The sequence below is a fragment of the Symphodus melops genome (assembly GCF_947650265.1).
Source record: "Symphodus melops genome assembly, chromosome: 4".
Lineage (NCBI taxonomy): Eukaryota > Metazoa > Chordata > Actinopteri > Labriformes > Labridae > Symphodus > Symphodus melops.
Window position 1 is genome coordinate 449,904 of NC_136694.1, and position 63,913 is coordinate 513,816.

Genomic DNA, 63,913 nt, shown 5'->3' on the forward strand with positions numbered 1-63,913 from the left:
GACAAACAGGAAGCTCCTTTACCTGCTTTTATAAAGTGTCTCCAGATAACGCCTGTTATGAATTGACGCTATATAAATAAAGATTGATTGATTGATTGATTGATTGATGTGTGTGTGTGTATGGATGTGTGTATGGATGTGTGTGTATTGGTGTGTGTGTGTATGTGTGTGTGTGTGTGTGTGTGTGTGTGTATGTATGTGTGTGTGTATGTATGTGTGTGTATTGGTGTGTGCATGGATGTGAGAACCCTACCAGTAGTCTGCACCTCTGTCCACCTCCTGTCTCCGTGGCGTTTCTAAAAATCCAAAACATTCCCACAATCTTTGGTTTCAGTTTGGCTCGTGGTAAATTGAGAATCTCAACTATGCTTTTAGTTTTGAATTGGAACATGGCTTCTACTGCAGCCTATTGGCTTTATCATGAACTGCACCACAGGTGTTGTGTCTTTAAAAAATGTAGCTGACAGGTGGTAGATTGACAGGTGGGCGCCATGTAACAGTTTGTCAGGAAGCTTAAAACCCGCCTCAGCTCTCAGCCTGTCGTTAGCTTGACTCAAAGTTAGACAGCATTTCCAGCATGGAGACCGCCATCCATGGGACTCCAGCGCCCCCTTCAGGGATACACGGGTGATGTCACCCAGGCTTCAAACATTCATATTTCTATGGTTCAGACCTGATTTGAACCTGTTTACGACGAAATGCCATCGTAGAGATCCCATCAAGACAGGGTGAACTGGAAGCATGACTCAGCACAGTACCTAGCTTAGTCTTACTCATATGCTGACATTTCTGTTTCCATTCATCATCTTTAAACTGGACTGTTCACCTGTTAAATGGAGGTCTGTCTACAGCCATACTCAGTCAGATGGAGTTCATGTTTGCTATCATCCACTCTCTAAACCCTTTGTCTGCTTGTTTGAGGTAAAGGAGAAATGTTTTACAAATAGCTGTAAATAAATACCAACGTTATCTTTACTAAAACTTTATTCATCGGTTTTCATACATCCAACAATTTTACTGCACAGGTTATCCAGCCTTAAGACAAACAGACTTAAAGTCCAGTTCACTGATTTTGCTCCTATTGAAGCCCGTACAAACTCACTGCATTTATTTGGCATAACTTCCTGTTTTGTTTTTTTCATCCAGACCCGTTTTTGTCATGCCATTCAGCCTTAGGATGGAAACACACAAGAAGGTTTTAGGACTTCACAAAGGTCAGGGGGCGTGTCTTCATTCAAGGTCCGTCGTATTCCATTTTTTTTGTGTTGTCGCTGCGATTACATTATTGGTCCCGATAGAGTTGGAGGTCTGGAATTGTGAATATCAAACATGTCTGATATTTAGGATTACTGGTCAGACTGCAAGGACTCCCCACCGACCTGGAGAGGGCAAGCCACCTTTTTCCGGTCGAGAACCATGGCCCCAGATTTAGAGGTGCTGATCCTCATTCCAGCCGCCTCACAACCGGCAGTGAACCGTCCCAATGAGCGCTGGAGGTCCAGGTTTGATGGAGCCAACAGGATCACATCAGCCGTAAAAAGAAGAGACGAGATCCTGTGCTACCCACACCGGACTCCCTCCGGCACCTGGCTGCGCCTAGAAATTCTGTCCATAAAAGTAATGAACAGAACCGGTGACAAAGGGCAGCCCAGCCGGAGGCCAACGCGCACCGGGAACAGGAGCTTGGAGCATACTCTTGGAGCACCCCCAACAGGACGCCACGGGGGACACAGTTGAACGCCTTCTTCAGATCCACAAAGCACATGTGGACTGGTTGGGCAAACTCCCATGAACCCTCGAGCACCCGATGGAGAGTGCAGAGCTGGTCCAGCGTTCTATGGCCAGGACGAAAACCGCATTGTTCCTCTTGAATCTGAGGTTCGACTAACAGCCGGATCTTCCTCTCCAGTACCCTGGAATAGACTTTCCCAGGGAGGCTGAGGAGTGTGATTCCCCGGTAGTTGGAACACACCCTCCGATCCCCCTACTTGAAAAGAGGGACCACCACCCCGGTCTGCCAGTCCAGAGGCACTGTCCCCGACCTCCACGCGATGATACAGAGACGTGTCAACCATGACAGCTCCTGCACATCCAGAGACTTAAGATACTGTCTGTTGTTGTTATTATTTTGTATTTATTTGCATTGTGTTTTTAATTCAATGTAAAGTGTCCTTGAGTGCTATGAAAGGCGCTGTGAAATAAAATTTAGTGAGTACTGGGTTCTTGTTCACGAGTGGGAAGAGGATGGAGCGTGAGGTCAACAGACGGATCGGTGCAGCGTCCGCAGTCATATGGTTGCTGTATCGGTCCGTCGTGATGAAGAAGGAGCCTAGCCGAAAGGGGAAGCTCTCGATTTGCGAGGGAAGTCTGGGCATCTCTGCCTAGACAGCGGCCCCTGAGACCGGCACTGGATAAGCGGCAGAAAATGGATGGATGGATGGTCAGACCACCTCCGACGGAATGCTGACTGCCTCAAGTGGACACTCGAGGAACTGCAGCGTATTTCATGACTGTCTTGACTTTCAGTTGTGGAGGTTGTCGCTGGGTTTGGACTCAGTCCAGGGTTTAATGCTTGTTCTCACTGTGCAGAGGAGATACTTCATTAAATGCTGTCGAAACATCTGATCTCGAAGGCCGTACACGATGGGACTGATGAACCGGGGAAGGACCTGGATGATGATGTAGGACACAAAGACTACATGTATATAATGTTTAGGAAACCAGCTCAACAGAGACCTGCTGATCAGATTGTAAACATATGTGAGAATAGACAACAGCAGCTGGAAACCATGGAGCAGGATTGTATTCCTGGCCTTCTTTGCATCTCCATCAGCGGATTTAGCTGCTGTGAAGATCATCACATACGTGTAGAAGAGTGTGAGCCAAACACCAATCAGGTAGACTGTGTAGCAGACGTCATTCTTCTGCACGTATATGGGGTGTCTGAAGACAGAATGAGTGTCACAGAATAGAACAAGAATGAAACACCTGCACGGGCTCCGTTGCGAGGAAGATAAAGACGTCGGGCAGTGCAGAGACGGCGCTCAGGGCCCAAATCCCACCAATCAGAACATATGTTCTTTTGACCGTACACAGCTCAGCGTGCCTCAGAGGTAAACACACAGCGATGTAGCACTCCATCGCCATGACGGCTAAGTTGAGCGGAGTGTTGAGAGTGGTGAAGACGGCCAGCGTGATGATGAGGCAGCAAAGTGAAGCATTGATTCTATAGAAGATATAACTGAAGACAAACAGGCTGATTGTTGTCGTGAGCTGGATCATATCGTTCACCACCAGGTGGACGAACAGGATGTAACGAGGATTCATGTTTAAAACCTGAAGGAGACAAGAAGACATTCTGTAATAAAGCTGAAGCTGGTTTCAGGGGTTAAATCACAGAAACATTCTGACCTGCTGCTTCCTGAAGGTGTGGATCATGTAGCTGATGGTTTCACCCAGAACTAAAATGATCATATTTTTGGCCACAGCTTTGCTGTAAGAGTCTCGATAACTCATAGCATCTGTCACGTTGCGGACGTCAGATGAGGCGTTCATGGAGTTCATCTGACGCCTCTGTTGGAGACAGATCAACATTTAAAGGTTATATTTCGGTGCATGCTGTAGCTCTAAACCTCAAACACAACATACTGGAACTGGAAACAGGACTCAAACGTTTTATTTTCTCTTCAGGCTTTCCGTCCCTAAAAAGTTACAGTACTGTTACTGTACTGTACATGGATGTGACGTGAGCAGCTCAGACCAACCTATTTGGCGAGAACACAACGGTGGATTTATCTTTTTTGCATTCCTAACCCGGTCGAGAAAAGGTGGTTTGCCCTCTTCGGGTCGGTGGGGAGTCCTTGCCCCAGGTGGAGGAGTTTAAGTATCTCGGGGTCTTGTTCACGAGTGGGGGGAAGATGGAGCGTGAGATCGACAGACGGATCGGTGCGGCGTCTGCAGTCATGCGGTCGCTGTATCGGTCCGTCGTGGTGAAGAAGGAGCTAAGCCGAAAGGCGAAGCTCTCGATTTACCGGTCGATCTTCGTTCCTACCCTCACCTATGGTCATGAGCTTTGGGTCAGGACCGAAAGAACCAGATCTCGGATACAAGCGGCCGAAATGGGCTTCCTCCGTAGGGTGGCTGGGCGCACCCTTAGAGATAGGGTGAGGAGCTCGGTCACCAGGGAGGAGCTCGGAGTAGAGCCGTTACTCCTCCACATCGAGAGGAGTCAGTTGAGGTGGTTCGGGCATCTGGTCCGGATGCCCCCTGGATGCCTCCCTAGGGAGGTGTTCCGGGCATGTCCCTCCGGGAGGAGGCCTCGGGGTAGACCCAGGACACGCTGGAGAGACTATGTCTCTCGGCTGGCTTGGGAACGCCTTGGGGTCCCACCGGAAGAGCTGGAGGAGGTGTCTGGGGTGAGGGAAGTCTGGGTGTCTCTGCTTAGACTGCTGCCCCCGCGACCCGGCCCCGAATAAGCGGCAGAAAATGGATGGATGGATGGATGGCATTCCTAACCCCAGAAAATCCCCCCACCGTCGAAACAAAAGGCACATCTGATACAATATTTTGTCTCCCCCAGAAATGTTGTCGTGTAAAGCCAGCCTCAGTCCAGAGTCCAAACATTACAGACAACATTACTTTGGGCCTGATGTACTAAACGTTTGCTTGTATTAAAACGTGTGCAAACTTGATACCACCAGCAAAAACATGCATCAGATCTACTAACAGGGTGCAGAGAGGATTACATCTTTCTTATGAGCAAAACAACACGTCTTGTCCCTTTAGTACGTTTGCCTTAATGAATGTGCAACATGAGGCCTTTTTGCCTCAGTGTGCAAAATACTGGGAGGAGAAAATACAAAGAAGTTAAGTTAGTACACACAGTGTGATTTACCAAGCCAGGCAAACATTGAGGTGATTGTGACTTTCTAAATTTAACCCTTTACAGGAAACTCATTGAAATACTTTGAAATTCAAAAATTCAACCTCACAGTTATTCAGGGACATAACAGAACTTTATTTCTGTTATAACATTTTTCAAAAAAATGTAAGTGTAATAAACATTTACAAAGCTACCATATTTGGTTCAAATGCCACAATAGCAGGATCAGTGACGTAGGGTGATCTCTTCTGATTGGCTGAGTGAGGATCACATGCTTCTCGACCTCACTGAGGTGCAGAAGGCTGGCCATGTGTAATGTTTGGGTTAACACTTAACGTGTTAATCCAGGAGCACAATCTGTTTCCCTCTTCTCACCAACATTTTAAACTGAGCATTTCCTTTTTCTCGGGTTGCACGTTTTACAAAGACATCTATGTCCGATCAGACACAGCGCTGGTCTTGGCAATAGTCCGAGTGTTGCACCTGAGCGCCGTGCCACAGCTCGCACTTCCTGCGCAATGTTTGACAATTCATTCGAAAAATGAAGGACAGAAAAGAGAGGCCACGTTTAATGCCGAGGTTTTCTGATAAGCCAAATGTTATTTTTGTTATACTCAGATTTATCTGCTAAAACTCGAAAATTCTATACAGTCACTTGCCTCTCTCACGTGGACTTTAGTACTCTTTAATTAGGATCTCAGTAAATCAGGCCCTTAGTGTTATAAAATAAAAGTCTTGAGTTGAACTCTGTCAGATGTGATCTGTTGCTGCTCTCTGACCTCGGCAGAATAAACTCTAAGATAATCCAGTCTGTCTCACGATTTCCAGCAGAAACCTCCCCAGGATGAACTTTAAAGAGTTTCCATCAATGTTCCTTAAAAAGCAGACCATCTAAGTTCACACAACAATCTAACAACAGATAATTCTCCTGAAAGGAGCAAAGATTCATTAGACTGACGCTGAGATCACAGCTATCACACACGATCAGTTGTTGAATTCACAACATCTGGTGAATCAAACTTAAACTCTGTGAACAAGAGGAGGCCCCACGATTCGATATCTTCTCCATACTTGAATCACGATTCTACATATTGTGAGATAACTTTTCCAAACGCTTTTTATGTCCACAAGATGAATCAAAATCCAGAAGTGTTTTGTCAGTGGAGCCCACAGACTGCTGTGATCCAAGTCAAACCCTGTAAACGGCTGCATGCTACCATGAAGAGTCTGTGTACAGGTGAGAAAGTGTGACAGAGTTTACCTTTAAGTCAAACATTTAAAAACAGGATCTGCACTACGTGTTGAGTTCTTATCAAGACAGTGAGACTGGCTAACGGTGTCTGATTCAATAAATCTGTTTCCATAAAGAGCGACCGTGTGCCCGAGCGTCGTCACTGCCTTTCAGTTGTTCCCCCTCCTCCGATCTGCACACCTGTCACACACTCAGGTGTGTCATGATTCTAGAAACGTGCTGAATTTAAGAACTCAGAACAGAAGTGTTGTGTTAAAGCAGTTAACACCACACACAGTTTAAAGAATAAAACAGCAGAGACCACAGTACAAAGAGTAAACAGCATTATGACAGCGAGCAGCTGTTTTAACTGTCCTACCTGAGACGCCGTCTGTGAGGCTCCACTTTCAGAAGTCTGATGGCTTTTTATGAGGAGGCTGCAAGAGTTCTGTAGACTGGCAGAGTCTGCATCACTGTGACATCCAGAAACATCCAGTGAACTCAACTTATTCATCAGAGGCCTGTCAGTCAACCATAACACTACTTTACCATCAGTGTGTGAATGTGTATGAATGGATGAGTTCATACTGATGGACTCTGCAGCAGCCTCTACCATCAGTGTGTGAATGTGTATGAATGGATGAGTTCATACTGATGGACTCTGCAGCAGCCTCTACCATCAGTGTGTGAATGTGTGTGAATGGATGAGTTCATACTGATGGACTCTTTACTCTGCAGCAGCCTCTACCATCAGTGTGTGAATGTGTATGAATGGATGAGTTAATACTGATGGACTCTTTACTCTGCAGCAGCCTCTACCATCAGTGTGTGAATGTGTATGAATGGATGAGTTCATACTGATGGACTCTTTACTCTGCAGCAGCCTCTACCATCAGTGTGTGAATGTGTATGAATGGATGAGTTAATACTGATGGACTCTTTACTCTGCAGCAGCCTCTACCATCAGTGTGTGAATAGATAGATAGATAGATAGATACTTTATGTGTATGAATGGATGAGTTCATACTGATGGACTCTTTACTCTGCAGCAGCCTCTACCATCAGTGTGTGAATGGATGAGTTAATACTGATGGACTCTTTACTCTGCAGCAGCCTCTACCATCAGTGTGTGAATGTGTATGAATGGATGAGTTAATACTGATGGACTCTTTACTCTGCAGCAGCCTCTACCATCAGTGTGTGAATAGATAGATAGATACTTTATGTGTATGAATGGATGAGTTTATACTGATGGACTCTACAGCAGCCTCTACCATCAGTGTATGAATGGATGAGTTCATACTGATGGACTCTACAGCAGCCTCTACCATCAGTGTATGAATGGATGAGTTCATACTGATGGACTCTGCAGCAGCCTCTACCATCAGTGTGTGAATGGATGAGTTAATACTGATGGACTCTTTACTCTGCAGCAGCCTCTACCATCAGTGTGTGAATGTGTATGAATGGATGAGTTCATACTGATGGACTCTTTACTCGGCAGCAGCCTCTACCATCAGTGTGTGAATGGATGAGTTAATACTGAGGTATTTAGATGTGAGATTGTGGTATCCTTTTGTTTCTAAACGTTACATGATGAGCGCGTTAGTTGAAGAATAGTGGAGTTAATGAAGAGAAGGAGTGAGAGTTGTGCAAAGTTTTACTTTATTATTAGGAAATACCTCCTTACTTTTTGTAAGTTCTGAATGGTTATCGGATGGTGACTTTACAAAACAGATACCTTTTCAGGTACCTCCGGAAAGTGTTGTCTCGTACACCGTAAATTACTGGACTAATGGATCTGGGCAGGATTTGCACAATAACATAATAAGCAAAGAGACTGTCTGTATAGTTTTGAGGAAAACGTTGCCTGAGAAAAGATAATAATGGAGGGCCAATATATTTTCCCATACCCAGCAGCAGCTGGAACCCGTGCAGAAGGATGGTGTTTCTGGCCTTGTTAGCATCTTTGCTAGCTGTTTTTGCCGTGAACAGAATCCTACAATACGTGTAGGAGATAGTGATCCAGACTGCAGCTAGAAGCAGTGAATGTACGACATCTTTCTTCTTAACTAAGAGCGGATTTGGAAAGGCCACTACTCTGTTGCAGAACACTCGGGAGCTGAAGAAGTCCAGCGGCTCGGTTGCTAACGTGACGAACAGATCAGGAAGAACAGACAAAATGCTCGTGATCCAGATCAGACCGATCACAATCAAGGTTCTCCTGATGGTGCAGATCTGCACGTGGCGGAGCGGCATGCAGATGGCGATGTAGCACTCCACCGCCATGCAGGCCAGGTTGAGAGGCGTGTTATCGGTGACGAAGAGAGTTAGCAGGATTATGACCCAACAGACGGGGACATATATTCTGTAGATAGTGTAGCTGATGATGAACAGGATTACAGTCAGCGTCACCTGGATGGTGTCATTGACCACCAAGTGAATGAAGAGGATGTATCGAGGGTTTCTGTAGAAGATCTGAGGGAGAGAAGCAAAATACATCTGTGAAGGTTCCAGTCTTTGACGCCATGGTAGTTCACAGTTACATCCAAGAGACAACGGGACCTGGTTCAAGATTCAACCAGGTCCAGTTAGCTTTTGGTTTTTGACTTTGAACAACCATAAAATGTGCAAGTGGAAGGTTAAAGAAATGGGAGAAGCCTCACTTTTAGTACCCAAAGGCATATATATGGTAACTCTTAACGGACTACAGTACCCAACTTTAACACAACATATCACCTTCACAGATTCTCTTCCCACAGATAACGTGTGCCTAATGTTGCCATGGTTGGTTTGGACCAGTAGAGGGCTCCAGTGGGTTTGTACTCTGGTCGGATGAGCGGTTTTGTCATCCCAGGCCTCGTGACCACCTAGCCTTTGTTTTTCTGAGCGCCAGCGTCTTTTTAAAATGGCTTTCTATGAGGGGAGAACGTTCACAGAAGCAGACGGGCGGCCCAGAGAAAAAGCACAACACGTGCTCAAGGTGAAAATCGTCCAACCTTTCATAAAGGCGCTGTTGAAGTCACTGCTAACTACTGATCGTGTCTTGTACCCACAACCTCCTCGCTTTCTTCTCAGTGCATAAACGCTTCATGTGAGCGTTCATGAACACACAGCCAAGGCTTTTCTACAGACGCAGGTGGACACAGGGCTTAAAATGTTTCCTCTCAGCTCCTCAGTGATCTATAAAGCTGTTGACTTTGTAAGCTAACAAACTGCTGTTAAAAAGCCACTATGGCGCAAGCTAACACTAGCATACTTGGACTGGCAGCGTTTTAAATTTGGTCTGCAGTAGCCATTTTAAACACTAGCATAACAGCATAACAAATATTTTAAAACTGAAAATAATGTCATTTTAATCGTGAGTAAAAACAGTGAAATCAAATTTCAGCGTTTAATCCAGATGTTAAAAAATGAATTCTTTAACAGCTCAAATAATAACGCATCCTGACACACATTTTAAAGACCCTGACCCTCCAACAGTGAAACGGTTTAACCCGGCCGCGGTCATACCTGGTGTTTGCTGAAGGTGTAAAAGAGGCTGGCATTGATGTAGTTGATGGAGATCCCCAGAAACACGATGATCACGTTCTTGGCGACGGCTTTAGAGAGAGAATCTTGATACCGAACGACCACCGTTGTGTTGGCCAATGACATGATCAGCTCAAATATTACAAAGTCCTTCCTAGAAAGGAGAGAGCATCATATTAGTTTAATGATGTTCGTAATCAATGTCATAACACTGAATTTATCAGGTCACAATTTAAAGGACTGGTATGTAAGTCTGACACCTGGAGTTTAAAATGGGTACTGCAGTCTAAACATTGTCGAGAGCTGCAGCATCCTGTCCCGTATTAGACAGCAGCCTCTACCATCAGTGTGTGAATGTGTGTGAATGGATGAGTTAATACTGATGGACTCTTTACTCTGCAGCAGCCTCTACCATCAGTGTGTGAATGTGTGTGAATGGATGAGTTAATACTGATGGACTCTTTACTCTGCAGCAGCCTCTACCATCAGTGTGTGAATGTGTCTGAATGGATGAGTTCATACTGATGGACTCTGCAGCAGCCTCTACCATCAGTGTGTGAATGTGTAGGTGTGACCTGTGGTGTAAAAGACCTTTGAGTCATCAGAAGTATAGAACAGAAATATAAAAATCTATTCTCCATTTTAACAGACTTGCAGGACAAGAAAACGTTTTACTTAATAGTATAATGTCTCCCTTTATAGTTTTTTATATTGTTTATTTAAAACACAAATTATGTTGCTCTTCTATTTGTAAATTATTTCCTTTTTGGTAGAGTTGAGAAGTGTTGTGCTGTCCTACCTGTGCAAATGGCCATAAACATGAACATGTAATCTAAGCTACCTTCTCTGGTCCAATCAGATCCAGAGCATTCAGGAGCAGAATCTAAAGTTAGAAGGAGGACATACTGGCTGCTGCATTGTTGTCAGAGAAGCTTCAACACAGCAGGTTTCCTTCACGATCACAGAGGAAGAGAGCAGCTCTCTGATTGGCTGACTGATCACAGAGGAAGAGAGCGTCATCATCTCTCTCCACAGCTCAATTAAAGAGGATTAAACAACACTTAATTCCAGAAATGGGCTTTGAAGAAAACTTGATTTTCTCACAGAACATTGAAGACAACATGAGCAGACGTGTTCCCCTCCTCACTCGTCTTATTAACATCAACAAAGCATCTACAGAGAAGTGTGCACGTCTGCGTTTTCATGATAATGAAGGGCTCCATGTGCCATTATCCCACTATCACTTTATTATGTAGTACATACACTTGGCTTTATAGTCAAATATTATATTTATTACTGCATTATAGTTCTGTTATATCTGTTCATTACATATATGCATCATGTCTGATCACATCTTAGTCTGATCACTGTCCACTTATATCTGTTTCTGCACTACAGTTCTGTTTATACCTGTTTCTACAGTCTACTGCATGTCTGTTTACATCACGTCTGTTTACATCATGTCTGTTTACATCATGTCTGTTTACATGTCTGTTTACATCACGTCTGTTTACATCATGTCTGTTTGCATCATGTCTGTTTACATCATGTCTGTTTACATCATGTCTGTTTACATCATGTCTGTTTACATCATGTCTGTTTACATCATGTCTGTTTACATCATGTCTGTTTACATCATGTCTGTTTACATGTTTGCTTTACATGCGTGTCCTTTTACTGTCCTCTGAATCTAACTCTGTAGTTTGTTTTTAACTTGTACAAACATCTAGACACTTGACTCTCTGCTCTTCCTTCTATCTAACTCTGTGATTTTATATTCTAACTTTGTACTAACACTCTTAAAACTTATTCTTCTTTGACACTTTATTCTTTGTTGACTCTTATCTTGGTTAAAGGTTTTAGCATAGCTGCACTGTCGTTCATTTACTGCTCTGTGTGCTCTTGAATTTCCCCCCACGGACAAATGAAGTTGTTTGAATTTGAATTATGAGACATGTTGTAACATTAGTAATAAGCTGGTGAGCCACTGTGTGGTATGTACAGGCTGGTTTACTGATTCACATCACACAGCTCACAGCTTCACTCATAACACAAGTCAGTGATATTCAGAAGCTCAGAATCAAACATTTCCCCTCCTTAGAGCCAGCTGTCAGTCACAGCCTGACCAAAGACAAACTCTGTGATTAATGTGAGGGAGAAGCTTCAGAGCGTGGAGCTGTCAGCAAGACACACAACTCATAAAAGTGCCCACAAGAAGAGAAATCAAGACACCACTGAGTAAAAACACAACAGGACAGAAACACGTAAATCTGTTCGTTCCTCAACATCAACCACGCTCGACTAAACCAATCCTTCAGTTTGAAGAGAATGATGTCTGAGCAAAGGGGCTCAACCAGGAGGACATGTTCAAGGATAGAAACACAAATCACATGTGACAGAAGAGTTATGAAAAATCCACATAAACAGGAAGACGTCAGTGTTTGTGTTTGAGGCAGGAGCGACATGAGAGAAGAGAAGCTGGTACTTACCCAGTGCATGCAGTAAGACGAGCACAGCAACAACATGGCTTCAGTCAGTCTCTCACTTTATAAATGGTGTCTCACCATCCACTGTGAATATTACTGGACAAATCCTGCAGTGACGTCCCCCGTCTGTTCCTGCAGGGGGTTCACACCTGTCAATCAGGTCAGCTACACGCCTCACCATGGGAAACAAACTAAAACTAAAACTATTATGATTCATCTGAAAACACAAACCAGGAGGTTCTTTTATTGAGCAAAGACAAAAAGAAGAATATAAAGAAGCAGTCAAGAACACAATCTGAAGTTTTTTTTTTTTATGATTTCATAACCAGTCGATAATCTGATGCTTACGGCGTGCTGACTTTACACAACAGATACCTCTTCAGATACTTTCTGAAAGTCTTGTCTCGTACGCCATAAATGATGGAGCTTATGGCGCGTGGAAGGATATGTATGATTATATAACAAGCGAACAGGGAGTCTGAGACGTTCTTGGGGAACCATTGCAGGAGAGCGGATGTCAACAGAGGATCTGCATACGTTGCCATACACAGCAGCAGCTGAAAACCGTGGAGAACGATGGTGTTTCTGGCCTTCTTAGCATCTTTGCTCGCTGCTTTAGCGGTGAACAGGATTCTAAAGTACGTGTAGAAGATAACAAGCCAAACCACCACCAGATACATGATATAAGTAATGTCTCTTTTCCTGACGATGTGCGGATTTGGGAAGGCCGTTTCTCTGAGGCAGAACACTCGAGAGCTGAAGAAGTCCAGCGGCTCGGTGGCCAACGTGATGAAAAGATCAGGAAGGACAGACAACATGCTCGTGATCCAGATCAGACCGATCACAATCAAGGTTCTCCTGATGGTGCAGATCTGCACGTGGCGGAGCGGCATGCAGATGGCGATGTAGCACTCCACCGCCATGCAGGCCAGGTTGAGAGGCGTGTTCTCGGTGGTGAAGAGAGCCAGCAGCAAGAAGACACAACACATGGACACATTTATTTTGTAGAGGGTGTAGCTGATGATGAACAGGATGACAGTCAGCATCACCTGGATCATGTCGTTGAGTACCAGGTGGAAAAACAGGATGTATCGAGGATTCATGTAGAAAATCTACAGAGTGAAAAGAAACAGACGAAGTGATGAGTAACACCAACATGTCAGAGGTAGATTTAGTGACTTGGGACTTCCCCAGACAAAGACATGAAGGAAACATGCTGTGTTGAAGAGAGAGCTGATGACGCAGTCTGTGGTGTCCAGCGTCCTCTTCTACGCAGTGGTGTGCTGGGGAGGAAGCTGCAAGAAGAGGGACGCAGCACGCCTGGACAGACTGGTGAGGAGGGCCGGCTCTGTGGTGGGTACAGAGCTGGACTCACTGGTGACAGTGGTAGAGAGGAGGTCTCTGGACAAAATGCTCTCCATCATGGACAACACACACCACCCCCTGCACAGCACCTTCACCGGCCAGAGGAGCATGTTCAGTGACAGACTGCTGTCACAGTCGTGCTCCACGGACAGACTCAAGAACTCTTTTGTCCCCCTGGCAATAAGACTGTACAACACTTCACAGTCACGGCAGGGAAGAAGCGCACGGTGATCCCTGGAATCTTTTTTCACTTTTTTCTCACTCCTCATCTGCACTGCTGACCTCAGAGTCAGCCTCCAGTTGGACACTTTAATGCATATTGATAGTCACCTTACTGAGCACTGGTCACTTTAATGATAATCACCCTAATCATGTCTGGTTTCATCCTACTGTTGTGTTATGCTACATCTGTAATGGTTGACATGATCACCCTAATTAGGTCAAGTTTCACTCTATTGTCTTCAACACTTAATGCTAATCTGCTCCTCAATAGTTGGGTACTTTAATGATAATCACCCTAATCACTCCTGGTTTCAGGTTATTGTCTAGGACACTTAATGCAAATCACTGCTCCTTTAAGTTGGTGAGCCAATTTACATCCCTGCATTGACTGTTTAATGACTGTACTCACACTGTACTCACACTGTACTCACACCTCTGGCACTACCTCAAACACCTCTGTACATGCACATGTAACTAGTTTCTAAAGGTCAGCACTTTGTTTCTAAGGCTCTTTAACTGTTTACAGGTCTCTTTTAACCAACACATGTTTTTCTCTCCTCACAGGTTATGTACATTATGCTATATTAGTTTTAAGTCTAATGCTAATGCTAACTGCACAGGTTTAACATATAATTATGTTTATTCTTAGTCACATAGGGGCTGCTATATCTTGTTTGGGGGATTTTGTATACAGAGGGGAGGGGGGACAGCGGGTGTGTATTGTAACTAATGTCTTGTGTCCTGCCTGTCTGTATACTGCTACTGGATGCCTTGAATTTCCCTCGGGATCAATAAAGTATCTATCTATCTATCTATCTATCTATCTATCTATCTATCTATCTATCTATCTATCTATCTATCTATCCTCTGTGATCAGTCAGCCAATCAGAGAGCTGCTCTCTTCCTGTGTGATCATGAAGGAAACCTGCTGTGTTGAAGCTTCTCTGACAACAATGCAGCAGCCAGTATGTCCTCCTTCTAACTTTAGATTCTGCTCCTGAATGCTCTGGATTTGATTGGACCAGAGAAGGTAGGCGGGGCTTTGAAGGCCGTTTTGGACGCCCTTGGGTTTGCCAGATATGAGAGCAGTTATCAGGTGAACAGGTGTTGCAGCGATGGAAGCGGGCAGTGGAACTGCTTCAGATAGAAGTGATTGTACCCGAGCTAAAAAGCCTCTGCATGTTTCTAATAAGCTCCAGCAGCAGAAAGCTGCTCAAACTAGGATCAATGTTGGAGATGCTTTTGAAACATGGAGAGAGGTTAGAACGCAGAAAGCTTTACAGACCCATGCAGAGCTGGCTAAACACTGAAGCTACAGTGTCCACCACATGCAGAGCTGGCTAAACACTGAAGCTACAGTGTCTCTACATGCAGAGCTGGCTAAACACTGAAGCTACAGTGTCCACCACATGCAGAGCTGGCTAAACACTGAAGCTACAGTGTCCACCACATGCAGAGCTGGCTAAACACTGAAGCTACAGTGTCCACCACATGCAGAGCTGGCTAAATACTGAAGCTACAGTGTCCACCACATGCAGAGCTGGCTAAACACTGAAGCTACAGTGTCCACCACATGCAGAGCTGGCTAAACACTGAAGCTACAGTGTCCACCACATGCAGAGCTGGCTAAACACTGAAGCTACAGTGTCTCTACATGCAGAGCTGGCTAAACACTGAAGCTACAGTGTCCACCACATGCAGAGCTGGCTAAACACTGAAGCTACAGTGTCTCTACATGCAGAGCTGGCTAAACACTGAAGCTACAGTGTCCACCACATGCAGAGCTGGCTAAAAACTGAAGCTACAGTGTCCACCACATGCAGAGCTGGCTAAACACTGAAGCTACGGTGTCTCTACATGCAGAGCTGGCTAAACACTGAAGCTACAGTGTCTCTACATGCAGAGCTGGCTAAACACTGAAGCTACAGTGTCTTTCATCCTCAGTGGGACACATAGAAAAAAGATGCTGCTTTTTAGGAAAAAAAACACACGGTGGACATGGGGTTTAAATATATTATATTATATATCTATTCTATATGTTATAAGAGAGGTCGCCATCCTGGTCGACTGGTCATCACCAGTGCGTTGAGGCTATTTTGGGCGTGAAGCCCCAGACAGGAAATAGCCAACCTTTGCCTCATGGTTAAACCACCTTTGCTCTTCTGTTGCTGAGACTGGCTGTGTTCCTACCTCCTCATATGTTGATCTCCTCTTACATGTTAATAGAGAGGAAACAAAACGCTCCAGTTCAACACCACCATCACCCACTGGGACATCAAGCAGAATCATCCCCGCTCTGACAGAGTCAAAGTTTCAGGCTGATTGGCGTGGACGTCCTGCTTGTGTTGCTCGTGTTGCAGAGTGATGTGAAGAATGTCGTACCTGATGTTTGCGGAAGGTGTGTATGAGTCCCGCGTGGACGTAGTTGAGCGAGATACTGAGAACGACCACGATCACATTCTTGGTCACAGCTTTGGCGAGGGAGTCTCGGTACTCGATAACCACGGTCACGTTAGCAGACGACACGTTCATCTCTCACAGGTCTGCTGAAACAGGACAAAGTCTGGAGTCAGGTTTATGAAGGTCTCATTTAGTAACACGTGACATCCTCAGATGTGGTCACCACAATCTTAAAGGTCATTACAAGACTGTGATGTTTGTTTGTTACCATGGTAACAGAATAAGAAGTCCAAGGTCCCTTAGCTGACAGACAACCAGCCAATCACAGAGCTGACAGGTAGAGACAGACAACCAGCCAATCACAGAGCTGACAATAGACAACCAGCCAATCACAGAGCTGACAGGTAGAAACAGACAACCAGCCAATCACAGAGCTGACAGACAACCAGCATGTGATTGGACTGTGGGAGGAAGCCGGAGAGAACCCATGCTGTGCACGGGGAGAACATGCAGACTCCACACAGACAGGGATTCAAACCAGCAACCTCTTCACTATGAGGGGACAGAGCTAACCACTGCAGCGCCGTGCAGCCTGATAATGTTGATTCAAACCTTTATTTATTCTCATGAGCACGTCGAGGTTTCCCTCAGTCTGAGACTATGATCCAACAAAACACCAAAGGTAGAGACAGACAACCAGCCAATCACAGAGCTGACAGACAATCAGCCAATCACAGAGCTGACAGACAACCAGACCTTTGAGACTATGATCCAACAAAACGCCAAAAACACAACAAACACTTCAAATCATCAGATCAGAGCGCTGAAAACCTGCAGCCCATGAGCAACTGTGTTCAAATCCAACCTGATCTTCAACTTTCTCTCCTCCACAACATGTCCTGTCTGTCTTCAGCCGTCCTCTCCAATAAAGACAAATAAATCAAAACAACAAAATAACAACAGACACATCGCAGTGTCACATTTTAACAGATAAACAGTCGACGATATTCTCCTTAAAACAGTCAACATTCAGAGAGAAGGCTGGTTCCATCTTCAAACACACACACACACACACACACACACACACACACACACACGTGCATGCATGGTCAATAAATGTTTAAACACATAAAGAGATGAAGAGCGGTGAAGCTGCAGCACAGGCTCCTTCAGTAACTTCAACTGTTGTCTGAGCTGACTTTTAAACACCAGCACATCATGAGAAGTTCACAGTTCATTGTTGAGATCAATCAAAGTGATCACTGACATGAGTCTTAAGCTGTATAATCAGCCTCATGTCCTACGTCTGTGTTTCCATTTAGACTTTAAAACCAGACAAACAGAGAACTGCAGGCAGAGAGAAGCTGAACACCTTCCTCCTGTTCTCTGTGAGCGACTGTCAGAGGGTCGCTGTGTGGATCCACAGAGGCCTGATGAAGAAGAGGCTGAACACCTTCCTCCTGCTCTCTGTGAGTGACTGTCAGAGGGTCACTGTGTGGATCCACAGAGGCCTGATGAAGAAGAGGCTGCAGCTGAACACCTTCCTCCTGCTCTCTGTGAGCGACTGTCAGAGGGTCGCTGTGTGGATCCACAGAGGCCTGAAGAAGAAGAGGCTGCAGCTGAACACCTTCCTCCTGCTCTCTGTGAGCGACTGTCAGAGGGTCACTGTGTGGATCCACAGAGGCCTGAAGAAGAAGAGGCTGCAGCTGAACACCTTCCTCCTGCTCTCTGCACATTTTACACTCAAACAGAAAACGCTCTTTAAAATCTAAAAGATAAAAATGTTCTGCCACAGATGAAAGCTGGAAAAGATACAAACAGGTGAAGTGTTAATAACTCACCAAGCATCACACACACACACACACACAGTCTGTGCAGGTCTGACCTGAGTGCATGCTGTCAAAGCCCAGAGACACAGCTTTATCTGCTTTATGTGCTTCTGTGTGCGCGTGTGTGTGTGTGCGTATCCATGTGTGTGCGTGTGTATGTACATGTGTATGGATGTGTGAGTGTGTGTATGGATGTGTGTGTGTGTATGGATGTGTGTGTGTGGATGTGTGAGTGTGCATGGATGTGTGTGTGGATGGATGTTCCCCACGAGGATGGCCTGCCCAGACCCCCCCCCAACCTATCCTATTCTTCTTTCTGCATCTTGTCCCATTTCAAGCCCAGCTCAGTTTATCAGATGGCTGTTCCGTCATGATCCGGGTCTGCTGAAGATTTCTGCCTGTTAAAAGGAATTTTTTTCTTGCCACGCTATGATGGATTCAGCTGGGCTCTTGTAATATAGCCATCAGTAAGGTAACTCCGGACCTTCAGGCATACAGGCCTTAGTCAGTTCAAGTGGACGGCCCGGAGGCCAAACAGACTCAGGGAAGAGTTCTGGGGGTTGGCCAGGAGGCCGAGCAGACACAGGAGAGAGTTCAGCTGGGCGGCCCGGAGGCCGAGCAGACACGGGAGAGAGTTCAGCTGGGCGGCCAGGAGGCCGAGCAGACACAGGAGAGGGTTCAGGTGGCCGATCAGACCTGGCAGACAGTTCAGGCGAGCAGCCGGGTGACCGGCCAGTGAAGGGCAGGACCTTCTCCAAGGGCCCAGGAGCCAGCCCGATCACAGACGAAGGAACGTCTGCTGTCGGCTGGACTGCCGAGGAGGAGACGTCAGGAGTCGGCCGGACCGCAGAGAAGGAGACATCAGGCGTCGGGAGGACGTCAGGCATCGACTCGACCGCCGAGGAAACGTCGGTGCCGGCCAAACCAGCGTGGAGACGTCGTCGGGCATCGGCCCGAATGCCGAGGGAACCTCAACTTGATGCCGACGGCGGTCAGCAGGCACGGGGACAGGAAGCTGACCACGCTCTCCCGGAACAGGGACAGGAAACAGACGGCACTCTGCCGGAGCTGGTGGCAGACAGCGCTCTGCCGGAACGGGGACAGGAAGCAGACAGCGCTCTGCCGGGACTGGTGGCAGACGGCGTTCTACAGGGACAGGAAGCAGACAGCGTGCTGCCGGAACAGGGACAGGAAGCAGACGGCGCTCTGCCGGGACTGGTGGCAGACGGCGTTCTACAGGGACAGGAAGCAGACAGCGCTCTGCCAGAACAGGGACAGGAAGCAGACGGCGCTCTGCCGGAACAGGGACAGGAAGCAGACGGCGCTCTGCCGGAACGGGGACAGGTAGCAGACAGCACTCCGCAGGCACAGGGACAGGAAGCAGATGGTGCTCTGCCGGGACTGGTGGCAGACGGCGTTCTACAGGGACAGGAAGCAGACGGCGCTCTGCCGGAACGGGGACAGGAGGCAGATGGCGCTCTGCCGGAACAGGGACAGGAAGCAGACGGCGCTCTGCCGGAACAGGGACAGGAAGCAGACGGCGCTCTGCCGGAACAGGGACAGGAAGCAGACGGCGCTCTGCCGGAACAGGGACAGGAAGCAGAGGCTCTGAGGCACCATGAGGCTGAAGCCTGGACTGAGGCCTGAGTTCTACTTTGGGCCGAGGCTCGGATTGAGGCCTTGTGGAGCACAAAGGTAGAGTCACTGCTGGGCTAGGCAACCGGGAGCCATGGCGGCCTCTCTTCCTTGGGCCTCCGCGGTTCCCAGTAAAAATGGCCAGGCGGGTGCCAGTCCATGGAGACTGCTCAGAAGAAGCAGTGCTCCGGGCCAAACGGAAAATATTTTGAAAGTAAAGTATTTTAGAAACACCGTCCATAGAATCAAAATCTTCTGCTGGGTCCATTACTGGTCGGTTCATTCTGTCACGTTCCGGGTAGGAAACAGGGAGGGGAGGACCCAAGTCCCCAATAACCAATAATCTATTTTAACAAAAAGGCAAAAACAAAAACTTACTTAGAAAAACCAAAATCCAAAAACCAGGAGGCGAAAACACAGGGAGCAGGGAGAAGCAGCAACCAAAGACGACGACATACGAAAGACACTGACAATGACAATGAACCGACCAGAAACTGAGGCAAACACAGAAACTAAATGGACATGGGGTAATCAGACGCAGGTGAGACTAACGAGACAGGTGAGGAACATCAGGGTCATCAGAAAGGCAGGAAACACAAGGAACAAAGAACACAAGACCAGAACACTGAGGACAAGTACAAAGTAAAACCCAACACTGACACCACCACCAAAACCAGATCTACAAAATAAAACAGGAAACACCAAAGACTAGACTTAAAACACAAGACAGGAAATAAACTAACAGGCAACATAGGAGGACACAAGGATACAGGGAAACACACTGAAGACTAAAGTAAACCACACTAGGAACATAGATACACAGAACACGAGGGAAATAATGAACTGAAACAGGATTAAATACAGAATAAAAACCAAACCATGACAACAATGAGCATGTTTACCTGCTCTGTCGTTAATGTTAACAGACAAACAGGAAGCTCCTTTACCTGCTCTGTCATTAATGTTAACAGACAAACAGGAAGCTCCTTTACCTGCTCTGTCATTAATGTTAACAGACAAACAGGAAGCTCCTTTACCTGCTCTGTCGTTAATGTTAACAGACAAACAGGAAGCTCCTTTACCTGCTCTGTCATTAATGTTAACAGACAAACAGGAAGCTCCTTTACCTGCTCTGTCTTTAATGTTAACAGACAAACAGGAAGCTCCTTTACCTGCTCTGTCGTTAATGTTAACAGACAAACAGGAAGCTCCTTTACCTGCTTTTATAAAGTGTCTCCAGATAACGCCTGTTATGAATTGACGCTATATAAATAAAGATTGATTGATTGATTGATTGATTGATGTGTGTGTGTGTATGGATGTGTGTATGGATGTGTGTGTATTGGTGTGTGTGTGTATGTGTGTGTGTGTGTGTGTGTGTGTGTGTGTGTATGTATGTGTGTGTGTATGTATGTGTGTGTATTGGTGTGTGCATGGATGTGAGAACCCTACCAGTAGTCTGCACCTCTGTCCACCTCCTGTCTCCGTGGCGTTTCTAAAAATCCAAAACATTCCCACAATCTTTGGTTTCAGTTTGGCTCGTGGTAAATTGAGAATCTCAACTATGCTTTTAGTTTTGAATTGGAACATGGCTTCTACTGCAGCCTATTGGCTTTATCATGAACTGCACCACAGGTGTTGTGTCTTTAAAAAATGTAGCTGACAGGTGGTAGATTGACAGGTGGGCGCCATGTAACAGTTTGTCAGGAAGCTTAAAACCCGCCTCAGCTCTCAGCCTGTCGTTAGCTTGACTCAAAGTTAGACAGCATTTCCAGCATGGAGACCGCCATCCATGGGACTCCAGCGCCCCCTTCAGGGATACACGGGTGATGTCACCCAGGCTTCAAACATTCATATTTCTATGGTTCAGACCTGATTTGAACCTGTTTACGACGAAATGCCATCGTAGAGATCCCATCAAGACAGGGTGAACTGGAAGCATGACTCAGCACAGTACCTAGCTTAGTCTTACTCATATGCTGACATTTCTGTTTCCATTCATCATCTTTAAACTGGACTGTTCACCTGTTAAATGGAGGTCTGTCTACAGCCATACTCAGTCAGATGGAGTTCATGTTTGCTATCATCCACTCTCTAAACCCTTTGTCTGCTTGTTTGAGGTAAAGGAGAAATGTTTTACAAATAGCTGTAAATAAATACCAACGTTATCTTTACTAAAACTTTATTCATCGGTTTTCATACATCCAACAATTTTACTGCACAGGTTATCCAGCCTTAAGACAAACAGACTTAAAGTCCAGTTCACTGATTTTGCTCCTATTGAAGCCCGTACAAACTCACTGCATTTATTTGGCATAACTTCCTGTTTTGTTTTTTTCATCCAGACCCGTTTTTGTCATGCCATTCCGCCTTAGGATGGAAACACACAAGAAGGTTTTAGGACTTCACAAAGGTCAGGGGGCGTGTCTTCATTCAAGGTCCGTCGTATTCCATTTTTTTTGTGTTGTCGCTGCGATTACATTATTGGTCCCGATAGAGTTGGAGGTCTGGAATTGTGAATATCAAACATGTCTGATATTTAGGATTACTGGTCAGACTGCAAGGACTCCCCACCGACCTGGAGAGGGCAAGCCACCTTTTTCCGGTCGAGAACCATGGCCCCAGATTTAGAGGTGCTGATCCTCATTCCAGCCGCCTCACAACCGGCAGTGAACCGTCCCAATGAGCGCTGGAGGTCCAGGTTTGATGGAGCCAACAGGATCACATCAGCCGTAAAAAGAAGAGACGAGATCCTGTGCTACCCACACCGGACTCCCTCCGGCACCTGGCTGCGCCTAGAAATTCTGTCCATAAAAGTAATGAACAGAACCGGTGACAAAGGGCAGCCCAGCCGGAGGCCAACGCGCACCGGGAACAGGAGCTTGGAGCATACTCTTGGAGCACCCCCAACAGGACGCCACGGGGGACACAGTTGAACGCCTTCTTCAGATCCACAAAGCACATGTGGACTGGTTGGGCAAACTCCCATGAACCCTCGAGCACCCGATGGAGAGTGCAGAGCTGGTCCAGCGTTCTATGGCCAGGACGAAAACCGCATTGTTCCTCTTGAATCTGAGGTTCGACTAACAGCCGGATCTTCCTCTCCAGTACCCTGGAATAGACTTTCCCAGGGAGGCTGAGGAGTGTGATTCCCCGGTAGTTGGAACACACCCTCCGATCCCCCTACTTGAAAAGAGGGACCACCACCCCGGTCTGCCAGTCCAGAGGCACTGTCCCCGACCTCCACGCGATGATACAGAGACGTGTCAACCATGACAGCTCCTGCACATCCAGAGACTTAAGATACTGTCTGTTGTTGTTATTATTTTGTATTTATTTGCATTGTGTTTTTAATTCAATGTAAAGTGTCCTTGAGTGCTATGAAAGGCGCTGTGAAATAAAATTTAGTGAGTACTGGGTTCTTGTTCACGAGTGGGAAGAGGATGGAGCGTGAGGTCAACAGACGGATCGGTGCAGCGTCCGCAGTCATATGGTTGCTGTATCGGTCCGTCGTGATGAAGAAGGAGCCTAGCCGAAAGGGGAAGCTCTCGATTTGCGAGGGAAGTCTGGGCATCTCTGCCTAGACAGCGGCCCCTGAGACCGGCACTGGATAAGCGGCAGAAAATGGATGGATGGATGGTCAGACCACCTCCGACGGAATGCTGACTGCCTCAAGTGGACACTCGAGGAACTGCAGCGTATTTCATGACTGTCTTGACTTTCAGTTGTGGAGGTTGTCGCTGGGTTTGGACTCAGTCCAGGGTTTAATGCTTGTTCTCACTGTGCAGAGGAGATACTTCATTAAATGCTGTCGAAACATCTGATCTCGAAGGCCGTACACGATGGGACTGATGAACCGGGGAAGGACCTGGATGATGATGTAGGACACAAAGACTACATGTATATAATGTTTAGGAAACCAGCTCAACAGAGACCTGCTGATCAGATTGTAAACATATGTGAGAATAGACAACAGCAGCTGGAAACCATGGAGCAGGATTGTATTCCTGGCCTTCTTTGCATCTCCATCAGCGGATTTAGCTGCTGTGAAGATCATCACATACGTGTAGAAGAGTGTGAGCCAAACACCAATCAGGTAGACTGTGTAGCAGACGTCCTTCTTCTGCACGTATATGGGGTGTCTGAAGACAGAATGAGTGTCACAGAATAGAACAGAATGAAACACCTGCACGGGCTCCGTTGCGAGGAAGATAAAGACGTCGGGCAGTGCTGAGACGGCGCTCAGGGCCCAAATCCCACCAATCAGAACATATGTTCTTTTGACCGTACACAGCTCAGCGTGCCTCAGAGGTAAACACACAGCGATGTAGCACTCCATCGCCATGACGGCTAAGTTGAGCGGAGTGTTGAGAGTGGTGAAGACGGCCAGCGTGATGATGAGGCAGCAAAGTGAAGCATTGATTCTATAGAAGATATAACTGAAGACAAACAGGCTGATTGTTGTCGTGAGCTGGATCATATCGTTCACCACCAGGTGGACGAACAGGATGTAACGAGGATTCATGTTTAAAACCTGAAGGAGACAAGAAGACATTCTGTAATAAAGCTGAAGCTGGTTTCAGGGGTTAAATCACAGAAACATTCTGACCTGCTGCTTCCTGAAGGTGTGGATCATGTAGCTGATGGTTTCACCCAGAACTAAAATGATCATATTTTTGGCCACAGCTTTGCTGTAAGAGTCTCGATAACTCATAGCATCTGTCACGTTGCGGACGTCAGATGAGGCGTTCATGGAGTTCATCTGACGCCTCTGTTGGAGACAGATCAACATTTAAAGGTTATATTTCGGTGCATGCTGTAGCTCTAAACCTCAAACACAACATACTGGAACTGGAAACAGGACTCAAACGTTTTATTTTCTCTTCAGGCTTTCCGTCCCTAAAAAGTTACAGTACTGTTACTGTACTGTACATGGATGTGACGTGAGCAGCTCAGACCAACCTATTTGGCGAGAACACAACGGTGGATTTATCTTTTTTGCATTCCTAACCCGGTCGAGAAAAGGTGGTTTGCCCTCTTCGGGTCGGTGGGGAGTCCTTGCCCCAGGTGGAGGAGTTTAAGTATCTCGGGGTCTTGTTCACGAGTCGGGGGAAGATGGAGCGCGAGATCGACAGACGGATCGGTGCGGCGTCTGCAGTCGGCGTCTGCAGTCATGCGGTCGCTGTATCGGTCCGTCGTGGTGAAGAAGGAGCTAAGCCGAAAGGCGAAGCTCTCGATTTACCGGTCAATCTTCGTTCCTACCCTCACCTATGGTCATGAGCTTTGGGTCATGACCGAAAGAACGAGATCTCGGATACAAGCGGCTGAAATGGGCTTCCTCTGTAGGGTGGCTGGGCGCACCCTTAGAGATAGGGTGAGGAGCTCGGTCACCAGGGAGGAGCTCGGAGTAGAGCCGTTACTCCTTCACATTGAGAGGAGTCAGTTGAGGTGGTTCGGGCATCTGGTCCGGATGCCTCCTGGACGCCTCCCTAGGGAGGTGTTCCGGGCATGTCCCTCCGGGAGGAGACAGGTAGACCCAGGACACGCTGGAGAGACTATGTCTCTCGGCTGGCTTGGGAACGCCTTAGGGTCCCACCGGAAGAGCTGGAGGAGGTGTCTGGGGTGAGGGAAGTCTGGGTGTCTCTGCTTAGACTGCTGCCCCCGCGACCCGGCCCCGGATAAGCGGCAGAAAATGGATGGATGGATGGATGGCATTCCTAACCCCAGAAAATCCCCCCACCGTCGAAACAAAAGGCACATCTGATACAATATTTTGTCTCCCCCAGAAGTGTTGTTGTGTAAAGCCAGCAGTCCAGAGTCCAAACATTACAGACAACATTACTTTGGGCCTGATGTACTAAACGTTTGCTTGTATTAAAACGTGTGCAAACTTGATACCACCAGCAACAACATGCTATATGATCTACTGACAGGGTGCAGTGAGGACTACATCTTTCTTATGAGCAAAACAACACGTCTTGTCCCTTTAGTACGTTTGCCTTAATGAATGTGCAACATGAGGCCTTTTTGCCTCAGTGTGCAAAATACTGGGAGGAGAAAATACAAAGAAGTTAAGTTAGTACACGGTGTGATTTACCAAGCCAGGCAAACATTGAGGTGATTGTGACTTTCTAAATTTAACCCTTTACAGGAAACTCATTGAAATACTTTGAAATTCAAAAATTCAACCTCACAGTTATTCAGGGACATAACAGAACTTTATTTCTGTTATAACATTTAAAAAAAAATCTAAGTGTAATAAACATTTACAAAGCTACCATATTTGGTTCAAATGCCACAATAGCAGGATCAGTGACGTAGGGTGATCTCTTCTGATTGGCTGAGTGAGGATCACATGCTTCTCGACCTCACTGAGGTGCAGAAGGCTGGCCATGTGTAATGTTTGGGTTAACACTTAACGTGTTAATCCAGGAGCACAATCTGTTTCCCTCTTCTCACCAACATTTTAAACTGAGCATTTCCTTTTTCTCGGGTTGCACGTTTTACAAAGACATCTATGTCCGATCAGACACAGCGCTGGTCTTGGCAATAGTCCGAGTGTTGCACCTGAGCGCCGTGCCACAGCTCGCACTTCCTGCGCAATGTTTGACAATTCATTCGAAAAATGAAGGACAGAAAAGAGAGGCCACGTTTAATGCCGAGGTTTTCTGATAAGCCAAATGTTATTTTTGTTATACTCAGATTTATCTGCTAAAACTCGAAAATTCTATACAGTCACTTGCCTCTCTCACGTGGACTTTAGTACTCTTTAATTAGGATCTCAGTAAATCAGGCCCTTAGTGTTATAAAATAAAAGTCTGACAGATAAATTAAACTTTGAGTTGAACTCTGTCAGATGTGATCTGTTGCTGCTCTCTGACCTCGGCAGAATAAACTCTAAGATAATCCAGTCTGTCTCACGATTTCCAGCAGAAACCTCCCCAGGATGAACTTTAAAGAGTTTCCATCAATGTTCCTTAAAAAGCAGACCATCTAAGTTCAGAATGAAAGTTTCACACAACAATCTAACAACAGATAATTCTCCTGAAAGTAGCAAAGATTCATTAGACTGATGCTGAGATCACAGCTAACACACACGATCAGTTGTTGAATTCACAACATCTGGTGAATCAAACTTAAACTCTGTGAACAAGAGGAGGCCCCACGATTCGATATCTTCTCCATACTTGAATCACGATTCTACATATTGTGAGATAACTTTTCCAAACGCTTTTTATGTCCACAAGATGAATCAAAATCCAGAAGTGTTTTGTCAGTGGAGCCCACAGACTGCTGTGATCCAAGTCAAACCCTGTAAACGGCTGCATGCTACCATGAAGGGTCTGTGTACAGGTGAGAAAGTGTGACAGAGTTTACCTTTAAGTCTAACATTTAAAAACAGGATCTGCACGACGTGTTGAGTTCTTATCAAGACAGTGAGACTGGCTAACGGTGTCTGATTCAATAAATCTGTTTCCATAAAGAGCGACCGTGTGCCCGAGCGTCGTCACTGCCTTTCAGTTGTTCCCCCTCCTCCGATCTGCACACCTGTCACACACTCAGGTGTGTCATGATTCTAGAAACGTGCTGAATTTAAGAACTCAGAACAGAAGTGTTGTGTTAAAGCAGTTAACACCACACACAGTTTAAAGAATAGAGACCACAGTACAAAGAGTAAACAGCATTATGACAGCGAGCAGCTGTTTTAACTGTCCTACCTGAGACGCCGTCTGTGAGGCTCCACTTTCAGAAGTCTGATGGCTTTTTATGAGGAGGCTGCAAGAGTTCTGTAGACTGGCAGAGTCTGCATCACTGTGACATCCAGAAACATCCAGTGAACTCAACTTATTCATCAGAGGCCTGTCAGTCAACCATAACACTACTTTACCATCAGTGTGTGAATGTGTATGAATGGATGAGTTAATACTGATGGACTCTGCAGCAGCCTCTACCATCAGTGTGTGAATGGATGAGTTAATACTGATGGACTCTGCAGCAGCCTCTACCATCAGTGTGTGAATGGATGAGTGAATACTGATGGACTCTGCAGCAGCCTCTACCATCAGTGTGTGAATGTGTATGAATGGATGAGTTCATACTGATGGACTCTGCAGCAGCCTCTACCATCAGTGTGTGAATGTGTATGAATGGATGAGTTCATACTGATGGACTCTGCAGCAGCCTCTACCATCAGTGTGTGAGTGTGTATGAATGGATGAGTTCATACTGATGGACTCTGCAGCAGCCTCTACCATCAGTGTGTGAATGTGTATGAATGGATGAGTTAATACTGATGGACTCTTTACTCTGCAGCAGCCTCTACCATCAGTGTGTGAATGTGTATGAATGGATGAGTTCATACTGATGGACTCTTTACTCTGCAGCCTCTACCATCAGTGTGTGAATGTGTATGAATGGATGAGTTCATACTGATGGACTCTTAACTCTGCAGCAGCCTCTACCATCAGTGTGTGAATGTGTATGAATGGATGAGTTCATACTGATGGACTCTTAACTCTGCTGCAGCCTCTACCATCAGTGTGTGAATGTGTATGAATGGATGAGTTCATACTGATGGACTCTTTACTCTGCAGCAGCCTCTACCATCAGTGTGTGAATGTGTATGAATGGATGAGTTCATACTGATGGACTCTTTACTCTGCAGCAGCCTCTACCATCAGTGTATGAATGGATGAGTTCATACTGATGGACTCTTTACTCTGCAGCAGCCTCTACCATCAGTGTGTGAATGTGTATGAATGGATGAGTTCATACTGATGGACTCTTTACTCTGCTGCAGCCTCTACCATCAGTGTGTGAATGTGTATGAATGGATGAGTTCATACTGATGGACTCTTTACTCGGCAGCAGCCTCTACCATCAGTGTGTGAATGTGTATGAATGGATGAGTTCATACTGATGGACTCTTTACTCGGCAGCAGCCTCTACCATCAGTGTGTGAATGTGTATGAATGGATGAGTTCATACTGATGGACTCTTTACTCGGCAGCAGCCTCTACCATCAGTGTGTGAATGTGTATGAATGGATGAGTTCATACTGATGGACTCTTTACTCTGCAGCAGCCTCTACCATCAGTGTGTGAATGGATGAGTTAATACTGAGGTATTTAGATTTGAGATTGTGGTATCCTTTTGTTTCTAAACGTTACATGATGAGCACGTTAGTTGAAGAATAGTGGAGTTAATGAAGAGAAGGAGTGAGAGTTGTGCAAAGTTTTACTTTATTATTAGGAAATACCTCCTTACTTTTTGTAAGTTCTGAATGGTTATCGGATGGTGACTTTACAAAACAGATACCTTTTCAGGTACCTCCGGAAAGTGTTGTCTCGTACACCGTAAATTATTGGACTAATGGATCTGGGCAGGATTTGCACAATAACATAATAAGCAAAGAGACTGTCTGTATAGTTTTGAGGAAAACGTTGCCTGAGAAAAGATAATAATGGAGGGCCTATATATTTTCCCATACCCAGCAGCAGCTGGAACCCGTGCAGAAGGATGGTGTTTCTGGCCTTGTTAGCATCTTTGCTAGCTGTTTTTGCCGTGAACAGAATCCTACAATACGTGTAGGAGATAGTGATCCAGACTGCAGCTAGAAGCAGTGAATGTACGACATCTTTCTTCTTAACTAAGAGCGGATTTGGAAAGGCCACTACTCTGTTGCAGAACACTCGGGAGCTGAAGAAGTCCAGCGGCTCGGTTGCTAACGTGACGAACAGATCAGGAAGAACAGACAAAATGCTCGTGATCCAGATCAGACTGATCACAATCAAGGTTCTCCTGATGGTGCAGATCTGCACGTGGCGGAGCGGCATGCAGATGGCGATGTAGCACTCCACCGCCATGCAGGCCAGGTTGAGAGGCGTGTTATCGGTGACGAAGAGAGTTAGCAGGATTATGACCCAACAGACGGGGACATATATTCTGTAGATAGTGTAGCTGATGATGAACAGGATGACAGTCAGCGTCACCTGGATGGTGTCATTGACCACCAAGTGAATGAAGAGGATGTATCGAGGGTTTCTGTAGAAGATCTGAGGGAGAGAAGCAAAATACATCTGTGAAGGTTCCAGTCTTTGACGCCATGGTAGTTCACAGTTACATCCAAGAGACAACGGGACCTGGTTCAAGATTCAACCAGGTCCAGTTAGCTTTTGGTTTTTGACTTTGAACAACCATAAAATGTGCAAGTGGAAGGTTAAAGAAATGGGAGAAGCCTCACTTTTAGTACCCAAAGGCATATATATGGTAACTCTTAACGGACTACAGTACCCAACTTTAACACAACATATCACCTTCACAGATTCTCTTCCCACAGATAACATGTGCCTAATGTTGCCATGGTTGGTTTGGACCAGTAGAGGGCTCCAGTGGGTTTGTACTCTGGTCGGATGAGCGGTTTTGTCATCCCAGGCCTCGTGACCACCTAGCCTTTGTTTTTCTGAGCGCCAGCGTCTTTTTAAAATGGCTTTCTATGAGGGGAGAACGTTCACAGAAGCAGACGGGCGGCCCAGAGAAAAAGCACAACACGTGCTCAAGGTGAAAATCGTCCAACCTTTCATAAAGGCGCTGTTGAAGTCACTGCTAACTACTGATCGTGTCTTGTACCCACAACCTCCTCGCTTTCTTCTCAGTGCATAAACGCTTCATGTGAGCGTTCATGAACACACAGCCAAGGCTTTTCTACAGACGCAGGTGGACACAGGGCTTAAAATGTTTCCTCTCAGCTCCTCAGTGATCTATAAAGCTGTTGACTTTGTAAGCTAACAAACTGCTGTTAAAAAGCCACTATGGCGCAAGCTAACACTAGCATACTTGGACTGGCAGCGTTTTAAATTTGGTCTGCAGTAGCCATTTTAAACACTAGCATAACAGCATAACAAATATTTTAAAACTGAAAATAATGTCATTTTAATCGTGAGTAAAAACAGTGAAATCAAATTTCAGCGTTTAATCCAGATGTTAAAAAATGAATTCTTTAACAGCTCAAATAATAACGCATCCTGACACACATTTTAAAGACCCTGACCCTCCAACAGTGAAATGGTTTAACCCGGCCGCGGTCATACCTGGTGTTTGCTGAAGGTGTAAAAGAGGCTGGCATTGATGTAGTTGATGGAGATCCCCAGAAACACGATGATCACGTTCTTGGCGACGGCTTTAGAGAGAGAATCTTGATACCGAACGACCACCGTTGTGTTGGCCAATGACATGATCAGCTCAAATATTACAAAGTCCTTCCTAGAAAGGAGAGAGCATCATATTAGTTTAATGATGTTCGTAATCAATGTCATAACACTGAATTTATCAGGTCACAATTTAAAGGAGTGGTATGTAACTCTGACACCTGGAGTTTAAAATGGGTACTGCAGTCTAAACATTGTCGAGAGCTGCAGCATCCTGTCCCGTATTAGACAGCAGCCTCTACCATCAGTGTGTGAATGTGTGTGAATGGATGAGTTAATACTGATGGACTCTTTACTCTGCAGCAGCCTCTACCATCAGTGTGTGAATGTGTGTGAATGGATGAGTTCATACTGATGGACTCTTTACTCTGCAGCAGCCTCTACCATCAGTGTGTGAATGTGTGTGAATGGATGAGTTAATACTGATGGACTCTTTACTCTGCAGCAGCCTCTACCATCAGTGTGTGAATGTGTATGAATGGATGAGTTAATACTGATGGACTCTGCAGCAGCCTCTACCATCAGTGTGTGAATGTGTAGGTGTGACCTGTGGTGTAAAAGACCTTTGAGTCATCAGAAGTATAGAACAGAAATATAAAAATCTATTCTCCATTTTCACAGACTTGCAGGACAAGAAAACGTTTTACTTAATAGTATAATGTCTCCCTTTATAGTTTTTTATATTGTTTATTTAAAACACAAATTATGTTGCTCTTCTATTTGTAAATTATTTCCTTTTTGGTAGAGTTGAGAAGTGTTGTGCTGTCCTACCTGTGCAAATGGCCATAAACATGAACATGTAATCTAAGCTACCTTCTCTGGTCCAATCAGATCCAGAGCATTCAGGAGCAGAATCTAAAGTTAGAAGGAGGACATACTGGCTGCTGCATTGTTGTCAGAGAAGCTTCAACACAGCAGGTTTCCTTCATGATCACAGAGGAAGAGAGCAGCTCTCTGATTGGCTGACTGATCACAGAGGAAGAGAGCGTCATCATCTCTCTCCACAGCTCAATTAAAGAGGATTAAACAACACTTAATTCCAGAAATGGGCTTTGAAGAAAACTTGATTTTCTCTCAGAACATTGAAGACAACATGAGCAGACGTGTTCCCCTCCTCACTCGTCTTATTAACATCAACAAAGCATCAACAGAGAAGTGTGCACGTCTGCGTTTTCATGATAATGAAGGGCTCCATGTGCCATTATCCCACTATCACTTTATTATGTAGTACATACACTTGGCTTTATAGTCAAATATTATATTTATTACTGCATTATAGTTCTGTTATATCTGTTCATTACATATATGCATCATGTCTGATCACATCTTAGTCTGATCACTGTCCACTTATATCTGTTTCTGCACTACAGTTCTGTTTATACCTGTTTACATCATATACACCTGTTCACGTCTGTTTACATCATGTCTGTTTGCATCATGTCTGTTTACATCATGTCTGTTTACATCATGTCTGTTTACATCATGTCTGTTTACATGTTTGCTTTACATGCGTGTCCTTTTACTGTCCTCTGAATCTAACTCTGTAGTTTGTTTTTAACTTGTACAAACATCTAGACACTTTACTCTCTGCTCTTCCTTCTATCTAACTCTGTGATTTTATATTCTAACTTTGTACTAACACTCTTAAAACTTATTCTTCTTTGACACTTTATTCTTTGTTGACTCTTATCTTGGTTAAAGGTTTTAGCATAGCTGCACTGTCGTTCATTTACTGCTCTGTGTGCTCTTGAATTTCCCCCCACGGACAAATGAAGTTGTTTGAATTTGAATTATGAGACATGTTGTAACATTAGTAATAAGCTGGTGAGCCACTGTGTGGTATGTACAGGCTGGTTTACTGATTCACATCACACAGCTCACAGCTTCACTCATAACACAAGTCAGTGATATTCAGAAGCTCAGAATCAAACATTTCCCCTCCTTAGAGCCAGCTGTCAGTCACAGCCTGACCAAAGACAAACTCTGTGATTAATGTGAGGGAGAAGCTTCAGAGCGTGGAGCTGTCAGCAAGACACACAACTCATAAAAGTCCCCACAAGAAGAGAAATCAAGACATCACTGAGTAAAAACACAACAGGACAGAAACACGTAAATCTGTTCGTTCCTCAACATCAACCACGCTCGACTAAACCAATCCTTCAGTTTGAAGAGAATGATGTCTGAGCAAAGGGGCTCAACCAGGAGGACATGTTCAAGGACAGAAACACGAATCACATGTGACAGAAGAGTTATGAAAAATCCACATAAACAAGAAGACGTCAGTGTTTGTGTTTGAGGCAGGAGCGACATGAGAGAAGAGAAGCTGGTACTTACCCAGTGCATGCAGTAAGACGAGCACAGCAACAACATGGCTTCAGTCAGTCTCTCACTTTATAAATGGTGTCTCACCATCCACTGTGAATACTACTGGACAAATCCTGCAGTGACGTCTCCCGTCTGTTCCTGCAGGGGGTTCACACCTGTCAATCAGGTCAGCTACACGCCTCACCATGGGAAACAAACTAAAACTATTATGATTCATCTGAAAACACAAACCAGGAGGTTTTTTTATTGAGCAAAGACAAAAAGAAGAATATAAAGAAGCAGTCAAGAACACAATCTGATGTTTTTTTTTTTAATGATTTCATAACCAGTCGATAATCTGATGCTTACGGCGTGCTGACTTTACACAACAGATACCTCTTCAGATACTTTCTGAAAGTCTTGTCTCGTACGCCATAAATGATGGAGCTTATGGCGCGTGGAAGGATATGTATGATTATATAACAAGCGAACAGGGAGTCTGAGACGTTCTTGGGGAACCATTGCAGGAGAGCGGATGTTAACAGAGGATCTGCATACGTTGCCATACACAGCAGCAGCTGAAAACCGTGGAGAACGATGGTGTTTCTGGCCTTCTTAGCATCTTTGCTCGCTGCTTTAGCGGTGAACAGGATTCTAAAGTACGTGTAGAAGATAACAAGCCAAACCACCACCAGATACATGATGTAAGTAATGTCTCTTTTCCTGACGATGTGCGGATTTGGGAAGGCCGTTTCTCTGAGGCAGAACACTCGAGAGCTGAAGAAGTCCAGCGGCTCGGTGGCCAACGTGATGAAAAGATCAGGAAGGACAGACAACATGCTCGTGATCCAGATCAGACCGATCACAATCAAGGTTCTCCTGATGGTGCAGATCTGCACGTGGCGGAGCGGCATGCAGATGGCGATGTAGCACTCCACCGCCATGCAGGCCAGGTTGAGAGGCGTGTTCTCGGTGGTGAAGAGAGCCAGCAGCAAGAAGACACAACACATGGAGACATTTATTTTGTAGAGGGTGTAGCTGATGATGAACAGGATGACAGTCAGCATCACCTGGATCATGTCGTTGAGTACCAGGTGGAAAAACAGGATGTATCGAGGATTCATGTAGAAAATCTACAGAGTGAAAAGAAACAGACGAAGTGATGAGTAACACCAACATGTCAGAGGTAGATTTAGTGACTTGGGACAAAGACAAAGACATGAAGGAAACATGCTGTGTTGAAGAGAGAGCTGATGACGCAGTCTGTGGTGTCCAGCGTCCTCTTCTACGCAGTGGTGTGCTGGGGAGGAAGCTGCAAGAAGAGGGACGCAGCACGCCTGGACAGACTGGTGAGGAGGGCCGGCTCTGTGGTGGGTACAGAGCTGGACTCACTGGTGACAGTGGTAGAGAGGAGGTCTCTGGACAAAATGCTCTCCATCATGGACAACACACACCACCCTCTGCACAGCACCTTCACCGGGCAGAGGAGCATGTTCAGCGAAAGACTGCTGTCACAGTCGTGCTCCACGGACAGACTCAAGAACTCTTTTGTCCCCCTATAGGCCATAAGACTGTATGACACTTCACTGTCACGGCAGGGAAGAAGCGCACGGTGATCCCTGGAATCTTTTTTCACTTTTTTCTCACTCCTCATCTGCACTGCTGACCTCAGAGTCAGCCCCCAGTTGGACACTTTAATGCATATTGATAGTCACCTTACTGAGCACTGGTCACTTTAAAGATAATCACCCTAATCATGTCTGGTTTCATCCTACTGTTGTGTTATGCTACATCTGTAAGGGTTGACATGATCACCCTAACTAGGTCAAGTTTCACTCTATTGTCTTCAACAATTAATGCTAATCTGCCCCTCAATAGTTGGGTACTTAACGATAATCACCCTAATCACTCCTGGTTTCAGGTTATTGTCTAGGACACTTAATGCAAATCACTGCTCCTTTAAGTTGGTGAGATCTATCTATCTATCTATCTATCTATCTATCTATCTATCTATCTATCTATCTATCTATCTATCTATCTATCTATCTATCTATCTATCTATCTATCTATCTATCTATCTATCTATCTATTTATCTATCTATCTATCTATCTATCTATCTATCTATCCTCTGTGATCAGTCAGCCAATCAGAGAGCTGCTCTCTTCCTGTGTGATCATGAAGGAAACCTGCTGTGTTGAAGCTTCTCTGACAACAATGCAGCAGCCAGTATGTCCTCCTTCTAACTTTAGATTCTGCTCCTGAATGCTCTGGATTTGATTGGACCAGAGAAGGTAGGCGGGGCTTTGAAGGCCGTTTTGGACGCCCCTGGGTTTGCCAGATATGAGAGCAGTTATCAGGTGAACAGGTGTTGCAGCGATGGAAGCGGGCAGTGGAACTGCTTCAGATAGAAGTGATTGTACCCGAGCTAAAAAGCCTCTGCATGTTTCTAATAAGCTCCAGCAGCAGAAAGCTTCTCAAACTAGGATCAATGTTGGAGATGAAACATGGAGAGAGGTTAGAACGCAGAAAGCTTTACAGACCCATGCAGAGCTGGCTAAACACTGAAGCTACAGTGTCCACCACATGCAGAGCTGGCTAAACACTGAAGCTACAGTGTCCACCACATGCAGAGCTGGCTAAACACTGAAGCTACAGTGTCTCTACATGCAGAGCTGGCTAAACACTGAAGCTACAGTGTCCACCACATGCAGAGCTGGCTAAACACTGAAGCTACAGTGTCCACCACATGCAGAGCTGGCTAAACACTGAAGCTACAGTGTCTCTACATGCAGAGCTGGCTAAACACTGAAGCTACAGTGTCCACCGCATGCAGAGCTGGCTAAACACTGAAGCTACAGTGTCCACCACATGCAGAGCTGGCTAAACACTGAAGCTACAGTGTCCACCACATGCAGAGCTGGCTAAACACTGAAGCTACGGTGTCCACCACATGCAGAGCTGGCTAAACACTGAAGCTACAGTGTCTCTACATGCAGAGCTGGCTAAACACTGAAGCTACAGTGTCCACCACATGCAGAGCTGGCTAAACACTGAAGCTACAGTGTCCACCACATGCAGAGCTGGCTAAACACTGAAGCTACAGTGTCTCTACATGCAGAGCTGGCTAAACACTGAAGCTACAGTGTCCACCACATGCAGAGCTGGCTAAACACTGAAGCTACAGTGTCTCTACATGCAGAGCTGGCTAAACACTGAAGCTACAGTGTCTCTACATGCAGAGCTGGCTAAACACTGAAGCTACAGTGTCTTTCATCCTCAGTGGGACACATAGAAAAAAGATGCTGCTGCTTAGGAAAAAAAACACACGGTGGACATGGGGTTTAAATATATTATATTATATATCTATTCTATATGTTATAAGAGAGGTCGCCATCCTGGTCGACTGGTCATCACCAGTGCGTTGAGGCTATTTTGGGCGTGAAGCCCCAGACAGGAAATAGCCAACCTTTGCCTCATGGTTAAACCACCTTTGCTCTTCTGTTGCTGAGACTGGCTGTGTTCCTACCTCCTCATATGTTGATCTCCTCTTACATGTTAATAGAGAGGAAACAAAACGCTCCAGTTCAACACCACCATCACCCACTGGGACATCAAGCAGAATCATCCCCGCTCTGACAGAGTCAAAGTTTCAGGCTGATTGGCGTGGACGTCCTGCTTGTGTTGCTCGTGTTGTAGAGTGATGTGAAGAATGTCGTACCTGATGTTTGCGGAAGGTGTGTATGAGTCCCGCGTGGACGTAGTTGAGCGAGATACTGAGAACGACCACGATCACATTCTTGGTCACAGCTTTGGCGAGGGAGTCTCGGTACTCGATAACCACGGTCACGTTAGCAGACGACACGTTCATCTCTCACAGGTCTGCTGAAACAGGACAAAGTCTGGAGTCAGGTTTATGAAGGTCTCATTTAGTAACACGTGACATCCTCAGATGTGGTCACCACAATCTTAAAGGTCATTACAAGACTGTGATGTTTGTTTGTTACCATGGTAACAGAATAAGAAGTCCAAGGTCCCTTAGCTGACAGACAACCAGCCAATCACAGAGCTGACAGGTAGAGACAGACAACCAGCCAATCACAGAGCTGACAATAGACAACCAGCCAATCACAGAGCTGACAGGTAGAAACAGACAACCAGCCAATCACAGAGCTGACAGACAACCAGCATGTGATTGGACTGTGGGAGGAAGCCGGAGAGAACCCATGCTGTGCACGGGGAGAACATGCAGACTCCACACAGACAGGGATTCAAACCAGCAACCTCTTCACTATGAGGGGACAGAGCTAACCACTGCAGCGCCGTGCAGCCTGATAATGTTGATTCAAACCTTTATTTATTCTCATGAGCACGTCGAGGTTTCCCTCAGTCTGAGACTATGATCCAACAAAACGCCAAAGGTAGAGACAGACAACCAGCCAATCACAGAGCTGACAGACAATCAGCCAATCACAGAGCTGACAGACAACCAGACCTTTGAGACTATGATCCAACAAAACGCCAAAAACACAACAAACACTTCAAATCATCAGATCAGAGCGCTGAAAACCTGCAGCCCATGAGCAACTGTGTTCAAATCCAACCTGATCTTCAACTTTCTCTCCTCCACAACATGTCCTGTCTGTCTTCAGCCGTCCTCTCCAATAAAGACAAATAAATCAAAACAACAAAATAACAACAGACACATCGCAGTGTCACATTTTAACAGATAAACAGTCGACGATATTCTCCTTAAAACAGTCAACATTCAGAGAGAAGGCTGGTTCCATCTTCAAACACACACACACACACACACACACACACACACACACACACACGTGCATGCATGGTCAATAAATGTTTAAACACATAAAGAGATGAAGAGCGGTGAAGCTGCAGCACAGGCTCCTTCAGTAACTTCAACTGTTGTCTGAGCTGACTTTTAAACACCAGCACATCATGAGAAGTTCACAGTTCATTGTTGAGATCAATCAAAGTGATCACTGACATGAGTCTTAAGCTGTATAATCAGCCTCATGTCCTACGTCTGTGTTTCCATTTAGACTTTAAAACCAGACAAACAGAGAACTGCAGGCAGAGAGAAGCTGAACACCTTCCTCCTGTTCTCTGTGAGCGACTGTCAGAGGGTCGCTGTGTGGATCCACAGAGGCCTGATGAAGAAGAGGCTGAACACCTTCCTCCTGCTCTCTGTGAGTGACTGTCAGAGGGTCACTGTGTGGATCCACAGAGGCCTGATGAAGAAGAGGCTGCAGCTGAACACCTTCCTCCTGCTCTCTGTGAGCGACTGTCAGAGGGTCGCTGTGTGGATCCACAGAGGCCTGAAGAAGAAGAGGCTGCAGCTGAACACCTTCCTCCTGCTCTCTGTGAGCGACTGTCAGAGGGTCACTGTGTGGATCCACAGAGGCCTGAAGAAGAAGAGGCTGCAGCTGAACACCTTCCTCCTGCTCTCTGCACATTTTACACTCAAACAGAAAACGCTCTTTAAAATCTAAAAGATAAAAATGTTCTGCCACAGATGAAAGCTGGAAAAGATACAAACAGGTGAAGTGTTAATAACTCACCAAGCATCACACACACACACACACACAGTCTGTGCAGGTCTGACCTGAGTGCATGCTGTCAAAGCCCAGAGACACAGCTTTATCTGCTTTATGTGCTTCTGTGTGCGCGTGTGTGTGTGTGCGTATCCATGTGTGTGCGTGTGTATGTACATGTGTATGGATGTGTGAGTGTGTGTATGGATGTGTGTGTGTGTATGGATGTGTGTGTGTGGATGTGTGAGTGTGCATGGATGTGTGTGTGGATGGATGTTCCCCACGAGGATGGCCTGCCCAGACCCCCCCCCAACCTATCCTATTCTTCTTTCTGCATCTTGTCCCATTTCAAGCCCAGCTCAGTTTATCAGATGGCTGTTCCGTCATGATCCGGGTCTGCTGAAGATTTCTGCCTGTTAAAAGGAATTTTTTTCTTGCCACGCTATGATGGATTCAGCTGGGCTCTTGTAATATAGCCATCAGTAAGGTAACTCCGGACCTTCAGGCATACAGGCCTTAGTCAGTTCAAGTGGACGGCCCGGAGGCCAAACAGACTCAGGGAAGAGTTCTGGGGGTTGGCCAGGAGGCCGAGCAGACACAGGAGAGAGTTCAGCTGGGCGGCCCGGAGGCCGAGCAGACACGGGAGAGAGTTCAGCTGGGCGGCCAGGAGGCCGAGCAGACACAGGAGAGGGTTCAGGTGGCCGATCAGACCTGGCAGACAGTTCAGGCGAGCAGCCGGGTGACCGGCCAGTGAAGGGCAGGACCTTCTCCAAGGGCCCAGGAGCCAGCCCGATCACAGACGAAGGAACGTCTGCTGTCGGCTGGACTGCCGAGGAGGAGACGTCAGGAGTCGGCCGGACCGCAGAGAAGGAGACATCAGGCGTCGGGAGGACGTCAGGCATCGACTCGACCGCCGAGGAAACGTCGGTGCCGGCCAAACCAGCGTGGAGACGTCGTCGGGCATCGGCCCGAATGCCGAGGGAACCTCAACTTGATGCCGACGGCGGTCAGCAGGCACGGGGACAGGAAGCTGACCACGCTCTCCCGGAACAGGGACAGGAAACAGACGGCACTCTGCCGGAGCTGGTGGCAGACAGCGCTCTGCCGGAACGGGGACAGGAAGCAGACAGCGCTCTGCCGGGACTGGTGGCAGACGGCGTTCTACAGGGACAGGAAGCAGACAGCGTGCTGCCGGAACAGGGACAGGAAGCAGACGGCGCTCTGCCGGGACTGGTGGCAGACGGCGTTCTACAGGGACAGGAAGCAGACAGCGCTCTGCCAGAACAGGGACAGGAAGCAGACGGCGCTCTGCCGGAACAGGGACAGGAAGCAGAGGCTCTGAGGCACCATGAGGCTGAAGCCTGGACTGAGGCCTGAGTTCTACTTTGGGCCGAGGCTCGGATTGAGGCCTTGTGGAGCACAAAGGTAGAGTCACTGCTGGGCTAGGCAACCGGGAGCCATGGCGGCCTCTCTTCCTTGGGCCTCCGCGGTTCCCAGTAAAAATGGCCAGGCGGGTGCCAGTCCATGGAGACTGCTCAGAAGAAGCAGTGCTCCGGGCCAAACGGAAAATATTTTGAAAGTAAAGTATTTTAGAAACACCGTCCATAGAATCAAAATCTTCTGCTGGGTCCATTACTGGTCGGTTCATTCTGTCACGTTCCGGGTAGGAAACAGGGAGGGGAGGACCCAAGTCCCCAATAACCAATAATCTATTTTAACAAAAAGGCAAAAACAAAAACTTACTTAGAAAAACCAAAATCCAAAAACCAGGAGGCGAAAACACAGGGAGCAGGGAGAAGCAGCAACCAAAGACGACGACATACGAAAGACACTGACAATGACAATGAACCGACCAGAAACTGAGGCAAACACAGAAACTAAATGGACATGGGGTAATCAGACGCAGGTGAGACTAACGAGACAGGTGAGGAACATCAGGGTCATCAGAAAGGCAGGAAACACAAGGAACAAAGAACACAAGACCAGAACACTGAGGACAAGTACAAAGTAAAACCCAACACTGACACCACCACCAAAACCAGATCTACAAAATAAAACAGGAAACACCAAAGACTAGACTTAAAACACAAGACAGGAAATAAACTAACAGGCAACATAGGAGGACACAAGGATACAGGGAAACACACTGAAGACTAAAGTAAACCACACTAGGAACATAGATACACAGAACACGAGGGAAATAATGAACTGAAACAGGATTAAATACAGAATAAAAACCAAACCATGACAACAATGAGCATGTTTACCTGCTCTGTCGTTAATGTTAACAGACAAACAGGAAGCTCCTTTACCTGCTCTGTCTTTAATGTTAACAGACAAACAGGAAGGTCCTTTACCTGCTCTGTCATTAATGTTAACAGACAAACAGGAAGCTCCTTTACCTGCTCTGTCGTTAATGTTAACAGACAAACAGGAAGCTCCTTTACCTGCTCTGTCATTAATGTTAACAGACAAACAGGAAGCTCCTTTACCTGCTCTGTCATTAATGTTAACAGACAAACAGGAAGCTCCTTTACCTGCTCTGTCATTAATGTTAACAGACAAACAGGAAGCTCCTTTACCTGCTCTGTCATTAATGTTAACAGACAAACAGGAAGCTCCTTTACCTGCTCTGTCTTTAATGTTAACAGACAAACAGGAAGCTCCTTTACCTGCTCTGTCATTAATGTTAACAGACAAACAGGAAGCTCCTTTACCTGCTCTGTCGTTAATGTTAACAGACAAACAGGAAGCTCCTTTACCTGCTTTTATAAAGTGTCTCCAGATAACGCCTGTTATGAATTGACGCTATATAAATAAAGATTGATTGATTGATTGATTGATTGATGTGTGTGTGTGTATGGATGTGTGTATGGATGTGTGTGTATTGGTGTGTGTGTGTATGTGTGTGTGTGTGTGTGTGTGTGTGTGTGTGTATGTATGTGTGTGTGTATGTATGTGTGTGTATTGGTGTGTGCATGGATGTGAGAACCCTACCAGTAGTCTGCACCTCTGTCCACCTCCTGTCTCCGTGGCGTTTCTAAAAATCCAAAACATTCCCACAATCTTTGGTTTCAGTTTGGCTCGTGGTAAATTGAGAATCTCAACTATGCTTTTAGTTTTGAATTGGAACATGGCTTCTACTGCAGCCTATTGGCTTTATCATGAACTGCACCACAGGTGTTGTGTCTTTAAAAAATGTAGCTGACAGGTGGTAGATTGACAGGTGGGCGCCATGTAACAGTTTGTCAGGAAGCTTAAAACCCGCCTCAGCTCTCAGCCTGTCGTTAGCTTGACTCAAAGTTAGACAGCATTTCCAGCATGGAGACCGCCATCCATGGGACTCCAGCGCCCCCTTCAGGGATACACGGGTGATGTCACCCAGGCTTCAAACATTCATATTTCTATGGTTCAGACCTGATTTGAACCTGTTTACGACGAAATGCCATCGTAGAGATCCCATCAAGACAGGGTGAACTGGAAGCATGACTCAGCACAGTACCTAGCTTAGTCTTACTCATATGCTGACATTTCTGTTTCCATTCATCATCTTTAAACTGGACTGTTCACCTGTTAAATGGAGGTCTGTCTACCAGTCAGATGGAGTTCATGTTTGCTATCATCCACTCTCTAAACCCTTTGTCTGCTTGTTTGAGGTAAAGGAGAAATGTTTTACAAATAGCTGTAAATAAATACCAACGTTATCTTTACTAAAACTTTATTCATCGGTTTTCATACATCCAACAATTTTACTGCACAGGTTATCCAGCCTTAAGACAAACAGACTTAAAGTCCAGTTCACTGATTTTGCTCCTATTGAAGCCCGTACAAACTCACTGCATTTATTTGGCATAACTTCCTGTTTTGTTTTTTTCATCCAGACCCGTTTTTGTCATGCCATTCAGCCTTAGGATGGAAACACACAAGAAGGTTTTAGGACTTCACAAAGGTCAGGGGGCGTGTCTTCATTCAAGGTCCGTCGTATTCCATTTTTTTTGTGTTGTCGCTGCGATTACATTATTGGTCCCGATAGAGTTGGAGGTCTGGAATTGTGAATATCAAACATGTCTGATATTTAGGATTACTGGTCAGACTGCAAGGACTCCCCACCGACCTGGAGAGGGCAAGCCACCTTTTTCCGGTCGAGAACCATGGCCCCAGATTTAGAGGTGCTGATCCTCATTCCAGCCGCCTCACAACCGGCAGTGAACCGTCCCAATGAGCGCTGGAGGTCCAGGTTTGATGGAGCCAACAGGATCACATCAGCCGTAAAAAGAAGAGACGAGATCCTGTGCTACCCACACCGGACTCCCTCCGGCACCTGGCTGCGCCTAGAAATTCTGTCCATAAAAGTAATGAACAGAACCGGTGACAAAGGGCAGCCCAGCCGGAGGCCAACGCGCACCGGGAACAGGAGCTTGGAGCATACTCTTGGAGCACCCCCAACAGGACGCCACGGGGGACACAGTTGAACGCCTTCTTCAGATCCACAAAGCACATGTGGACTGGTTGGGCAAACTCCCATGAACCCTCGAGCACCCGATGGAGAGTGCAGAGCTGGTCCAGCGTTCTATGGCCAGGACGAAAACCGCATTGTTCCTCTTGAATCTGAGGTTCGACTAACAGCCGGATCTTCCTCTCCAGTACCCTGGAATAGACTTTCCCAGGGAGGCTGAGGAGTGTGATTCCCCGGTAGTTGGAACACACCCTCCGATCCCCCTACTTGAAAAGAGGGACCACCACCCCGGTCTGCCAGTCCAGAGGCACTGTCCCCGACCTCCACGCGATGATACAGAGACGTGTCAACCATGACAGCTCCTGCACATCCAGAGACTTAAGATACTGTCTGTTGTTGTTATTATTTTGTATTTATTTGCATTGTGTTTTTAATTCAATGTAAAGTGTCCTTGAGTGCTATGAAAGGCGCTGTGAAATAAAATTTAGTGAGTACTGGGTTCTTGTTCACGAGTGGGAAGAGGATGGAGCGTGAGGTCAACAGACGGATCGGTGCAGCGTCCGCAGTCATATGGTTGCTGTATCGGTCCGTCGTGATGAAGAAGGAGCCTAGCCGAAAGGGGAAGCTCTCGATTTGCGAGGGAAGTCTGGGCATCTCTGCCTAGACAGCGGCCCCTGAGACCGGCACTGGATAAGCGGCAGAAAATGGATGGATGGATGGTCAGACCACCTCCGACGGAATGCTGACTGCCTCAAGTGGACACTCGAGGAACTGCAGCGTATTTCATGACTGTCTTGACTTTCAGTTGTGGAGGTTGTCGCTGGGTTTGGACTCAGTCCAGGGTTTAATGCTTGTTCTCACTGTGCAGAGGAGATACTTCATTAAATGCTGTCGAAACATCTGATCTCGAAGGCCGTACACGATGGGACTGATGAACCGGGGAAGGACCTGGATGATGATGTAGGACACAAAGACTACATGTATATAATGTTTAGGAAACCAGCTCAACAGAGACCTGCTGATCAGATTGTAAACATATGTGAGAATAGACAACAGCAGCTGGAAACCATGGAGCAGGATTGTATTCCTGGCCTTCTTTGCATCTCCATCAGCGGATTTAGCTGCTGTGAAGATCATCACATACGTGTAGAAGAGTGTGAGCCAAACACCAATCAGGTAGACTGTGTAGCAGACGTCCTTCTTCTGCACGTATATGGGGTGTCTGAAGACAGAATGAGTGTCACAGAATAGAACAAGAATGAAACACCTGCACGGGCTCCGTTGCGAGGAAGATAAAGACGTCGGGCAGTGCAGAGACGGCGCTCAGGGCCCAAATCCCACCAATCAGAACATATGTTCTTTTGACCGTACACAGCTCAGCGTGCCTCAGAGGTAAACACACAGCGATGTAGCACTCCATCGCCATGACGGCTAAGTTGAGCGGAGTGTTGAGAGTGGTGAAGACGGCCAGCGTGATGATGAGGCAGCAAAGTGAAGCATTGATTCTATAGAAGATATAACTGAAGACAAACAGGCTGATTGTTGTCGTGAGCTGGATCATATCGTTCACCACCAGGTGGACGAACAGGATGTAACGAGGATTCATGTTTAAAACCTGAAGGAGACAAGAAGACATTCTGTAATAAAGCTGAAGCTGGTTTCAGGGGTTAAATCACAGAAACATTCTGACCTGCTGCTTCCTGAAGGTGTGGATCATGTAGCTGATGGTTTCACCCAGAACTAAAATGATCATATTTTTGGCCACAGCTTTGCTGTAAGAGTCTCGATAACTCATAGCATCTGTCACGTTGCGGACGTCAGATGAGGCGTTCATGGAGTTCATCTGACGCCTCTGTTGGAGACAGATCAACATTTAAAGGTTATATTTCGGTGCATGCTGTAGCTCTAAACCTCAAACACAACATACTGGAACTGGAAACAGGACTCAAACGTTTTATTTTCTCTTCAGGCTTTCCGTCCCTAAAAAGTTACAGTACTGTTACTGTACTGTACATGGATGTGACGTGAGCAGCTCAGACCAACCTATTTGGCGAGAACACAACGGTGGATTTATCTTTTTTGCATTCCTAACCCGGTCGAGAAAAGGTGGTTTGCCCTCTTCGGGTCGGTGGGGAGTCCTTGCCCCAGGTGGAGGAGTTTAAGTATCTCGGGGTCTTGTTCACGAGTCGGGGGAAGATGGAGCGCGAGATCGACAGACGGATCGGTGCGGCGTCTGCAGTCGGCGTCTGCAGTCATGCGGTCGCTGTATCGGTCCGTCGTGGTGAAGAAGGAGCTAAGCCGAAAGGCGAAGCTCTCGATTTACCGGTCAATCTTCGTTCCTACCCTCACCTATGGTCATGAGCTTTGGGTCATGACCGAAAGAACGAGATCTCGGATACAAGCGGCTGAAATGGGCTTCCTCTGTAGGGTGGCTGGGCGCACCCTTAGAGATAGGGTGAGGAGCTCGGTCACCAGGGAGGAGCTCGGAGTAGAGCCGTTACTCCTTCACATTGAGAGGAGTCAGTTGAGGTGGTTCGGGCATCTGGTCCGGATGCCTCCTGGACGCCTCCCTAGGGAGGTGTTCCGGGCATGTCCCTCCGGGAGGAGGCCTCGGGGTAGACCCAGGACACGCTGGAGAGACTATGTCTCTCGGCTGGCTTGGGAACGCCTTAGGGTCCCACCGGAAGAGCTGGAGGAGGTGTCTGGGGTGAGGGAAGTCTGGGTGTCTCTGCTTAGACTGCTGCCCCCGCGACCCGGCCCCGGATAAGCGGCAGAAAATGGATGGATGGATGGATGGCATTCCTAACCCCAGAAAATCCCCCCACCGTCGAAACAAAAGGCACATCTGATACAATATTTTGTCTCCCCCAGAAGTGTTGTCGTGTAAAGCCAGCCTCAGTCCAGAGTCCAAACATTACAGACAACATTACGTTGGGCCTGATGTACTAAACGTTTGCTTGTATTAAAATGTGTGCAAACTTGATACCACCAGCAACAACATGCTATATGATCTACTGACAGGGTGCAGTGAGGATTACATCTTTCTTATGAGCAAAACAACACGTCTTGTCCCTTTAGTACGTTTGCCTTAATGAATGTGCAACATGAGGCCTTTTTGCCTCAGTGTGCAAAATACTGGGAGGAGAAAATACAAAGAAGTTAAGTTAGTACACGGTGTGATTTACCAAGCCAGGCAAACATTGAGGTGATTGTGACTTTCTAAATTTAACCCTTTACAGGAAACTCATTGAAATACTTTGAAATTCAAAAATTCAACCTCACAGTGTTATTCAGGGACATAACAGAACTTTATTTCTGTTATAACATTTAAAAAAAAATCTAAGTGTAATAAACATTTACAAAGCTACCATATTTGGTTCAAATGCCACAATAGCAGGATCAGTGACGTAGGGTGATCTCTTCTGATTGGCTGAGTGAGGATCACATGCTTCTCGACCTCACTGAGGTGCAGAAGGCTGGCCATGTGTAATGTTTGGGTTAACACTTAACGTGTTAATCCAGGAGCACAATCTGTTTCCCTCTTCTCACCAACATTTTAAACTGAGCATTTCCTTTTTCTCGGGTTGCACGTTTTACAAAGACATCTATGTCCGATCAGACACAGCGCTGGTCTTGGCAATAGTCCGAGTGTTGCACCTGAGCGCCGTGCCACAGCTCGCACTTCCTGCGCAATGTTTGACAATTCATTCGAAAAATGAAGGACAGAAAAGAGAGGCCACGTTTAATGCCGAGGTTTTCTGATAAGCCAAATGTTATTTTTGTTATACTCAGATTTATCTGCTAAAACTCGAAAATTCTATACAGTCACTTGCCTCTCTCACGTGGACTTTAGTACTCTTTAATTAGGATCTCAGTAAATCAGGCCCTTAGTGTTATAAAATAAAAGTCTGACAGATAAATTAAACTTTGAGTTGAACTCTGTCAGATGTGATCTGTTGCTGCTCTCTGACCTCGGCAGAATAAACTCTAAGATAATCCAGTCTGTCTCACGATTTCCAGCAGAAACCTCCCCAGGATGAACTTTAAAGAGTTTCCATCAATGTTCCTTAAAAAGCAGACCATCTAAGTTCACACAACAATCTAACAACAGATAATTCTCCTGAAAGTAGCAAAGATTCATTAGACTGATGCTGAGATCACAGCTAACACACACGATCAGTTGTTGAATTCACAACATCTGGTGAATCAAACTTAAACTCTGTGAACAAGAGGAGGCCCCACGATTCGATATCTTCTCCATACTTGAATCACGATTCTACATATTGTGAGATAACTTTTCCAAACGCTTTTTATGTCCACAAGATGAATCAAAATCCAGAAGTGTTTTGTCAGTGGAGCCCACAGACTGCTGTGATCCAAGTCAAACCCTGTAAACGGCTGCATGCTACCATGAAGGGTCTGTGTACAGGTGAGAAAGTGTGACAGAGTTTACCTTTAAGTCTAACATTTAAAAACAGGATCTGCACGACGTGTTGAGTTCTTATCAAGACAGTGAGACTGGCTAACGGTGTCTGATTCAATAAATCTGTTTCCATAAAGAGCGACCGTGTGCCCGAGCGTCGTCACTGCCTTTCAGTTGTTCCCCCTCCTCCGATCTGCACACCTGTCACACACTCAGGTGTGTCATGATTCTAGAAACGTGCTGAATTTAAGAACTCAGAACAGAAGTGTTGTGTTAAAGCAGTTAACACCACACACAGTTTAAAGAATAGAGACCACAGTACAAAGAGTAAACAGCATTATGACAGCGAGCAGCTGTTTTAACTGTCCTACCTGAGACGCCGTCTGTGAGGCTCCACTTTCAGAAGTCTGATGGCTTTTTATGAGGAGGCTGCAAGAGTTCTGCAGACTGGCAGAGTCTGCATCACTGTGACATCCAGAAACATCCAGTGAACTCAACTTATTCATCAGAGGCCTGTCAGTCAGCCATAACACTACTTTACCATCAGTGTGTGAATGTGTATGAATGGATGAGTTAATACTGATGGACTCTGCAGCAGCCTCTACCATCAGTGTGTGAATGTGTATGAATGGATGAGTTCATACTGATGGACTCTTTACTCTGCAGCAGCCTCTACCATCAGTGTGTGAATGTGTGTGAATGGATGACTTCATACTGATGGACTCTTTACTCTGCAGCAGCCTCTACCATCAGTGTGTGAATGTGCATGAATGGATGAGTTCATACTGATGGACTCTGCAGCAGCCTCTACCGTCAGTGTGTGAATGTGTATGAATGGATGAGTTCATACTGATGGACTCTTTACTCTGCAGCAGCCTCTACCATCAGTGTGTGAATGTGTATGAATGGATGAGTTAATACTGATGGACTCTGCAGCAGCCTCTACCATCAGTGTGTGAATGTGTATGAATGGATGAGTTAACACTGATGGACTCTGCAGCAGCCTCTACCATCAGTGTGTGAATGTGTCTGAATGGATGAGTTCATACTGATGGACTCTGCAGCAGCCTCTACCATCAGTGTGTGAATGTGTATGAATGGATGAGTTCATACTGATGGACTCTGCAGCAGCCTCTACCATCAGTGTGTGAATGTGTATGAATGGATGAGTTAATACTGATGGACTCTGCAGCAGCCTCTACCATCAGTGTGTGAATGTGTATGAATGGATGAGTTAATACTGATGGACTCTTCACTCTGCAGCAGCCTCTACCATCAGTGTGTGAATGTGTATGAATGGATGAGTTAATACTGATGGACTCTGCAGCAGCCTCTACCATCAGTGTGTGAATGTGTATGAATGGATGAGTTCATACTGATGGACTCTGCAGCAGCCTCTACCATCAGTGTGTGAATGGATGAGTTAATACTGAGGTATTTAGATTTGAGATTGTGGTATCCTTTTGTTTCTAAACGTTACATGATGAGCACGTTAGTTGAAGAATAGTGGAGTTAATGAAGAGAAGGAGTGAGAGTTGTGCAAAGTTTTACTTTATTATTAGGAAATACCTCTTTACTTTTTGTAAGTTCTGAAAGGTTATCGGATGGTGACTTTACAAAACAGATACCTTTTCAGGTACCTCCGGAAAGTGTTGTCTCGTACACCGTAAATTATTGGACTAATGGATCTGGGCAGGATTTGCACAATAACATAGTAAGCAAAGAGACTGTCTGTATAGTTTTGAGGAAAACGTTGCCTGAGAAAAGATAATAATGGAGGGCCAATATATTTTCCCATACCCAGCAGCAGCTGGAACCCGTGCAGAAGGATGGTGTTTCTGGCCTTGTTAGCATCTTTGCTAGCTGTTTTTGCCGTGAACAGAATCCTACAATACGTGTAGGAGATAGTGATCCAGACTGCAGCTAGAAGCAGTGAATGTACGACATCTCTCTTCTTAACTAAGAGCGGATTTGGAAAGGCCACTACTCTGAGGCAGAACACTCGGGAGCTGAAGAAGTCCAGCGGCTCGGTTGCCAACGTGACGAACAGATCAGGAAGAACAGACAACATGCTCGTGATCCAGATCAGACCGATCAGAATCAAGGTTTTCCTGATGGTGCAGATCTGCACGTGGCGGAGCGGCATGCAGATGGCGATGTAGCACTCCACCGCCATGCAGGCCAGGTTGAGAGGTGTGTTCTCGGTGGCGAAGAGAGTTAGCAGGATTATGACCCAACAGACGGGGACATATATTCTGTAGATAGTGTAGCTGATGATGAACAGGATTACAGTCAGCGTCACCTGGATGGTGTCATTGACCACCAAGTGAATGAAGAGGATGTATCGAGGGTTTCTGTAGAAGATCTGAGGGAGAGAAGCAAAATACATCTGTGAAGGTTCCAGTCTTTGACGCCATGGTAGTTCACAGTTACATCCAAGAGACAACGGGACCTGGTTCAAGATTCAACCAGGTCCAGTTAGCTTTTGGTTTTTGACTTTGAACAACCATAAAATGTGCAAGTGGAAGGTTAAGGAAATGGGAGAAGCCTCACTTTTAGTACACAAAGGCATATATATGGTAACTCTTAACGGACTACAGTACCCAACTTTAACACAACATATCACCTTCACAGATTCTCTTCCCACAGATAACATGTGCCTAATGTTGCCATGGTTGGTTTGGACCAGTAGAGGGCTCCAGTGGGTTTGTACTCTGGTCGGATGAGCGGTTTTGTCATCCCAGGCCTCGTGACCACCTAGCCTTTGTTTTTCTGAGTGCCAGCGTCTTTTTAAAATTGCTTTCTATGAGGGGAGAACGTTCACAGAAGCAGGCGGGCGGCCCAGAGAAAAAGCACAACAACACGTGCTCAAGGTGAAAATCGTCCAACCTTTCATAAAGGCGCTGTTGAGGTCACTGCTAACTACTGATCGTGTCTTGTACCCACAACCTCCTCGCTTTCTTCTCAGTGCATAAACGCTTCATGTGAGCGTTCATTAGCACACAGCCAAGGCTTTTCTACAGACGCAGGTGGACACAGGGCTTAAAATGTTTCCTCTCAGCTCCTCAGTGATCTATAAAGCTGTTGACTTTGTAAGCTAACAAACTGCTGTTAAAAAGCCACTATGGCGCAAGCTAACACTAGCATACTTGGACTGGCAGCGTTTTAAATTTGGTCTGCAGTAGCCATTTTAAACACTAGCATAACAGCATAACAAATATTTTAAAACTGAAAATAATGTCATTTTAATCGTGAGTAAAAACACTGAAATCAAATTTCAGCGTTTAATCCAGATGTTAAAAAATGAATTCTTTAACAGCTCAAATAATAACGCATCCTGACACACATTTTAAAGACCCTGACCCTCCAACAGTGAAACGGTTTAACCCGGCCGCGGTCATACCTGGTGTTTGCTGAAGGTGTAAAAGAGGCTGGCATTGATGTAGTTGATGGAGATCCCCAGAAACACGATGATCACGTTCTTGGCGACGGCTTTAGAGAGAGAATCTTGATACCGAACGACCACCGTTGTGTTGGCCAATGACATGATCAGCTCAAATATTACAAAGTCCTTCCTAGAAAGGAGAGAGCATCATATTAGTTTAATGATGTTCGTAATCAATGTCATAACACTGAATTTATCAGGTCACAATTTAAAGGAGTGGTATGTAAGTCTGACACCTGGAGTTTAAAATGGGTACTGCAGTCTAAACATTGTCGAGAGCTGCAGCATCCTGTCCCGTATTAGACAGCAGCCTCTACCATCAGTGTGTGAATGTGTGTGAATGGATGAGTTAATACTGATGGACTCTTTACTCTGCAGCAGCCTCTACCATCAGTGTGTGAATGTGTCTGAATGGATGAGTTAATACTGATGGACTCTTTACTCTGCAGCAGCCTCTACCATCAGTGTGTGAATGTGTGTGAATGGATGAGTTAATACTGATGGACTCTTTACTCTGCAGCAGCCTCTACCATCAGTGTGTGAATGTGTGTGAATGGATGAGTTAATACTGATGGACTCTTTACTCTGCAGCAGCCTCTACCATCAGTGTGTGAATGTGTGTGAATGGATGAGTTCATACTGATGGACTCTGCAGCAGCCTCTACCATCAGTGTGTGAATGTGTAGGTGTGACCTGTGGTGTAAAAGACCTTTGAGTCATCAGAAGTATAGAACAGAAATATAAAAATCTATTCTCCATTTTAACAGACTTGCAGGACAAGAAAACGTTTTACTTAATAGTATAATGTCTCCCTTTATAGTTTTTTATATTGTTTATTTAAAACACAAATTATGTTGCTCTTCTATTTGTAAATTATTTCCTTTTTGGTAGAGTTGAGAAGTGTTGTGCTGTCCTACCTGTGCAAATGGCCATAAACATGAACATGTAATCTAAGCTACCTTCTCTGGTCCAATCAGATCCAGAGCATTCAGGAGCAGAATCTAAAGTTAGAAGGAGGACATACTGGCTGCTGCATTGTTGTCAGAGAAGCTTCAACACAGCAGGTTTCCTTCATGATCACAGAGGAAGAGAGCAGCTCTCTGATTGGCTGACTGATCACAGAGGAAGAGAGCGTCATCATCTCTCTACACAGCTCAATTAAAGAGGATTAAACAACACTTAATTCCAGAAATGGGCTTTGAAGAAAACTTGATTTTCTCACAGAACATTGAAGACAACATGAGCAGACGTGTTCCCCTCCTCACTCGTCTTATTAACATCAACAAAGCATCTACAGAGAAGTGTGCACGTCTGCGTTTTCATGATAATGAAGGGCTCCATGTGCCATTATCCCACTATCACTTTATTATTTAGTACATACACTTGGCTTTATAGTCAAATATTATATTTATTACTGCATTATAGTTCTGTTATATCTGTTCATTACATATATGCATCATGTCTGATCACATCTTAGTCTGATCACTGTCCACTTATATCTGTTTCTGCACTACAGTTCTGTTTATACCTGTTTCTACAGTCTACTGCATGTCTGTTTACATCACGTCTGTTTACATCATGTCTGTTTGCATCATGTCTGTTTACATCATGTCTGTTTACATCATGTCTGTTCACATGTTTGCTTTACATGCGTGTCCTTTTACTGTCCTCTGAATCTAACTCTGTAGTTTGTTTTTAACTTGTACAAACATCTAGACACTTGACTCTCTGCTCTTCCTTCGATCTAACTCTGTGATTTTATATTCTAACTTTGTACTAACACTCTTAAAACTTATTCTTCTTTGACACTTTATTCTTTGTTGACTCTTATCTTGGTTAAAGGTTTTAGCATAGCTGCACTGTCGTTCATTTACTGCTCTGTGTGCTCTTGAATTTCCCCCCACGGACAAATGAAGTTGTTTGAATTTGAATTATGAGACATGTTGTAACATTAGTAATAAGCTGGTGAGCCACTGTGTGGTATGTACAGGCTGGTTTACTGATTCACATCACACAGCTCACAGCTTCACTCATAACACAAGTCAGTGATATTCAGAAGCTCAGAATCAAACATTTCCCCTCCTTAGAGCCAGCTGTCAGTCACGGCCTGACCAAAGACAAACTCTGTGATTAATGTGAGGGAGAAGCTTCAGAGCGTGGAGCTGTCAGCAAGACACACAACTCATAAAAGTGCCCACAAGAAGAGAAATCAAGACACCACTGAGTATAAACACAACAGGACAGAAACACGTAAATCTGTTCGTTCCTCAACATCAACCACGTTCGACTAAACCAATCCTTCAGTTTGAAGAGAATGATGTCTGAGCAAAGGGGCTCAACCAGGAGGACATGTTCAAGGATAGAAACACAAATCACATGTGACAGAAGAGTTATGAAAAATCCACATAAACAAGAAGACGTCAGTGTTTGTGTTTGAGGCAGGAGCGACATGAGAGAAGAGAAGCTGGTACTTACCCAGTGCATGCAGTAAGACGAGCACATCAACAACATGGCTTCAGTCAGTCTCTCACTTTATAAATGGTGTCTCACCATCCACTGTGAATATTACTGGACAAATCCTGCAGTGACGTCTGACGTCTGTTCCTGCAGGGGGTTCACACCTGTCAATCAGGTCAGCTACACGCCTCACCATGGGAAACAAACTAAAACTAAAACTATTATGATTCATCTGAAAACACAAACCAGGAAGTTCTTTTATTGAGCAAAGACAAAAAGAAGAATATAAAGAAAGAGTCAAGAACACAATCTGAAGTTTTTTTTGTTTAATGATTTCATAACCAGTCGATAATCTGATGCTTACGGCGTGCTGACTTTACACAACAGATACCTCTTCAGATACTTTCTGAAAGTCTTGTCTCGTACGCCATAAATGATGGAGCTTATGGCGCGTGGAAGGATATGTATGATTATATAACAAGCGAACAGGGAGTCTGAGACGTTCTTGGGGAACCATTGCAGGAGAGCGGATGTCAACAGAGGATCTGCATACGTTGCCATACACAGCAGCAGCTGAAAACCGTGGAGAACGATGGTGTTTCTGGCCTTCTTAGCATCTTTGCTCGCTGCTTTAGCGGTGAACAGGATTCTAAAGTACGTGTAGAAGATAACAAGCCAAACCACCACCAGATACATGATGTAAGTAATGTCTCTTTTCCTGACGATGTGCGGATTTGGGAAGGCCGTTTCTCTGAGGCAGAACACTCGAGAGCTGAAGAAGTCCAGCGGCTCGGTGGCCAACGTGATGAAAAGATCAGGAAGGACAGACAACATGCTCGTGATCCAGATCAGACCGATCACAATCAAGGTTCTCCTGATGGTGCAGATCTGCACGTGGCGGAGTGGCATGCAGATGGCGATGTAGCACTCCACCGCCATGCAGGCCAGGTTGAGAGGCGTGTTCTCGGTGGTGAAGAGAGCCAGCAGCAAGAAGACACAACACATGGAGACATTTATTTTGTAGAGGGTGTAGCTGATGATGAACAGGATGACAGTCAGCATCACCTGGATCATGTCGTTGAGTACCAGGTGGAAAAACAGGATGTATCGAGGATTCATGTAGAAAATCTACAGAGTGAAAAGAAACAGACGAAGTGATGAGTAACACCAACATGTCAGAGGTAGATTTAGTGACTTGGGACTTCCCCAGACAAAGACATGAAGGAAACATGCTGTGTTGAAGAGAGAGCTGATGACGCAGTCTGTGGTGTCCAGCGTCCTCTTCTACGCAGTGGTGTGCTGGGGAGGAAGCTGCAAGAAGAGGGACGCAGCACGCCTGGACAGACTGGTGAGGAGGGCCGGCTCTGTGGTGGGTACAGAGCTGGACTCACTGGTGACAGTGGTAGAGAGGAGGTCTCTGGACAAAATGCTCTCCATCATGGACAACACACAACACCCTCTGCACAGCACCTTCACCGGGCAGAGGAGCATGTTCAGCGAAATACTGCTGTCACAGTCGTGCTCCACGGACAGACTCAAGAACTCTTTCGTCCCCCTATAGGCCATAAGACTGTATGACACTTCACTGTCACGGCAGGGAAGAAGCGCACGGTGATCCCTGGAATCTTTTTTCACTTTTTTCTCACTTCTCATCTGCACTGCTGACCTCAGAGTCAGCCTCCAGTTGGACACTTTAATGCATATTGATAGTCACCTTACTGAGCACTGGTCACTTTAATGATAATCACCCTAATCATGTCTGGTTTCATCCTACTGTTGTGTTATGCTACATCTGTAATGGTTGACATGATCACCCTAATTAGGTCAAGTTTCACTCTATTGTCTTCAACACTTAATGCTAAGCTGCTCTTCAATAGTTGGGTACTTAACGATAATCACCCTAATCACTCCTGGTTTCAGGTTATTGTCTAGGACACTTAATGCAAATCACTGCTCCTTTAAGTTGGTGAGCCAATTTACATCCCTGCATTGACTGTTTAATGACTGTACTCACACCTCTGGCACTACCTCAAACACCTCTGTACATGCACATGTAACTAGTTTCTAAAGGTCAGCACTTTGTTTCTAAGGCTCTTTAACTGTTTACAGGTCTCTTTTAACCAACACATGTTTTTCTCTCCTCACAGGTTATGTACATTATGCTATATTAGTTTTAAGTCTAATGCTAATGCTAACTGCACAGGTTTAACATATAATTATGTTTATTCTTAGTCACATAGGGGCTGCTATATCTTGTTTGGGGGATTTTGTATACAGAGGGGAGGGGGGACAGCGGGTGTGTATTGTAACTAATGTCTTGTGTCCTGCCTGTCTGTATACTGCTACTGGATGCCTTGAATTTCCCTCGGGATCAATAAAGTATCTATCTATCTATCTATCTATCTATCTATCTATCTATCTATCTATCTATCTATCTATCTATCTATCTATCTATCTATCTATCTATCTATCTATCTATCTATCTATCTATCTATCTATCTATCCTCTGTGATCAGTCAGCCAATCAGAGAGCTGCTCTCTTCCTGTGTGATCATGAAGGAAACCTGCTGTGTTGAAGCTTCTCTGACAACAATGCAGCAGCCAGTATGTCCTCCTTCTAACTTTAGATTCTGCTCCTGAATGCTCTGGATCTGATTGGACCAGAGAAGGTAGGCGGGGCTTTGAAGGCCGTTTTGGACGCCCCTGGGTTTGCCAGATATGAGAGTAGTTATCAGGTGAACAGGTGTTGCAGCGATGGAAGCGGGCAGTGGAACTGCTTCAGATAGAAGTGATTGTACCCGAGCTAAAAAGCCTCTGCATGTTTCTAATAAGCTCCAGCAGCAGAAAGCTGCTCAAACTAGGATCAATGTTGGAGATGCTTTTGAAACATGGAGAGAGGTTAGAACGCAGAAAGCTTTACAGACCCATGCAGAGCTGGCTAAACACTGAAGCTACAGTGTCCACCACATGCAGAGCTGGCTAAACACTGAAGCTACAGTGTCTCTACATGCAGAGCTGGCTAAACACTGAAGCTACAGTGTCCACCACATGCAGAGCTGGCTAAACACTGAAGCTACAGTGTCCACCACATGCAGAGCTGGCTAAACACTGAAGCTACAGTGTCCACCACATGCAGAGCTGGCTAAACACTGAAGCTACAGTGTCCACCACATGCAGAGCTGGCTAAACACTGAAGCTACAGTGTCTCTACATGCAGAGCTGGCTAAACACTGAAGCTACAGTGTCCACCACATGCAGAGCTGGCTAAACACTGAAGCTACAGTGTCTCTACATGCAGAGCTGGCTAAACACTGAAGCTACAGTGTCCACCACATGCAGAGCTGGCTAAACACTGAAGCTACAGTGTCCACCACATGCAGAGCTGGCTAAACACTGAAGCTACAGTGTCCACCACATGCAGAGCTGGCTAAACACTGAAGCTACAGTGTCCACCACATGCAGAGCTGGCTAAACACTGAAGCTACAGTGTCCACCACATGCAGAGCTGGCTAAACACTGAAGCTACAGTGTCCACCACATGCAGAGCTGGCTAAACACTGAAGCTACAGTGTCTCTACATGCAGAGCTGGCTAAACACTGAAGCTACAGTGTCCACCACATGCAGAGCTGGCTAAACACTGAAGCTACAGTGTCCACCACATGCAGAGCTGGCTAAACACTGAAGCTACAGTGTCTCTACATGCAGAGCTGGCTAAACACTTAAGCTACAGTGTCTCTACATGCAGAGCTGGCTAAACACTGAAGCTACAGTGTCTTTCATCCTCAGTGGGACACATAGAAAAAAGATGCTGCTGCTTAGGAAAAAAAACACACGGTGGACATGGGGTTTAAATATATTATATTATATATCTATTCTATATGTTATAAGAGAGGTCGCCATCCTGGTCGACTGGTCATCACCAGTGCGTTGAGGCTATTTTGGGCGTGAAGCCCCAGACAGGAAATAGCCAACCTTTGCCTCATGGTTAAACCACCTTTGCTCTTCTGTTGCTGAGACTGGCTGTGTTCCTACCTCCTCATATGTTGATCTCCTCTTACATGTTAATAGAGAGGAAACAAAACGCTCCAGTTCAACACCACCATCACCCACTGGGACATCAAGCAGAATCATCCCCGCTCTGACAGAGTCAAAGTTTCAGGCTGATTGGCGTGGACGTCCTGCTTGTGTTGCTCGTGTTGTAGAGTGATGTGAAGAATGTCGTACCTGATGTTTGCGGAAGGTGTGTATGAGTCCCGCGTGGACGTAGTTGAGCGAGATACTGAGAACGACCACGATCACATTCTTGGTCACAGCTTTGGCGAGGGAGTCTCGGTACTCGATAACCACGGTCACGTTAGCAGACGACACGTTCATCTCTCACAGGTCTGCTGAAACAGGACAAAGTCTGGAGTCAGGTTTATGAAGGTCTCATTTAGTAACACGTGACATCCTCAGATGTGGTCACCACAATCTTAAAGGTCATTACAAGACTGTGATGTTTGTTTGTTACCATGGTAACAGAATAAGAAGTCCAAGGTCCCTTAGCTGACAGACAACCAGCCAATCACAGAGCTGACAGGTAGAGACAGACAACCAGCCAATCACAGAGCTGACAGGTAGAGACAGACAACCAGCCAATCACAGAGCTGACAATAGACAACCAGCCAATCACAGAGCTGACAGGTAGAAACAGACAACCAGCCAATCACAGAGCTGACAGACAACCAGCATGTGATTGGACTGTGGGAGGAAGCCGGAGAGAACCCATGCTGTGCACGGGGAGAACATGCAGACTCCACACAGACAGGGATTCAAACCAGCAACCTCTTCACTATGAGGGGACAGAGCTAACCACTGCAGCGCCGTGCAGCCTGATAATGTTGATTCAAACCTTTATTTATTCTCATGAGCACGTCGAGGTTTCCCTCAGTCTGAGACTATGATCCAACAAAACGCCAAAGGTAGAGACAGACAACCAGCCAATCACAGAGCTGACAGACAACCAGCCAATCACAGAGCTGACAGACAATCAGCCAATCACAGAGCTGACAGACAACCAGACCTTTGAGACTATGATCCAACAAAACGCCAAAAAACCAACAAACACTTCAACTCATCAGATCTGAGCGCTGAAAACCTGCAGCCCATGAGCAACTGTGTTCAAATCCAACCTGATCTTCAACTTTCTCTCCTCCACAACATGTCCTGTCTGTCTTCAGCCGTCCTCTCCAATAAAGACAAATAAATCAAAACAACAAAATAACAACAGACACATCGCAGTGTCACATTTTAACAGATAAACAGTCGACGATATTCTCCTTAAAACAGTCAACATTCAGAGAGAAGGCTGGTTCCATCTTCAAACACACACACACACACACACACACACACACACACACACACACACACGTGCATGCATGGTCAATAAATGTTTAAACACATAAAGAGATGAAGAGCAGTGAAGCTGCAGCACAGGCTCCTTCAGTAACTTCAACTGAGCTGACATTTAAACACCAGCACATCATGAGAAGTTCACAGTTAATTGATGAGATCAATCAAAGTGATCACTGACATGAGTCTTAAGCTGTATAATCAGCCTCATGTCCTACGTCTGTGTTTCCATTTAGACTTTAAAACCAGACAAACAGAGAACTGCAGGCAGAGAGAAGCTGAAGAGAAGAGTCTGCTCTCTGTGAGCGACTGTCAGAGGGTCGCTGTGTGGATCCACAGAGGCCTGATGAAGAAGAGGCTGCAGCTGAACACCTTCCTCCTGCTCTCTGTGAGCGACTGTCAGAGGGTCGCTGTGTGGATCCACAGAGGCCTGATGAAGAAGAGGCTGCAGCTGAACACCTTCCTCCTGCTCTCTGTGAGCGACTGTCAGAGGGTCGCTGTGTGGATCCACAGAGGCCTGAAGAAGAAGAAGAGGCTGCAGCTGAACACCTTCCTCCTGCTCTCTGCACATTTTACACTCAAACAGAAAACGCTCTTTACAATCTAAAAGATAAAAATGTTCTGCCACAGACGAAAGCTGGAAAAGATACAAACAGGTGAAGTGTTAATAACTCACCAAGCATCACACACACACACACACACACACACAGTCTGTGCAGGTCTGACCTGAGTGCATGCTGTCAAAGCCCAGAGACACAGCTTTATCTGCTTTATGTGCTTCTGTGTGCGCGTGTGTGTGTGTGCGCGTGTGTGCGCGTATCCATGTGTGTGCGTGTGTATGTACATGTGTATGGATGTGAGTGTGTGCGTATCCATGTGTGTGCGTGTGTATGTACATGTGTATGGATGTGAGTGTGTGTATGGATGTGTGTGTGTGCGTATCGATGTGTATGTATGTGTGTGTATGGATGTGTGTGTGTGTGTGTGTGTGTGTATGTGTGTGTATGGATGTGTGTGTGTGTGTGTCTGTATGTATGTGTGTATGGATGTGTGTGCGTGTGTGGGTATGGATGTGTGTGTGTGCATGGATGTTCCCCACGAGGATGGCCTGCCCAGACCCCCCCCAACCCATCCTACTCTTCTTTCTGCATCTTGTCCCATTTTCAAGCCCAGCTCAGTTTATCAGATGGCTGTTCCGTCATGATCCGGGTCTGCTGAAGATTTCTGCCTGTTAACAGGAAGTATTTTCTTGCCACGCTATGATGGATTCAGCTGGGCTCTTGTAATATAGCCATACCGAAACCGCTTTTTGCACGGCCTATTTAAAAAAAACACGGCCTTGAAATTATTGCACGGCTTGACCTCGGCCGTGCAAATATCTACATTTAATAGACGTGTTTACTACACGGGTTTCTATACGGTGCGCTAAATATCTGATTAGGCTACTTTTTTAGGCTACGTTTGCTGAATACCGGTACTGAAAAGCTTAAACCTGATCCTGTTTGCGTTTCTACAGCCACCTGTGTCCTATTTGGTAGACGGCGTGTCAGCCGGATGATGATAGGCGCTATGTAAATAGCGTCATATGATAGCAGCTAACCGCTAACAGCTAACCGCTAACCACTAACTAATGAATTCAACAAAAGAGAAAAACGCTACATAAACAAAACCAACGCTGGAGACATCCAGCAGTTCATCTTCTCTGTCACTGACATGTGACTCTTTATTACAAGAACTCAATCAAGCTTTGTTTCAGAGAAGGCTGTGATCGGCGAGGAGAAATACACACGTAAACAATCAGCTGTGTGTTACAGTCAATGGTTTAAACACGGCGGAGTTTTGTTTACCGACGTAACACAGGAAGTGACGATTCTTTCAACCAATCAGAGGACTGCAGGGTTTAGCTCCACCTTTTCGGGTCAGCGCCACATTCGAATATGCTGACAGATGATTGACTTATCAAATTCTAGGGATCTATTATTACTGGATGACACATGTAATATTATGAATTGATTTGTTTGTTGTTTGTTTTTTAAAGAAAGTGCAGAGAGAAGCAGTGGGCCAACAAAGGGGTTAGACAACATGAACCAAGTGAGTTGCAGTCAAATGATGAAGGGGTGTGTCAGGGCAGGGGCTGTAGAGTAAATCAACATCAAGCTTGGGAAAACTAAAATGTGAAAACTAAAATGTGTAACAATGCATCTTATTGAACAGAAGGCACAATTTAGAGACTTATTCAGTTTTCTTCAAAACCAGTGTGTTAGGGAGCACATGACCTCCGCTCCGCCGTGCGTGACACTGAAAAACATTTGCACCCCCTGTATTTTTTTTTGCACCCCCTGTTTTCCCATTTCTGCCTAAATCACTGGCCATAAGTAAGGTAACTCCGGACCTTCAGGCATACAGGCCTTAGTCAGTTCAAGTGGACGGCCCGGAGGCCGAACAGACTCAGGGGAAAGTTCTGGGGGTTGGCCAGGAGGCCAAGCAGGCACGGGAGAGAGTTCAGGTGACCGGCCAGTGAAGGGCAGGACCTCCTCCAAGGGCCCAGGAGCCAGCCGAAGGAACGTCTGGCGTCAGCTGGACTGCCGAGGAGGAGACGTCAGGAGTCGGCCGGACCACAGAGGAGAAGACGTCAGGCGTCGGGAGGACGTCAGGCATCGACTGGACCGCCGAGGAAACGTCGTTGAACGTCGACTGGACTGCCGAGGGAAGCTCAGGCGTCGGCCGGATCACAGAGGGAATGTCGTTGGGTGTCAGCTGGACCGCAGAGGAGACGTCGTCGGGCATTGGCCCGAATGCCGAGGGAACCTCAACTTGACGCCGACGCCGTTCAGCAGGCACGGGGACAGGAAGCTGACGACGCTCTGCCAAAGCTGGTGGCAGACGGCGTTCAGCAGGCACGGGGACAGGAAGCTGACGACGCTCTGCCGAAGCTGGTGGCAGATGGCGTTCAGCAGGCACGGGGACAGGAAGCAGACAACGCTCTGCCGGGACTGGTGGCAGACGGCGTTCTACAGGGACAGGAAGCAGAGGCTCTGAGGCACCATGAGGCTGAAGCCTGGACTGAGGCCTGAGTTCTACTTTGGGCCGAGGCTCGGATTGAGGCCTTGTGGAGCACAAAGGTAGAGTCACTGCTGGGCTAGGCAAACGGAAGCCATGGTGGCCTCTCCTCCTTGGGCCTCCACGGTTCCCAGTAAAAATGGCCAGGCGGGTGCCAGTCCATGGAGACTGCTCAGAAGAAGCAGTGCTCCGGGCCAAACGGAAAATATTTTGAAAGTAAAGTATTTTAGAAACACCGTCCATAGAATCAAAATCTTCTGCTGGGTCCATTACTGGTCGGTTCATTCTGTCGCAGAATAACCAATAATTTATTTTAACAAAAAGGCCAAAGTAGAAGTACGCTGACGACACAGCCATTGTCGGGTGTATCAGGGATGGCAGGGAGGAGGAGTACCGGACACTGGTGGGGGACTTTGCTGCATGGTGCCACACGAACCAGCTACAGCTCAACACCTCTAAGACCAAGGAGCTGGTCATTGACTTTGGGAGGTCCAGACGGAGGATGCAACCTCTTCTGTTAGAGGGAGCTGAAGTGGAGGCTGTGGACTCCTACAAATACCTCGGGCTGTGTCTAGACAATAAACTGGACTGGACAACACACACCAACCACCTGTACGGGAAGACACAAAGCAGGATGTACTTCCTAAGGAGACTGCGGTCCTTTAACATCTGCAGCAAGTTGCTGGGGATGTTTTACCAGTCCATGGTTTCCAGCGTGCTTTTTTACACCTGTGATCACCGACGTCATCCAGACTGGACAAACTGATCAGGCGGGCCGGCTCTGTGGTCGGCATGAAGCTGGACTCTCTGGTGACGGTGGCAGAGAAGAGGACACTGGACAAACTGCTGGATATTATGGACAATGTCAGCCACCCTCTGCACACCGTCATCAGCAACCAGAGGAGCCGGTTCAGTGAGAGACTGCTCCTTCCCAAGTGCAGAACCAACAGACTCATAAACTCCTCTGTCCATCATGCCATCACGCTCTACAACTCCTCACTTAGGGGGGAGGACTAGAGCACACGGGACAGAGGGGTAGGAGTTGGAGCGTCTTTCCTTCTACCCTCACTGTGCAATAACACATGGACACTTTCACTCGTATGTGCAATAATAATCTCAACCAAGTGCAATAATCCCAATAATAATCAATCACTGCCTTTTTTTGTATATTTTGCTTCCTCCATGCATATTTCTGGTATATTCCTTCCAACAGAAGAGTGTTCTATTATTTATGCTATATTATTCTGTATATTGTTACTTTCTGTTACCTGCTACATTTTTATCTTTATTTTTTATTTTTATTGTATATGCTGCTGGAACCTAAATTTCCTGAGGGAGTCATCCCAAAGGATCAATAAAGTTCAGTCTAAGTCTAAAACAAAAAACTTACTGAGAAAAACCAAAATCCAAAAACCAGGAGGCGAAAACACAGGGAGCAGGGAGAAGCAGCAACCAAAGACGACGACAAGTACAAAGTAAAACCCAACACTGACACCACCTAAAACCAGATCTACAAAATAAAACAGGAAACACCAAAGACCAGACTTAAAACACAGGAAATAAACTAACAGGCAACATAGGAGGACACAAGCACACAGGGAAACACACTGAAGACTAAAGTAAACCACACTGGGAATCATAGATACACAGAACACGAGGGAAATAATGAACTGAAACAGGATTAAATACAATGAGCATGTTTACCTGCTCTGTCATTAATGTTAACAGACAAACAGGAAGCTCCTTTACCTGCTCTGTCGTTAATGTTAACAGACAAACAGGAAGCTCCTTTACCTGCTCTGTCATTAATGTTAACAGACAAACAGGAAGCTCCTTTACCTGCTCTGTCATTAATGTTAACAGACAAACAGGAAGCTCCTTTACCTGCTCTGTCATTAATGTTAACAGACAAACAGGAAGCTCCTTTACCTGCTCTGTCGTTAATGTTAACAGACAAACAGGAAGCTCCTTTACCTGCTCTGTCGTTAATGTTAACAGACAAACAGGAAGCTCCTTTACCTGCTCTGTCGTTAAT

At 45.9% G+C, this 63,913-nt stretch overlaps 9 protein-coding genes across 9 annotated transcripts; all 9 read right to left on the minus strand.

Annotated features, from left to right (window-relative positions):
* Positions 1-2,522: 2,522 nt before the first annotated feature.
* LOC306823026 (odorant receptor 131-2-like) lies at positions 2,523-3,507 on the minus strand (the record flags this gene model as incomplete). The annotated part of the gene is given in 3 exon segments (XM_079342391.1): positions 2,523-2,975; positions 2,977-3,336; positions 3,412-3,507. Coding segments are annotated over 3 exon segments (876 nt in total). The 5' UTR covers positions 3,475-3,507.
* A 4,316-nt stretch (positions 3,508-7,823) lies between these two features.
* LOC306823060 (odorant receptor 131-2-like) lies at positions 7,824-12,196 on the minus strand (the record flags this gene model as incomplete). The annotated part of the gene is made up of 3 exons (XM_079342425.1): positions 12,134-12,196; positions 9,627-9,798; positions 7,824-8,591 (listed from the first exon to the last, which is right to left on the minus strand). The coding sequence occupies exons 2-3, from the start codon at positions 9,768-9,770 to the stop codon at positions 7,824-7,826; spliced, it is 912 nt and encodes a 303-aa protein (XP_079198551.1). The 5' UTR covers positions 9,771-9,798; positions 12,134-12,196.
* A 278-nt stretch (positions 12,197-12,474) lies between these two features.
* LOC306823061 (odorant receptor 131-2-like) lies at positions 12,475-16,333 on the minus strand (the record flags this gene model as incomplete). Its single annotated transcript, XM_079342426.1, has 2 exons — positions 16,100-16,333; positions 12,475-13,242 (listed from the first exon to the last, which is right to left on the minus strand). Exons 1-2 carry the CDS (start codon positions 16,247-16,249, stop codon positions 12,475-12,477), a joined length of 918 nt encoding a protein of 305 aa, XP_079198552.1. The 5' UTR covers positions 16,250-16,333.
* A 6,969-nt stretch (positions 16,334-23,302) lies between these two features.
* On the minus strand, positions 23,303-24,286 carry LOC306823062 (odorant receptor 131-2-like; the record flags this gene model as incomplete). Its single annotated transcript, XM_079342427.1, has 2 exons — positions 24,191-24,286; positions 23,303-24,115 (listed from the first exon to the last, which is right to left on the minus strand). The coding sequence occupies exons 1-2, from the start codon at positions 24,251-24,253 to the stop codon at positions 23,303-23,305; spliced, it is 876 nt and encodes a 291-aa protein (XP_079198553.1). The 5' UTR covers positions 24,254-24,286.
* A 4,582-nt stretch (positions 24,287-28,868) lies between these two features.
* Positions 28,869-33,185, minus strand: LOC306823063 (odorant receptor 131-2-like; the record flags this gene model as incomplete). Its single annotated transcript, XM_079342428.1, has 3 exons — positions 33,123-33,185; positions 30,672-30,843; positions 28,869-29,636 (listed from the first exon to the last, which is right to left on the minus strand). The coding sequence occupies exons 2-3, from the start codon at positions 30,813-30,815 to the stop codon at positions 28,869-28,871; spliced, it is 912 nt and encodes a 303-aa protein (XP_079198554.1). The 5' UTR covers positions 30,816-30,843; positions 33,123-33,185.
* Positions 33,186-33,457: 272 nt separating this feature from the next.
* Positions 33,458-37,045, minus strand: LOC306823064 (odorant receptor 131-2-like; the record flags this gene model as incomplete). The annotated part of the gene is made up of 2 exons (XM_079342429.1): positions 36,812-37,045; positions 33,458-34,225 (listed from the first exon to the last, which is right to left on the minus strand). The coding sequence occupies exons 1-2, from the start codon at positions 36,959-36,961 to the stop codon at positions 33,458-33,460; spliced, it is 918 nt and encodes a 305-aa protein (XP_079198555.1). The 5' UTR covers positions 36,962-37,045.
* A 6,857-nt stretch (positions 37,046-43,902) lies between these two features.
* LOC306823065 (odorant receptor 131-2-like) lies at positions 43,903-44,887 on the minus strand (the record flags this gene model as incomplete). The annotated part of the gene is given in 3 exon segments (XM_079342430.1): positions 43,903-44,355; positions 44,357-44,716; positions 44,792-44,887. Coding segments are annotated over 3 exon segments (876 nt in total). The 5' UTR covers positions 44,855-44,887.
* A 4,137-nt stretch (positions 44,888-49,024) lies between these two features.
* On the minus strand, positions 49,025-51,083 carry LOC306822729 (odorant receptor 131-2-like). The gene is made up of 2 exons (XM_079341926.1): positions 50,928-51,083; positions 49,025-49,889 (listed from the first exon to the last, which is right to left on the minus strand). Exons 1-2 carry the CDS (start codon positions 51,069-51,071, stop codon positions 49,122-49,124), a joined length of 912 nt encoding a protein of 303 aa, XP_079198052.1. The 5' UTR covers positions 51,072-51,083; the 3' UTR covers positions 49,025-49,121.
* A 2,703-nt stretch (positions 51,084-53,786) lies between these two features.
* Positions 53,787-57,885, minus strand: LOC306823066 (odorant receptor 131-2-like; the record flags this gene model as incomplete). The annotated part of the gene is made up of 2 exons (XM_079342431.1): positions 57,652-57,885; positions 53,787-54,554 (listed from the first exon to the last, which is right to left on the minus strand). Exons 1-2 carry the CDS (start codon positions 57,799-57,801, stop codon positions 53,787-53,789), a joined length of 918 nt encoding a protein of 305 aa, XP_079198557.1. The 5' UTR covers positions 57,802-57,885.
* Positions 57,886-63,913: the final 6,028 nt, after the last annotated feature.

Bases quoted from the DNA above. Each gene is read 5' to 3' on its own strand.
- LOC306822729 (XM_079341926.1), bottom strand. From the start codon at position 51,071: ATGTCATTGGCCAACACAACGGTGGTCGTTCGGTATCAAGATTCTCTC. The intron at 49,890-50,927 runs GTATGACCGCGG...TCTCTCCCTCAG, and splicing joins ACACCTTCAGCAAACACCAG to ATCTTCTACAGAAACCCTCG.